The sequence below is a fragment of the Primulina tabacum genome, chromosome 3 (assembly GCF_025594145.1).
Source record: "Primulina tabacum isolate GXHZ01 chromosome 3, ASM2559414v2, whole genome shotgun sequence".
Classification (NCBI taxonomy): domain Eukaryota; kingdom Viridiplantae; phylum Streptophyta; class Magnoliopsida; order Lamiales; family Gesneriaceae; genus Primulina; species Primulina tabacum.
Genome location: NC_134552.1, coordinates 43847335 through 43919423, shown reverse-complemented (window position 1 = coordinate 43919423; position 72089 = coordinate 43847335). Strand labels below are relative to the sequence as shown.

The window sequence follows — 72089 nt, the reverse complement described above, 5'->3', positions numbered from 1 at the left end:
AGGGTCTAGAGGTGGGCTAGAAAAAGTTGGTCAGGTTTGGTCCTCATTGGTTTGGGCTAGGGTCGAGATTTAGGAATATAATTGCACTAGGGTTCGTTTCGCTTTGGTGCAGTAAAATTTAACGACTTTTTGGGGCTGCTCGAGGGGCTTAAGTGGTCTGTTCTAGGTGATTTAAGGGCTGGTAGGTTATGGTTAAGGCATTGTTTAAGTTTGAAAAGTTTCGGTTGAGTTTCGGATTAATTCGGATTACAACCGGGACCCAAGTTCAAGTTTTAAAACGAATTATAGAAGTTCTTGCATGGGCTCGAGTTTACGTCTAAGGAACAATTATAATTATGTTTGAGGTGTTTTAAGGAATTTGGTTGGCTTTGGGTCGAAATTTTGAGGTCCAGGGTAAAATGGTCAGTTAGGGTTTCCAGGGGCAAAATGGTCATTTTGCACCAAGGCCGAGTTAGCAGTCCTTGCAGCGCCCTGATCACAATTTTACATGTTTTAAATGTATATGTTATATTGATCATGACTTTTTATATATATATGAAAAATACGTTGCATGCTTGATTTTAAGGAGATTTACAAATATGCATGATTTTTATAAGTGATGAATATATTGACATGTTTTGAAGGATGAGAGTTGGTTGTGACTAATACGAACACGAATACGAATACGAATACGAACATGTAAGGCCAAGGCTCAATGGATAGGTAAAACTATCGCTGATGTCCCCGCCACTGGGTACCACGGTTATACGCAGATTGATCCATCGAATAGAGCTGATACGAAAGTCACAACTAATGATCTGAATTCAAATAAATAAAATGAACAAGTATATGATGACATGATGAGACATGTTTTGACACGTTATGTTTTGATACGATATGTTTACGTTCATGCTTTTAAGATCATGAAATGTATGTTAATTACAGTACTTTTCACTGTTGCATGTTATGTATATGCACTTGTTATAACTGATTCAGGTGTGTTGAGTCTTTAGACTCACTAGGTTTGAATGATGTTGGTGAGCATATTGATGAGGAGATTGGAGGTGCCAAAGACTGAGTAGACGGAGTTTGATGTGCGCATGCTAATCTGAGGACCATACGTTTTCCGCGCATTATGTTCATGCATTAGGAGTGTTCATGGATATTTTTTGTACACTCATTTTACATGTTGATGACTATCAGGATTTTTGCAGGTTTCATTTGTGAAATATTTTAAACGACAGTTAGGGTTTAACGATTTGTCTCATTTTTAACTACAGTGTTTTTACTGTTAGTTGAGTTCGTTTATTTTAAAATGTGTAAGTTTCAGCCATTATTGCATGCATGTATAAAAATTGATATTTTCGAAATTTGGCTTACAAAAAAAATCTAGTATTATTTTAAGTAGTAGAAGTTTCAGTTGGTATCAGAGCAAGAGTCCTGTATAGGGTTGTGCTACCACAGGCTTCTGCAGCTCAGTCTTCAAGCCTCAAGTCTGTAAGTTTATATGTTTTCAGATGTTTTGAATGGTTTAATGCTAGCACCTGTATGTTTACATGATACATGATTTTCAGCGATTTATAGTACATGTTTAGCTTCTTACATGATTTAAGGATTAAATGTTTTGAAAAGTAGATTAAATTGCATAATGTGTTACATTTAGAATTTGGAATATATTCAGATACTATGCCTCCCAGACGCGCCCCCAGCACTGACAGGCAGTAGGATACTCCTGGAGGCGGTAGAGGCCCTCCGCCGCCGCCGCCGCCAAGAGATGCAGCTACCCGTGTCCTTGAGGGTATTGCTAGACTGATGGAGCAGGCACAGCAGGCTCCTAGACCCTAGACAGAAATCTATGAGTAGTTTAAATGGCTCAACCCAAAGGAGTTCGGAGGTACTACTGACTCTTTTGTAGCGGAGGGTTGGATACGGTCATTGGAGCTACACTTTCAGTATTTGGAGATGAGGGATGGCAACCGGGTCTGGTGCGCCACGTACATGCTGAGATACGATGCATCCCTATGGTGGGAGGGAGCAGCGCATGCAATGAATTTGGCTACCCTCACTTGAGACCAATTTAAAGACATGTTTTACAACAAATACTTTTGAGCGGAGGTCAAAGAACACTTGACGAAAGAGTTTATGAGTCTCCGACAGGGGGACTTGTCTGTGGCAGATTTTATCAGGAAGTTTGACAGGAGCTGCAACTTTTTGCCCCTTATTGAGAGAGATGTCGCTCAAAAGCTGATGCACTTCATGGATTGACTCAGACCCACTTTGCGCCGGGATGTGATGTTGATGAGACCGGCGAGTTCTGATGAGGCCACCGCTTGTGCTTTTCAGGCGGAACAGGCCCTCTGGGATATTGACGCCGAGATGCAGCAGAAGAGGCATCAGGCCTAGTCTAGCTCGCAGCCATAGAAGAGGCAGTTAACCGGGCCACCATGGCATCATGGGCAGCAGAAGCCTCAGGGTCAGTTTCAGAAGCCCGGACAGCAGTCAGGAACCAGGGGCTCCTAAGCTAGAGGAGAGGCAGCCGTGCAAGCCGTTCCACTTCGGCAAGTGTATGTGGGGAACCTTCAGATGCTTCATATGCAAGGAAAAGAGTCACAAGGAAGCCGATTGCCCTAAGAAAAAGGGCCCCACTACTGGCAAAGCCTATGTGATGCATTCAGAGGATGCAGAGGCAGAGACAGACTCTACACTGATCATAGGTAACCTTTATGTTTAAGGGTTTTTATTTACCGCCTCGATTGCATGGATTATATGTTGTTGTGGGAACTATTTTAGGATCGAAAACCTAGAATAAATTAGGTTGCATGCTCCAATAGATGGACTTAAGGGTTAAATTTATGTAATTAAGAGCTTTAAGGATCATAAATGCAATAGCCAAAATCTCAGGGACCTGATTGTAAAAATAAAAATTTAGGGGATGTTTTCTCTTTTTCGAAAATTTTGGGACCAAAATAGTAATTTTCGAGAATTTTAAGATTTAAATTGGCTAAATTCAAAATTTTATGGGGACTAAGATGCAATTTTCGAAATTGAAGGGCCAAATGGTAAAAAATTCGAAACTTTAGCGGTCAACTTGCAATTTCTGAAATTCTTGGAGGTAAATTTCGAATTTTTGATGGGCTCTAGAAGTAAATCAATGATTTTTCGAGGATTTTGGAATAATTACTGATAAAAAATTTCTTAAGTTTCAACACGATCATATTTGATGATATGTTTTGTCGTAGGGAGGATATACATTTCAGGTGTAGCCACGTATGCATTGCTAGATTCCGGAGCGACACATTCATTTATATCTTTTGTCAAGCGACTAGAAATTATACCAGAGGCTATGGATTTGGGATTCAGAGTTTTGATTCCATCCGGAATCAGATGTTTACCTCGCAGATAGTGAAGAGATTGGAACTTCCGTTACAGAAAAATGTGGTGCAAGCAGACCTGATTGTGCTACCATTACCGGAGTTTGATATTATTTTTGATATGGATTGGCTTTCTTCGAATGGAGCTGCTACAGATTTTCGACAGAGGTCAGTATCTGTCCGATCCGCCCAACGGGAAGCCATTTATTTTTGAGACAGCTAGACACCAGTAGATGTCCGCACATCATTTCTTGCATCTGTGCGAGGAAGCTCATGAGGAGAGGCTGCCAGGCATTTTTTACCAGTATCGTGACAGTGACCGAGCCTGTCAGTCAGAGGCTAGAGAACGTCGAGGTGGTCAGGGATTTCCCCAGCGTTTTCCCGGAAGATGTTTCTGGCATTCCACTAGACAGGGAGGTTGTTTTTTCCATCGAGCTGATGCCAAGTACAGTGCCGATATCTATAGCACCCTATCGTCTAGCACCTGTATAGATGAAAGAGCTGAAGGATCAGATATAGAACTTGCTGGACAAGGGTTTCATTTCGCCCGAGCTTTTCCCCTTGGGGCGCACCTGTACTGTTTGTTAGGCAGAAAGACGGAAGCATGTGGCTCTGCATTGGTTACAGAGAACTGAATAGGGTCACGGTCAAGAACAAGTATCCACTCCCCAGGATCGATGATCTATTTGATCAGCTTCAGGGAGCATCAGTATTTTCAAAGATAGATCTCTGATCAAGATACCACCAGCTGAAGGTGAGAGAGTCTGACGTGCATAAGACAGCTTTCAGGACGCGTTATGGGCAGTATGATTTTATGGTGATGCCCTCCGGATTGACAACGCGTCAGCAATCTTCATGGATCTCATGAATCGTGTGTTTCTACGGTACTTGGATCCGTTCATCATAGTTTCGTAGACGACATCCTGATCTATTTGAAAAGCATAGAGGAGAATAGACAGCATCTGATGACCGTACTGCATACTTTACAGGTGCCAAGTTCAGTAAATGCGAGTTCTGGCTAGACAGAGTGGCATTCATAGGCCACATCATATCCCGTGATGGAGTGGAGGTTCATCCCAGCAAGGTTGAGGCAGTTCGTGATTGGCCAGTGCCTAAGAGTGTGATAGAGATCCGCAGCTTCTTGGGATTGGCTGGGTAATACTGGAAGTTTATTCAGGGCTTTCTTCTATTGCGGTGCTCATGACCCCCTTGACGAAGAAGAATGCCAAATTCATTTGGGGACTACAGTGACATGAGAGTTTTGACAGGTTGAAGCAGGCATTGACGTCAGTGCCAGTTCTAGCTATGCTATCGAGGCAAGGAGAGTTTGTGCTTTATACAGATGCTTCGAAACTCGATTTGGGCGCAGTTTTAATGCAGCATAATAGAGTTATAGGCTACGCGTCTAGATAGTTGAAGGTCAATGAGAAGAATTATCCGACTCATGACCTTGAATGAGCAGCAATGGTATTCACCTAGAAGATAAGGAGGCACTATCTATATGAGGAGAAGTGCATGATTTTCACTAATCACAAGAGCCTGAAGTACTTCTTCACACATAAAGAGCTGAATACAAGACAATGGAGATGGTTGGAACCAGTGAAGGATTATGACTGTGACATTATCTACCATCCGAGTAAGGCTAATATGGTTGCGGATGGCATGAGCAAGAAGAATGTAGTGATCACTCAGTTGTCGGTACAGAGACCGATGCAGGCAGATATTCAGGGTTTTTAACTTGCAGTTTATGCCAGGGGCGATGACCCTAATATTTCTACCCTGACAGTACAGTTGAAACTGAGAGATAGGTTTCGAGAAGGGCAGATTTCTGACGAGCAGTTACAAAAGTAGAGGCAGAGGGATGGAGTCTAAGGGCCTCAGTTTGTATTCAGTTGAGGACGGCATAGTCGGATATCGTAACCGACTGTGGGCTCCTAGCATTGATTCCCTGAGAGCAGATATCATGCGTGAGGCCCACAACACCCCGTAATCCATTCATCCGGGGATTACGAAGATGTATAAGTACTTTCAGTCTCTTTATTGGTGGTCGGGCATGAAGCGAGATATCTTGCATTTCGTGTCCGAATGTTTGACTTGCCAGCAGGTTAAGGCCGAGCATCAGAGACCTACAGGGAAGTTGAGACCACTCCCTATTCCCAAGTGGAAATTGGAGAACATCACCATGGATTTCGTGACAGGGCTTCTGAGGACGACTGGAGGACATAATTTCATTTGGATGATAGTTGATCAGCTCACTAAGTCAGCACACTTTCTACCGATCAGGAAGACTTTCACCATGACTCAGTACGCAGAGCTGTATATCAGAGAGATAGTCAGACTACATGGGATTCCAGTGTCCATCATGTAAGACAGGGATCCGAGGTTCACGTTTGCATTCTGGAAGAGTCTGCATCAGGCACTGGGTACTAAGCTGCCATTCAGTACTGCATTCCATCCTCAGACCGACGGTCAGTCAGAGAGGGTGATTCAGATATTGGAAGACCTACTCAGAGCTTGCATGATCGACTTCCAGGGCAGCTGGGAGCTGAAGTTACCTCTCGTGGAGTTCACGTACAACAATAGCTATCAAGCATCCATTGGCATGGCTCCTTACGAGGCACTTTACGGGATGAAGTGTAGGTCATCAGTTTATTGGGATTAGCTAGGGGAAAGAGCATTGTTGGGGCCAGATATTGTCAGTTAGACTACAGAGTTAGTGGTCAAGATCCGGGATAGGATGAAAGCCGCTCAGAGCTGACAGAAGAGTTATGCAGATCAGAGGTGCATATATCTTGAGTTTGCAGTAGGGGATCATGTATTTGTTAAAGTCACCCCGATGAAGGGTGTGATGTGATTTGGAAAGAAGGGAAAGCTCGGTCCTAGATTCGTAGGACCATTCGAGATCCTAAAGAGAGTGGAGACACTAGCTTACAGAGTTGTATTACCACCGAATCTGATGGGAGTTTATAATGTGTTCCACATCTCGATGCTGCGGAAATACATGTCGAACCATTCGCATGTATTGAATTATGAGCCATTGCAGCTGACGCCGAACCTGTCTTTTGAGGAAATACCTACTCAGATATTGGATAGGCAGGGGAGGAGACGCTGGAACAAGGTGATCCACATGGTCAAGGTCAAGTGGTTGAATCATTCCGAGGAGGAGGCTACTTGGGAGACTGAGATCGAGATGAGGAATCGCTACCCGGAGTTATTCGGTACGTTTTATTTCGAAGACTAAATTCTTTATAATTGGGGAGGAATTGTAAGATCTAGGAAATTCGAGCTACGTTACCTGACTGCATGCGATCTAGTGTTTTACTAAATTACATGTTTGATTATTTTAATGCATTAAACGCATGATTATTGCATGAATATGTGTGTTAGTTCATAGTTTATTTAATGTTTCATGCATAAGGGCTTTTTGTAGTTTCTTGCGCTCGAACGAGGAACGAAGACAGAGGATAATTAAGGAAAAATATTTTTTTAATAATAATTTTTAATTATTTAAGTTATGGCATAATTAGAGGAGAATTTCGAAAATGGGCCTTGGTGGAGTATTTTTACTCGCTAGATCATATTTTAACCGAGTCGGAGGACTTTTTGAGGGTTCGGACAATATTTTCAAAAACGTACCTAAATTTGTTTTCAAGAGTGTTATTGGGCTTGATTGGTTTATCTTATTGCTTAATGAGCCCAAAATCATTTTTGTCCCTTTAATTTTAATTAAAGGCCCACTAACACTTAATATTATAACATAAACTCCTTTATTAAACCATAAACCTAATTCCCTATATGTTGTCTACCCCTCTACCATTCAGCAGCAACACTTTTTCGGAAAATATAGCAGCCATTTCTGTTTTCTCTCAAGGTTTTCAAGAAAGCTCCTTCCTCGCCTCTCCGGTGCAAGTTCTACGCATATATCTCTAGGTTTTCGAGCGTAAAAATGCAAAGGCACGCCCAAAATCTTGTTTTCTCATTATTCACATCGTAATATGCTGGTTTGTGTGTTTATGCATGAGAAATCTTTTTATTTATTATGTGGTATTTTTTTATAGTTTTGACATGAAATATACCTACTCTTTGATGCAACTCACGTTTTTCATGAATTTTGTGTAAGGGGCTGCTACAACTAAGGGTTTAAGAGCTGTATACGTTGGGAGTCACGGTGTCAAGGGGCTGGAATCACGAGGTAGTCACGATTTGGTGAGGCTGATCGTATTCTATTGGTGGTTGGTCTCGGCTGGGCTAGATCGAAGATAAGATGAAGCCGGCGGTGAAAAGGCTATTCCAAGCCTTGGACCAGACTCTGGTGGGTCTGATTCATGGCCTAGGATGGCTCGAACACTCCTGGTCTTGGTCATAGGGCCGAACGTGGGAGATAAGTGAACAAGTGTCTCGTTTGGGGCTTGTTTCGAGGGCTCTCTGATGGTCATGCTTAACGGCATACATAAGGCTGAGGGCTAGGGCTAGGCCGGTCCAGTAGGGTCCAGAGGTGGGCTAGAAAGAGTTGGTTCAGGTCTGGTCCTCGTTGGTTTGGGCTAGGGTCCAGATTTAGGAAGATAGTTGCACTAGGGTTCGGTTCGCTTTGGTGCAGTAAAATCCAGAGACATTCAGGGGCTGTTCGAGGGTCTTATGTGATCTGGTCTAGGTGTTTTAAGGGCTGGTAGGGTACAGTTAAGGCATGATTTAAGTTTGGAAAGTTTCGGTTGAGTTTTAGATTAAAACCGGGACCCTGATCCAAGTTTTAAAACGAATTATAGAAGTTCTTGCATTTGCTCAAGTTTACGTCTAAGGAACAATTATAATTATGTTTGAGGTGTTTTAAGGAGTTTGGTTGACTTCGGGTCGAAATTTTGAGGTTTAGGGGTAAAATGGTCAATTAGTGTTTCCAGGGGCAAAATGGTCATTTTGCATCCGGGCCGAGTTAGCAGTTATGACAGCGCCCTGATCACAATTTGACATGTTTTAAATGTATATGTTATGTCGATCGTGACTTTTTATGTATATATAAAAAATATGTTGCATGCTTGATTTTAAATAAATTTACGAATATGCATGATTTTTATAAGTGATGAATATATTGACATGTTTTGAAAGATGAGAGCTGGTTGTGACTAATACGAACACAAATACAAATACGAACATGTAAGGCCAAGGCTCAGTGGATGGATAAAACTGTCGTTGATGTCCCCCCGCCGGGTACCACGGTTACACATAGATGGATCCATCGAATAAAGCTGATACGAAAGTCACAACTAATGATCTGAATTCAAATAAAGAAAACGAACACGTATATGATGATATGATGAGACATGTTTTGACACGTTATGTTTTGATACGATATGTTTACGTTCATTCTTTTAAGATCATGAGTTAGGAGCAGTTCATGGATATTTTCCTATACACTCATTTTTACATGTTGATAGCTGTCAGGATTTTTGCAGGTTTCATTTGTGAATTATTTTAAACGACAGTTAGGGTTTGACAATTTGTCTCATTTTTAACTGCAGTTTTTTTACTGTTAGTTGAGTTCATTTATTTTAAAATGTGTAAGTTTCAGCCATTATTGCATGCATGTATAAAAATTGATATTTTCAAAAATTAGCTTACAAAAAAAAATTCTAGTAGTATTTTAAGTAGTAGACGTTTCACTTTTGTTGCCAAAATTTCTTCGAATTTCCTTATGTTGGCCATGAGTTGTCTTTGCAATTGGAGAATGAATTTTGTGAATTTTTATAGAAAAAAATCTCTCTTGAATTATGCCCTCTTATGAATATTTATAGAGTGAGACTCTTAATCTAATCAGGAGTCTCTCTCCATTTAATTCCCATAATACTAATATACTATATTAATCAACTTTTGATAATACATGATATAATAATACCATATATAAACATATTTTATATCACCATATAATATATATATATATATGTATGTATAAATTAAATTAAATAACCATTTTTTAATTTATATAATTAACTCATAGATTAATTAAATTTTAGACTCCTCTGTAACATTTAAGGGAATTTGTACATGTTAGTAGTCACTACTACTAGTACAATCATTTAATCAGTAAATTCTCAATTCACTAAATAAATGATTTCGAACTCATTATAACCCCGATTGACGATCCGAGAGCGCCAAGTGTCAATGATACAAATCTTGTTCATCTCGTGAAAGTTGAAAATTTCGAAGATCAAAATTTCATTTACCATATTGGGCAGCTGCCAGTTTTAGTGAACTCTTCACAAAACAGACAGTTCCACTCTCATTCCTTAATTAGCAATCATGCTAACTTCCATTCCTTCCATTGTATGGAATCAACTCATAAACTCCTTTATAAGCTTCATGTTTGATCTCCATCAAACTATAGTCGCCAAATTCCAACTCCTTGAAATTTGACTATCTCAACGGAAACACAGAATCCGATACTGTGTGACTCTCAATGGTTCAGGGATACAACTAGCCGTGAGTTTACATCTCCATGTGATTCAGAATAGCATTTATTCTTATTCAAGTTTACCCTAGTTAACCCCATTCTTTTCATCAACTCCTTGATCAAGAATGTCAGAATTCATTTCTGATTGCACCACGTGGATCATGGTAAGAGCGTCTAGTAGCATCGCCCCATGATCCCTTAGGTATCACTGATAGTGCCTGCAAGAACCTTTAGTCATGGTTAGTGTACAGTACGGTTCCTTCAACACATATATCCCGATGAAATCTTCAACCATTGGTATATCAAGAGTTGTATATGAATTCGATAATGATGTGATTTATTTTTGAGTGCTAATAATGACATGTTATGTGCAACTAGAAAAACACTTTTCCCTAAAGCACATTTCTTGCTCTAGCCAGACACTTCTTGCACTATTAGCTTATCAGATCAGATAGAATATCTTCACCTGACTACAATTCATTTGCTCCTACGTATTTTGAAACTACACCCAACCTCGCCACCTGATGACCCTCGAAGGAGTCGGTAAACAGATCAAAGTGCATGCTAGTATGTATAGCCCCTACATTGTCCTGGGTCAAATGACTAATGGTGTCCAACTGTAGCTGCGGACTATTCTACTTGATAAGTGAGAACTACTTGGACAGTCCGAGGGAGGGTTGTTCAGTGCATTATCACATGATCACCCATCTGTGTGAATGGACATCTCCATGCCCTTGCCAATAAAACATGGCGTTTATACCACATAAGCTAGTCTCAAGCTCGAGCGACCTTTATCTTTTTTTTAGGCGGCTGATTCAACTAGGAACCTGTTTAGAATATACGGTACACTTCCTAATGCGTTTTATGATCTTACGTCGTGACGCATACCTCATGATACCAATTGTATATTCATGGACATTATCTATGCAGGTATAATGCCATAATCGAATAAAATTATAAAATATTATTAAAATAAAGATTGTTTTACATTAGAGTCAATAAAGTTCAAACCACAAGTTGGCTTGCCAGGAATCTATTCTAACAAAGACATGTCAAAAACTAATTGCAACTGATGTTGAGAATCTCAAAGATAAAGTGTTCAAGGATCTCTCATGTCGATCTAAAGATGTCAACACATTGTTTATCCAACTAGATTACATCAGAAAGAATTGTGCTTCAACTTCACAACTATCTATTATCATGATGCTCTTACACATAACATGGATCTAGCTAGTGCATGACATTTTAAATTCGAAGATAGATTCAATTCACATCTAGCTCTCTGCAAAGTTCGAAACTATGTCATTCCAAATGACTTCAGTTGTACACATTTCTGAAAAGATATGTGGCTGTCCCTGGTATTGACAAAAAAATAAAGACAAAAGGGAAGACAATGATATTGAATCTAAGGTTGAATCTTTTTCAAAGAAGTTAGAGAAAAAGGTGAAGACACGGAACAGTAGATGATAGTTGTATCTTTTTATTCTATCAGTTTTCAGTTTATCTCTATATATCAGTTTCAGAAGTTATCAGTTTATCAGATATTTGATTATCAAAATTAATCGTGCAGTTTTTTGTTTGAAGACAAATGGACTTATTGATTAATTTTGTCAAACACCAAAAAAGAGAAAATTATTACAACATTTATTTTTTGGTGTTAAGAAATGATTTAAAGCAAAATTGATCTAAGCTAAACTGAACAAGTCTAAATCTGAGTCATCTAAACCAAACATAACTTACTATGTCTATAAGCTAAATTGATATGCCTAAATAGGATTATTCAAGCAAAATTGACTAGGACCTAAAATGAATTATATCAAAACACTTTTTATCAAAATATCGATTTAGAGATCATTATTCATTCTCAAGGACATTGGTTTATATCAGAGAGATAAACTGATTATTGGATAAGTTATTCCGTACATTGTTGATACAGTCAAATTCAACCGCATTACATTTTCTATGGATGTTAGAGAATGATGACTTGGACAAAAGACGCAGCAACAACTGTCCTTACTTTGAACGATCTGTTTTGAATTTTTGGACCGTTGCTATTTGAAGTCTAAATAGAGATGAAGATCAGGTTGAGCAGAAGTTACGAACCTACAGAACAAAAGATTATACAACAGACATCTGATTCAAGTTTTCATGCTTACAAAACTGATCATACACTCTATCACAATTTAAAAAATTGTATCTGATTATTAAAGATCATTAAGTGCTAAGAGCATTCATTGTATTCGATAACAGCCTTCTAATGTGAGCCTTCCCAAAAAGAAGAAGGGTCAGCGTATAAAGGCCCGAAAATTCGTGTTTGAAAAATTACGGAAAAATTTAAAATTTTCTTTTTAAAATAATTAAGTTGCCTCATTCACAAAATAAACTGATAAATCAAGTTTAATGTTTAAAAATAGCAGCGGAAGAAATTATTACTCGCCAAAATAACAAGTTAAAGTATCCAACAACTGATAAAAATGTTTGAGCATAAAACTGGCAAGTACTGTAAATGAGGTCATCGGGTTCCACTACTGTCGACCCAAGCTAGCTCACTGGTCCCCGCCCTCGGCCCCGACATCATCAGTACCTACAACAATGAAGTCTAGTGAGCCTAAAGACTCGGCATGCATATATCGTAAATAACGAGTAAATAATATAGTAAAATTTGCATGGGAGTAAAAATATCATGTCATGAGGCATAATGTGAAAATAACTTATCATGAGCAATTATAATACGTGCATAACTGAACTGAAAATCATGGTGAAAATGTTTGCTCCTTGAAGTCCTGTACTGAAAAAGCATGTAATAATTTTCTGTTGAGATTATGGTCTACGCAAGTGGCCCCTGCACTGAACTGAACTGACCGATAACTGGCGACCGGATAATACAATGCTCCCATGACCGGTAACTGGCGACCGGGTGAAGTAATGAACGTCTGATCAGACTAATGCCATAGTATACTGGGTGGTACATAACTGAACTGACCGGTAACTGGCGACCGAGTGAAATAATGCTCCCATGATAGTGAGATGGCCACAAGCAATATCGCATAAATCTCAAAAATGAATATTTTCTATGCACGTAATATAATTAATCAACATAATTAAATATGAACAATTTCGATCTTCTTGCATTAAAATCATGTACTTGCGATATTTAAAAATACCTATATGGCTTGATTGAAGAGTGAAAGAAGATATAAACATGCCTTGGTTTGTTTTGACAGAAAACAAATGAAATAACTACGCGGCGCGGCGGAGACGGAGTGCTCTTCACTTTCTCACTTTTTTTCTCTTAATTCCTTTAAACCAAGCATGCACCATAATTATTATAATAGCGTAAAAATCGTAAACGTGATACATGAACATTTAAAAATATCATGATTTGTGCTCAGGGCGCTGCCACGACCAAAATCTCACCCCGGGTGCAAAATGACCATTTTGCCCCTTGGAACCCAAAAATTATCGTTTTAACCCTGGACCTCTAAAATCGACCCGAAGCTTACCAAACTCTTTAAAATGTCTCAAAACATATTAAAAAGCATTCCTAGACATAAACTCTAGCCAAAAATCGCAGCTTATTTAATTTGTTTTAAAACATTGATCGGGGTCCCGGTTTTAACCCGAATCAAACCGAAACTAAACCGAAATCTTCCCAACTTTTTATCATATTTTAAAAACACTATAATGGTCCTAAAATCTTATCCTCAAGCCCCTTTAACTTACGGCTAATAGTCCAGCAAGGCATACAATTCTCGGCCAACCCATAATTGATTTTCTATCACAACTCATGGCCCCCAATCCTTAACCATTCGGTCCCCTCCTAAACCCCCACCTGTCCAGCCTTTAAGGCACACCTTAGGACGTTAATGACCCCTCTAAACCAAGGCTAAACGATACGTACAGCTGCTGCACACTCACGTGCAGACACCAACCGAAACTTGCATCTTTCACGCTAAACTCCAAGGGTCAAGCCTCTCCCTCGTCTAAGTGCCTATGGCTCACACCTAGTATCACACCAGACATTACAGAGACTAAGACACGGCTGGGTTCGAGCCCATGCATAGCCGCAGCCTCTGCCCGACGGGAACTAGAACTAACCCAAGCCCCAAACTCTCGATCTTACCACTCCCAGCAACCCTGATCGGTATGGCTCCCAAAAACACAACGTGACACCATTATCAGACCCTTAGTAACCCATCACAGCAGCCCCTTGCACAGATTATCAAAACAATGAGTAGCAAAGCATGAAAACGCAAGAATACATGTAAAAACCGAAACCATTCATGCTCAAATTTGGATCGAAAGATTTCATGCAAGAACAAGTTCATCAGAATATATGACATGTGTGATGCGTAAAAAGATTGATACAATGCGTGCCTTATTGATGCTTGAAGAACAAACAAGAAGTGGGAGACACCGGTGAAATTTTCTTGCAACAACAAGCCAAACACCGAATGCTTCCGGCTGCTGGTTGTTGAAAACGAGGGGTGGGAGTCTGAAAAAGGTGGGTGTCGGCTGATACGGGATTAGGTTTAGGTTAACGGTGCTTAAGGGCTTAATTATATAGATAACAAAATAGTTTATTGGCCTAAATTGTTTAATTAAAAGATTAAAAGATAATTAAGCCCTATAAACTCAAAAGTAGGTCCATTAAGCTCAAACTCACCCCCAGAAAAATATTTCGAGTTGAAAAGATTTTGAAAATATTAGCCGAACACTTAAAAAGTCCTCCGATTCGATAAAATTATTGTATCGCTAAAAATTAAAATGATGCGGGTAAAAATACCCAAAACTCCCATTTTCGAAAAATATATATTTTAAAAAAAAATATTGCTTTAAATTAATAACAAAAAAATAAATCGTGTAACAAAATAATTTTTCTGAAAATTCTCCGGTCTTCGTTACTCGATCGAATGCAACTTAAAAATCTTAATGCATGAACTTTTAAAATTTCATGAAACAAATCTATCATGCATGAATTATGCCTAAAATGCATAAAAATAATTAAACATAAATTAATGAAATAAACATGCATTTAATGCTTTAAAAACAATTAAATAAAATACAAAGAAGTTTAATAACTTGCATGCATGTCAACTTTTAAAATATATTTATTAATGTAAGGCCCGAGATTTTAATTACTGTAATCCGAGATTAATCTGAAATGATTTATTGATTAATTGATATGATTATAGACAGAAAATATCAGACCGGGAAAGTCGAAAGAAGATTTGACATTTTGTGCAAGAAGAGTCCCCTCGCATATGCGCGACATGTATGGGCGCACATGCGCGAGGAAGACAGAACCATGCGCGCACATGCGCGACTTAGATTCGCGCATATGCGCGAGAGGTCCAGAGAGTTGGGCGCACATGCGCGACCTCAATACGCGCACATGTGCGGAACGTCCAGAGAGTTCGGCGCACATGCGCGGCGGAAGGCGCGCATATGCGCGAGCCATGCGAGAAGCCAAGGGAGAATTCCAGAGAGTTCGGCGCATATGCGCGACGTAGATGGCGCACATGCGCGTGATGGGCAGAATGTTCGGCGCATATGCGCGGAAGTGATTGGCGCATATGCGCGAGAAGACGAAATGCTGGTCCGAACAACCGGCGCATATGCGCGACTTTGTGCGCGCATATGCACGCGACGTGCAGAACATGCAACAAGCCACTTGCCTTGCATGCGTGAACGTGTATATATATATATATATATATATATATATAGGTACAAGCCATTTTTGTCTGAGAATCATAGAAAGAAACCGAGGGAAGCTTCGGGTGAAATTTAAATTACGAGCAATCCGTCCGTCTGTTTTCGAATCCGAATACAGTACCGTGTTCCTAGCGACGACAGCTTCAACTGGACGTAAGTTTTGTTACGTTTGAACATGATTTAAAAATATGATATTGTCAGAATTGAATAGGAATCATATATGGTGTTTCTGATACAGTGGACATCGTATAATCGAAGTCAGGATGAAAAACAGACTGTTTATGTAATTGTTATGAATTTTGGAGTCAGATTTGATTGAGAATCGATATCAGATTTATATCATCGTTGAGATTCTGATTTCTACCGATATTAATTATGAGTTCTGGTATTATATCTGTGATGTTGAAATTGACGGGGTTATCGAGATTGTGTTATTATGTCGTCGAAACATCAGTTGATTGATATTGATCAGATTCGGTATTGATTGAGATGGTATTGTGGTATCATATGTCGATTGGCATTGATCAGATTATGTTTTGATTTGAGTATTAATCAGAACAGGTTTTGAACTGAGTTATATACTGATATTGTATCTATTCGATTGTCATTATCAGATTGGGTATGGACAGAGTTGACTTCAATACTTCGTCTTCGTCGGACCGAGAAGATAAATGTATAAATTAATGTTGAGTTGGGATTGCACAACTCGAGTGAAGTTTGGCTCGAGTTTCCCTAAATCACGTACTTTACCTTATTGTATTGATTTGATTGATATACTTGTTCTCTTGATTGATAGATAACAGGTATTAGACGAGTAATCTTGTGACAGAAACGCCTGATAGTGGCGGGATCGCCACGGGCACATTGCACGATGTCACAAGATAGTGTATTGGCGATAGTGCCAAAGTCTGTCACCGGATGATTGGCTATCGATGTGGATAGAATCGTAACTCTTCTACTATTGATGATCGATATCATATCGATGTGGATAGAATCGGAGTTTCTTCTATTACTGGTGATCGATACTATATCGATGTGGATAGAATCAGAGCTTCTTCCATTACTGGTGATCGATACCCTATTGACGTGGATAGAACTGTAGTCTTTTCTATTACTGTTGGTCGATATGGGAATGCCAACTTCTGGAAACCGGGATCCCTAGACTAGGATTGAGTCTAGTCTAAAATGTGGAGTCATGAGTCTAATTGACAGTTTACATTGAGTTATGTTGATTATGTTCCTGAATATGGTACATGATGAATTATGTTCCTGATGATGGTACATGTGTAGAATAGGATTTATTCTTGATATGGATTTATATTCTGATTTGAATACATGTTAGACATATCTGTTATATGCTGTTATATTGTTTTTATGATTGCATGTATACATGATTTATACTGAGAATGTAATTCTCACCGGAGTTATCTGGCTGTTGTCTTGTTTGTATGTGTGCATGGCAACAGGTGGAATATGATCAGGGTCAAGAAGAGAACGAGACTGGACTAGATAGCGTGGAGATCCGGGCTTCGAAGCAACTTAAGATTCAGCACTGATATATAGTTGAACCTAGTTGAATTCTTGTAGATAATACAAGATTTGTATGTTTATGTTTAGTATGTAATCTGAATTGAATTACATTACGTTTCCGCTTTGTATTTAAAAAAAAAAATTTAGACCCTGTTTATTATAATTGGTCGAATTATTCCTAAAGACGATTAAGGAATGAATTAGCGTCCGGGTCCCCACAACTAACATGCTAAATTACCACTTCTTAAATAAGTCTTTATTAACTTATCTCAATACTCCATCTCCAGTGCGGCCTCACTTATTTAACTGAAAAGGTAACAATTAAACTACTGCGTAAAATAAATAAATTTAAAGAAAATAATTTAAATACTCATGCAATAAAAATCATTTTAATTTTAAATACTAGAATTATACATGGCTTATACGCAGTCCAATTTACGGGTTCTACACAGTAGTAGGAGCATGAATCATCCGAACATCTAGAAACAAACTTGTGTACATTTTACTTTCAGTTTACCATTAAGTTTACATAGTCAAGCCTATTATTTGAGCTGTTCTAATATGGATGTTTAGCTTATTTCCGCACATATTTTGTTAGCCAACTCACATTAAAAATTGATAACACCAAGTTCAATTTCTAACCAGACTGAATTATTTTTAAAGAAAAAAATTTGAAGAAATATTTTATTCATTCTTCCTTCTAAACAATTCAACAGATCCTATAAAAATAAAACATAAATCTATATTATATATTTATACATACATTATATAAATGTTGATAACCTTAATAGTCCGAATTTGTGACACAAATTAGTTTTTACGAAAATATTATATATATTTAGATAAGGAATATTATCTCTATAATTTATATATTTAACATAAATTCATGATCATTGTCCAATTATTAATTAAAAATTATAACAAAATATTATAAATCAACTCGATCTGTTGATTCATATTCATAATAGTAACTACATATTGAATTCAATCATCAAAAAACAAAAACAACTTTTCTTTTCATTTTATAAATCAAACATGTATATATTTTCAAGTTTTTTCAAATTAATTTATGTGTTTATAAATGTTCAATTATGTTAAGATATTGCGAGATAGTACACACACAATGTATATGCCATGAGATGCTAGCAAAAAAATCATAACACATCGCATACATCAAATATCCAAATTTTTATTTAGTAACGTAGGGTTCTTATATTTTATTTTTGGACAATTAGGATTTTGCAGCAACGAATTTACTCTCTTTATGGTTACACGAACGACACGAACCATGAGTACTAGCATGCAACATTTGTGCCACGACTTACGAGTATTAGTGTGGAAAATAGCGAGTATTTTGCCATCTACGACATTTTATATGAAATTGGTAAAATTTTAATAAAAATATATACAAATCTCATAAAATAGAGAAATGCAAATAAAAATAAAATTAAAAATAAAATAAAATTGATGGGCAGTTGGGTTGGTCAACCGGATCCAGCTTTTCTGAAACTGGATCGGGTTTTCGGATCAAAGTAGATCTCTGTCCGAATTCACCAAAAAGAAGAAAACAGATTAGCTCTGGATTTGGGGGGGTGGGTTTTGCACACATACATGCATGGCTCCTCTGTGCCTCTACTCCACTGGCCCGGCGTGGCCGCAAAGAAATCACACTGGAATTCGAAATCACTTCTCTATTTGCAATTGCACTCCTCGAGCCCGATCCTTGATTTCGTCTTCTGATACGAGGAACATGGGAGTATTTGTGCTGTCTGATCTGCACACGGATTACTCGGACAACATGAGTTGGGTGAGATCTTTGAAGTCCCGTAGTAGCGAGGATGTGCTTTTGGTTGCCGGTGATGTGGCCGAGACTTGCTCTAATTTCGTTCTCACTATGTCGCTCTTGAAGGACGAGTTCAATCGTGTTTTCTTTGTCCCGGGGAACCACGATCTTTGGCTACGCGGGGAGAAAGCTGACAACGTAATCTTTCACTTTTCTCATTTATATTCTCGTTTTATAAAAAAAAAAGGGTAAGGAATTGGTAATTATCAAATGATATAAATCCAGATATGAGTGAGTACAATTGCGAACTGCACAAAATGATTTTGTTTATACATCCTTACAAGTTTTTCTATGTGATTTTTATTGTTGTTCAGTTGGGTTCTCTCGATAAATTGGATAAGTTGCTGGATGCATGTGAGAGACTTGGAGTTGAAACTACACCTGGCATAGTTGATGGATTGGGAGTTATCCCATTGTACTCTTGGTATCATGAGGTAATTTGTGACCTTGAATCTTCGCAATGCTGTATCAAATAACCTTTTTATTCTTGGTCTGAGTCCTTGGTTCATTTTCTTGACCTGGCTTCTTCCAGAGCTTTGATGGGGAAAGGGACATAACTGGAGTTCGCATCCCTTCTTTGGAGATGGTGATTAACTTTCTTTTTCCTAGTAAGGATTTCGTTTTTTTAATCCTCACCGGACACCTGTGCTCTCAGAAATTTAGATTTGAACAGCCATTTGATGTGTTCTGTTTCTCTGGTGCATTTGAACACTTAACTCTAGTCTTTACAACGGCCACCTTGTTTAAACTTTATATATTTTCTGTTGGAGAAAATCCATATAAATTATAAAATCCATCATGTTAAATCATTAAAAATTTGATTGAAAACTTAAGCGGAAGCATACCTGAAACCATAATTCTGAATTTTTTAGAACGTATCTTGATCTACGTGCTTTTTTCTTAAGAGAATCCTTTAGTTTTCTTTTTGAACTATTTTCTTAATGGGAGAGAAAAATAGGGAACGTGAATGTGCGCGATCCTGACACCATGACCGATATTTAGATAATATCTATCATTATCTTCTGATATTTCTGTTTTAACCTATCGTAAAAACTTAAATTACACTTATATCTTTGCGCATTAAAAGCTCACAACCTATTATAACATTAAAGCCCAATAACCCGAAATATTAATTGAACACTTTATTTTGGGCTTAACTTAACCGACAACCCACAATACATAAGTCACATATAAGCCCATATAAATAAATTGATCCAACAATCTCTCACTTGGGCTATATGTTTAACTTTATAAAATAAATTATCTTTGTGAGAATAAACTTATGAGCTCAAAAATGTTATCATTCCGAAAAGTATCTATAACCAATCTGGTCCATCAATCGCATCAACATAGGATCAAAGCAGTATTCGCTACACTCAAGGTAACTAGACCCATCGGTGGTCGTATATGCCAACGCAAATGAATGGCTTGGATTATGAAGTGGATGTGTAGCATGAGAATTTCATACAATGTGATCATAACATGCCTATTTCCAATTGGTCAACCTTATTGAGATCAAATTTTAAACAATAATCAGAGAACGACTTAACTTGAAATTTAATTCTGCAAAAAATAAACTTTCATAACTATAACTGAAAATGTCTACAACTGAAAAACATTTAAAATAACAAAATCCTACTAAAACTGAATTTCCTCAATTGATATAACACTCATACGGGCAGTGTGCTCATGAAACCGTTTGGGTGGTAGTCCCTTAGTAGGATCCACAACCATGGAGTTTGTACCGATATGCTCAACAGACAACTTTTCTGAATTATTTCTTTAACAATCAGGAACTTGATGTCAATATGTTTTGACTTCGTCAAGCTCCTGTTTGTTATTGCAATACATAACTGCTGATTTGTTGTCACAATGTATTCTTAGTGGCTTTTCGTGCCATCAACTATACACAGTCCCGTGACAAAATTTTGCAGTCATATTCCATGATTTGATGTCTTATAATACGCTACAAACTCAGCAACCATGGTGGAAAAGGCTATGAAAGACCGTTTAGCACTCTTCCAGGAAATGACACCTCCAACAAAGAGATAATGTAGCCCGACGTAGATTTCATACTATCTTGGCATCCAAAAAAATCGAATTCAGTATACCCAATGATCTTAAGCTGGTCCAACATTCGATATATGAGCACGTAATATTTTGTTCTCTGTAGGGTACCGTAAAACTCTTTTGATTGCTTTCTAATGTTCCACTCCTAGATTACTTAGACATCTTCCCAACATTCTTGTCATGTACGCAATATCTGGACTTGTTCAAACTTGAGCATACATTAGACTCCCCACTGCAAATGCACAAGGAATCTTCTGCGTTTCTTTATCCTCAAAATCATTATTGTGACATTGTTTGAGACTTAATTTGTCTCCCTTAGCCACAGAGGTATCCATTAGTTTACAGTTTTGCATCTCATATCGCTTGAGAACTTTCTCGATATAGCATTTATGAGATAATCCAAGAATACCTCGAGAGCCATCCCGATGTATCTAAATACCCAGTACAAAACTACATCACCAAGATCTTTCGTCTCAAAATTCTTAGCTAGAAATCTCTTGGTGTCTTGCAACAACTCTATATTTGTTGTTAGCAAGTAAGATGTCATCAACATATAAAACTAAAAATATGCTTACTCCCACTGAACTTGTACATAATCATCGACTGAATTTATCTCAAAACCAAACGAGATAATCACTTGATGAAATTTGAAATATCATTGTTGATATGACTGTTTGAGCCCATGAATGGATTTCTTTAATTTGCAAACCATATTATTTTTGTCTTTGGACACAATTTTCTGGCTGCACCATATAAATCTTTTCATCAATGTCACCATTTAGAGACGCAGTCTTTACATCCATCTATTAAAGTTCAAGATTGAAATGCGCCACCAAAGCCATTTTAATCCTTAAAGAGTCTTTCGAAGAAACCGAGACAAAGTTTCTTTATAATCAATGCATTTTCTCTGTGTAAAACCTTTAGCGACAAGTTGAGCATTATATCTTTCCACATTGCCTTTCAAATGCCTCTTGGTTTTAAATATCCATTTGCAACCAATGGGCTTCATACTTTTAGGCAATGAGACAAGATCCCATATGTTATTGTCCTTCATGAACTTTATCTCCTTATTCATGGAATCATTCCGCTTTTGATAGCTAGAACTTTCCATGGCTTGACGGAAATTGATAGGATCTCCTTCATCATTCCAATGTTTGCCTCATGTTCTTGAAGAAATACAATGTAATCATCTGGCATTGCATTTCTCGGCTCTCTAATGGATCTCCTTAAAGACAGGTTCTGGAGGTGCTTGAGTTTGTTCATCTAGAATGGGAGGATCTCTAATATTGTCTTCCAGTATTATGTCTTTGTCAAAGTAAGGAATGTGATCCAAATCAATGTCCAATACACTTGTGAGAATATTTACATATTTCTCTTTAAAGGCAATATCTTTTACTTTATCTTCTCCCGCAAACTCAACATCCTCAAGAATCAGGCATTTTCCGACTCAAAAATCGACTTGCTTGTAGGATCATAAAACTTGTACCCCATGATGAAAATATTCAATAAAATGACCGTCCTTGAGCCCAGTTTCTTTTCATTAGGCTTGTAAGACTTTGCCTTAGCTGGACATCCCCATATGTGCAAATGCTTAAGACTAGGCTTTTTGCTTGTCCAAAGTGTCTTTGATCGTTGCCTTAGTTGGTACCCTGTTAATGATATACGATGTTGTAACGTACCGTACTTTTAAACACACTTAAAATTTGCGGAAAAATAAAAATTTTCTTAAATAAGTAATCATCTTTCAAAACGCAATACAAATAAAATGTTTGACAAAATATTTGGAATGTAACGAGCTTGCAATAGTACTTGCTTTAAGCAACATGAAATAATTTCCTTAAAAATCAGAGTAAATGAAATAACATGCATAAAAATCCTTGAAAACTAAGTGGTCCTCGGGTTAGTACACCGCACAGTCCAAGCCAGCTCACTGATCCCCGCCTCTCGTCTTCTCAAACTCGTCCTCACCTGCATCGATCAAGTCTAGTGAGTCTAAAGACTCAACATGTATAAACTGGGAATAGCAAGGAACGTATAATAAAATCACATGCATTTTAAAGTAGCACATACGTATCATAACTTTGAACATACTTACATAAACATAGACGTGCCATCGATTCATAAATATTTTCATAAACGGACTTGCATCATACATACTTAAACATGCATATCATCATCATTTTGCGTAGAGATATGTTTCAAAGCAAGTGATCCATACGTAATGCGCCTAATCAGACTAAACCACAGTACTGGGTTGACAGGGATGTCCACTACCACATTCATAAGATCCCCGGTCATACTTTACCGGGTGGATTGGTCTTTGGTCATACTTTACCGGGTGGATTGGTCTTTGATCATACTTTACCGCTTTCCAATCCTGATCAAAACCCGGTTATACTTTACCGAGGTGGAGAGGTCCCCGGACACGTTCTCCGTCTTCCAAACCCGTTCATAGTTGGTCACAAGACATTTAGCATACCTCAAAAATAGAACATTTTCTTTTTGCACGTCGAACACACTTTAAAACGTCGAGGGCTTCGTTGGAATGCTCTGGACATGCTGCCCTAACGACAACAACAAAGATTTAGGAGATCCCAACGAAGCCTGCAATCAAAACTTGAGAAAACGTAAAGAACATGCATAAATTTTCACAGCTTATGCGGTTTTACGATAAAAATCATATATCTTTCATTTCTTTTCAGAAAATTACGAATTTGCTATAGAATCGAAGATCACACAGAGTACTACAAATCATATATTGAAAACATTTCCAAAAAACCAACCTATATGTTGCAGAATTCAAAATAACAGAGGGTGACGGGTTTTGTGACACAGAAATTTCACAGGTATGCGATTTTACGATAAAAGTCATATATCCCTCGTTTCGTATCAGAAAATTACGAATTTGCTATCAAATCGAAGATAACACAGAGTACTACAAATCATATGTTGAAAACATTTCCAGTAAACCAACCTATAAGTCGCAGAATTCAAAATAACAGAGGGTGACGGGTTTTGTGACACAGAAATTTCCCAGCATTGAGCAGTCCACGAAAATGATCATAACTCACTCGTTTCTTGTCCAAAAATTACGAATTTACTGTCAAATCGAAGGTATCGAAGAGTACTATGTTTTATATGTTGAAAGATTTTCCAGAAAGTCGACCGAAAATTCACAGTACTCGAAATGACAGCAGACTCGGTTTTGAGATCTAAAATTTTGATCCAAAATCGTTTTAAATATTTTTTTGCTCAAACTTTTGCATAACATACACAGTTTTTTAATACAATATACATCAAAATACTTACTACGACATGATCGATGCAAAAATAAAAGAATATACATGTCATTGATGAATATACTCACGAAACGACGATACCGAAGCGGAGAGATGCGAGGGTTGATCCGGGACGAATTGTGGCACGATTTTTCTGCCAAAAACGTGTTATTGCTGAAATTTTTTTGAAGGTGAAGGTGACTGCTGGAGAGAGTAACAAGAACCCTAGCTATCTCTAAAAAATGAAATGAAACACAATGAAATGTGTGTGTGTCTATCGTGAATGTGTGTGTGTGTGAAAGTGTGTGTGCGTGTGTTTTAAAATAAATTAAGGGTAATTAGGGCTAATTAGCTTAATTAAATAAATAATAAGCAATTACATGATAGCATCCCTAAATTTGAAATAAAATGCACATCTGTTAAACTTTAAAAGTTTAAAAATCTTAAAATCACCTAATAAATTAAATTAGGCTTTAAAAATGCTAAAAACTTAATAAATCATTTAAAATGATACTTTCTTGACTTGAAATAAAATACCACATTTTACATGTTGACCAAATCATCGTCAGTCTCTTTTCCTCGATCCCGCATCGAATAATCGCCTGAAACATGAAGCTCGAGAAAACATTTTAACGTGCATCAACTAATCATATACTAAAACTTCAACACAATAACATCAAATTTAAAATACGTTTAAAATATTCCCAACTCAATAAAACAAGAAAGAATTCAGATTTCTTCCAAAATCACAATAAAATAGTCTAATGTGTCATCACAAATTTACTCCACTTCTTTTTCTCCGAAATTTTCAACAACTTGTTCTTCATCGGACACAAAATCAATATCATCATTTTGATCATCATCTTCTTCTTCAGATTCAAAATCATCCTCGTGAAGTTCTCTAACTCTAGAGCTTCTTTGGGGTTGTAGATTTTCATCTGCCCCAGTTGCTTCATCAACTAATTGCCAAGTGAGCCCCGAACCTGGCTCAACTTCATTTTCTTCCCCACCATCCACAATCCAACCTTGTGCATTTGAAATATCTTTTTCAAGAAGGACGCCCATGTTCCTTTCTTTCTCTGTTTTTTGCTTGTTAAACAATCTAGCATTAAATTGGACAAATTCTAGATTGTTCAACCTATGGACATCCAACCTATTTCTTTTCTTTGTATGAATCTAAAAAAACCGAGAAAGTAATCAGTATAGTTAGGAATATGAACATACACTTTAAAAATTAATAATTTATTTTAATTAAAGTTTAAACTTACTCTTCAAATGCACTCCAATTTCTTTCACACCCAGATGAACTTATAGTTAATGAAAGAATCCTCAATGCCACTCTTAGCAAGTTGGATGTGTGAGCACCGTAGGTACTCCACCATGTACATGGATCAAATGTATCGTCATTTTTTTCACATGCTTTTGCAGCCAATACTTTCCCAAATTACCCAGTCTTATCTCTATATTTTGCAAATTCCTTGTTAATAAATTATATCTTGCAGTTCAAACTCATCGGCATGCAAAACTTCAATGCATTCAAAAATCCCTGCCGCGACCTCTTCATAAAGAGCAATAGAACTATCTTTGTAGTAGAAGTAGGGATTCAACAAAAAGGCTGTGGTATGCAATGATGTATCAAGTCTATCTTCATTTTTGACTCAAGAATCACTATGATAGGTTGATAATTTGATTCGGCATCGTTAAGGGCCACCTTGATATCTTCTTTAGCTTGAAGAAGCTCCCCATAACCAATCGGAGAACTCGTACCAAAAGAGCAAATATTTTCAAACAAAGTGTCACACCATTTCAAAAACTCATGCTCATCACAGTAGAGTAAGCCAATTTCTCTTTGTTTGTCTTTGACTATTTACTGTTCTCCCACATATCACTTGTAAACATGGCCCTTAAACTAGATTTTTTCTCAATCAAACTTTGCAATGTGATGAAGTTTGATGCAAACCTGGTAACTCCTAGCCGGACTATGTCTCTTTTCTTCGTAAAACTTCTCATCAATGACAAAGTCTTATGGTGAGCGTAAATAAAAATTGTAAAAGACTTTGCTTGGTCGATAATCTTTTAAATCATGGAAGCTTGCCAATACTTTCAAGCATGAGATTAACAGTATGAGTTGCATATGAACTCCAAAATATCTCTGGCCGCTTTTTTTTCATCAATTTAGCCGCAACCATATTGTTGGTTGCATTTTCTGTTACAATCTGAACAACATTATGAGCTCCTACTTGTTCAACACACTTGTCAACATTACTCAAAAATAAGTCCAGCTGTATGTGCCTCGTCTGAACACTCCTTAGACTCTAAAAATACAGTACTCTCCTTGCAATTAACACACAAATTTAATACGCTTCTTCTTTTTCTATCACTCCATGCATCTGTCATAATCGAACACCCATTCTTTGCCCATTCTTCTTCGTGATTCTTCAACAGTTGATTTGTTCTTTCAACTTTAGCTTTCAAAAGTGGCTCTCTAAGTTGATATTGAGTTGGAGGCTTGAACCCTGGTCCAAATTGACCCACTGCCTCCATTAGTTGCTTGAAGCTATCATTATCCAGAGCATTGAATGAGATTTCATTTTCATAAGCTCATCTCCCAACATATTGTTGAACTTGTTGAGTTATCTCTTTGAAAAGAGCCTCATTTATATTTTTTTGGCGAAGCACTTTACTCCCACTTGAACTTACATTTTGTGGAGCAATCATCGATGCATATATATCCATGGGGCCAAGTAGATGAGGCTTTTTAATTTCATCTATCCCTTCAATTTCAGCATCTTCTTCGTCTAGAGAAATATTCACCTCCGCTCTACGACTTTCTTCTTCCAGTATTTTGTTTTTCTTTTTGTTCCTCCCTTCTAAAATAGCCTGTTTGCACTTATTACGATCTTCTTGAGATGCGATTCGACACCCAGATACATTTCCAGGTATATTTCCTATGTGCTTCTTGATTCTATACACTCCATCCGACATCATTTTCCCACACAACTTACATTTAACTTTGTCGAGGTTCTTAGGATCAATCAACATACCAAACTCCTATCTGATGTCATTCGACTTTCTCTTAAAAATCCCAGATTCAGGCTGAGTGACGGATGTAGTCGACGATGGATTGCTTGCCATTGTCACCTTCCAAATCTTGTTGAATACGAAACACTTAAACCTTTTCATCAATAGACCTGAAAATTTGATGTGATAACACCACACAAACAAACGATAGGTACTAAAAAGCTCAAAGTCACTCCATATATTTTGAAGCATGAAGAAAAATGACACTGAGCAAGCAATGGTATAGTCACAGTAGATTTTTAAGTACATTGATACAAACATGAAACAACCATCATAAGATTACACTGGAAAATTAGTTTGTTAGAGTTGTCTTCATTTGCATACACCAACTCTAATTGCCACACCAGACCACCACACAATACGAGTCAACACCGATAGCTCCCAACAGAGGTTCACAACCTACTACACCATAAACCTCTTGCAAGTTGCACCAATAGCCATCCCAAACACCCATGTTCACAAAAGTTCCACTTTCATGAACCATATAGGATACTGCACATAAATCACAAGGGTCAATACAAAAATACACAAACTGAAAATCAAGCCTCACTAATAGAAATTGCACAACTTTCGGAACATTCCGTAAAAGCTCAATTTTTTACTTATTGAGCCATCCAATTATCAAAAGCTAAATCAAGTTTCTTTGACACTGGCCACCCATTAAAGTAAATAAAAATACAAACATCATGCATATCTTGTACTAAACATCTAGAAGGTAACTTGCTCAATAAGTTGTGACTATACCAAATTATTCCAATACTTATTCCAAATGCACGGCCAATACTTATTCCAAATAATTAAATGCACAGGCCAATACCTTGAACGAGGAGTGCTTCTGGAATGAGGAGTGCTTCTAGAACAAACACCTTGAACGAGGAGTGATTCTGCCTTCTGGAATGAGGAGTGCTTCTGGAAAATAACGAGGAGAAATAAAAGTAGCAGCCCAGAAAGAAAAGTAGCATACCTAGTGGGCCAAAATTTTATTTTTTTAAATGGGCTTTTTAGCGGATCGTTGAATTTTGAAGCCCAAATTTTTTTTTAAAAAAAAATCAGCCCCGCCTAGCACCTTATCGGTGCGGCCGGCACCTTGGCCGCAATTTAGAACATTGTTTAAAATAATGCAAATCATTAATCGTTCATTGCTAAAATCATCTTAAAATTAGGTAAATAATTTAGCAATTAAAATAAATGCATGAGTTTTACGTGTACTGATTTTTGGGCTCTACAATTCCTCCCCCACTTAAATCTTCGAAATTAAATCTTACCAAACAGTTTCGGGTAGTGATTCCTAATGTCTGTTTCGGCCTCTCCAGTGGCTTCTTCCACTGATTGATTCAGCCATCGGACTTTGACCAACTTGGTCACTTTGTTCCGAAGTTTTCGTTCCTGTCTGTCTAGGATTTGGACGGGTCTGTCCTCATACGACAGATCGGGAGCCAATTGCAACGGCTCAAAACTCAAGACATGTGAAGGGTTTGCTATATACTTCCTCAGCATCGAGACGTGGAATACGTTGTGTACTCCGGCCAGATTCGACGGTAGGGCTACACGATAAGCTAGTGTCCTAACTCTGTCAAGAATTTCAAATGGTCCAAAGAATCTCGGACTCAGCTTGCCTCTCTTCCCAAACCTCATAACACTATTCATAGGTGCTATCTTTATAAATACGTGATCTCCTACAGCAAATTCGAGATCTCTCCTCCTCTTGTTAGCATAACTCTTTTGGCGACTCTGAGCGGTCTTCATCCTGTCTCGGATCTTGACCACCACGTCTGCAGTCTGCTAAACAATCTCTGGGACAAGTTCTTATCTCTCACCGACTTCATCCCAATGAATCAGCGATCTGCACTTCCTTCCATACAGTGCCTCATAGGGAGCCATACCTTTAGATGATTAGAAACTGTTGTTGTAGGTAAACTCCACTAGAGGTAGCCTTGATTCCCAATTCCAATGGAAATCAATCACACAATCTTGCAGCAAATATTCCAAAATCTGAATCACTCGCTCAGACTGGCCATCTGTCTGAGGGTGAAATGCTGTACTGAATAGCAATTTCGTCCCCTGGCTGCATGTGAAACTCTTCCAAAAGGACGATGTGAACCTCGGGTCCCTGTCGGACACAATAAAAACTGGGATCCCGTGCAATCGGACTATCTCCCTGATATAGAGTTCTGCATACTGAGTCATGGAGAAGGTCGTCTTCACGGGTAAGAAGTGTGCGTATTTAGTAAGTCGATCCACTATAACCCAAATGGCATTGGATCCTCTGATTGACCTCGGCAAACCAACAACGAAATCTATGGTGATAATCTCTCATTTCCACTCGGGAATAGGGAGTGGCTTAAGCATTCCTGCTGGCCTCTGATGCTCTGCTTTCACTTGCTGACAACTGAGACACTTAGATACAAATCGACGAATGTCTCGCTTCATCCCTGGCCACCAATACAATATCTGTAAGTCCTTGTACATTTTGGTACTTCTTGGGTGGATAGAATACGGAGATGTATGTGCCTCTGTCAAAATATCATCTCTAAACGAATCAACACTAGGCACCCACATCCTTCCTCTGTATCTCACAACACCATCAGACACTATGTAGAGTACATTGCCCTTGGCTTCATCATTCGGTCTCCATTTCTGTAACTGTTCATCTGAAGAATGACCTCTACGGATTCGGTCTAGCAAAGAAGACTGGACTGTCAGATTAGACAGCTTAGGAGTTCTGTCCTTAGGATAAACTTATAGGCCAAACCTCTGAATTTCTGACTGAAGAGATCTCTGCACTGATAGCTGTGCTACGACTGTTACTTTCCTGCTCAAAGCATCTGCCACAACATTAGCTTTCCCTGGATGGTAGCTAATTTCACAATCGTAGTCTTTTACCAACTCCAACCACCGTCTGTCTCATATTCAGCTCGTTCTGCGTGAAGAAGTACTTGAGACTCTTGTGATAAGTGAATATCTGGCATTTCTCGCTGTACAAATAATGTGTCCATATCTTCAACGCAAAGACAACAACAGTTAACTCGAGATCATGAGTCGGGTAATTCTTCTAATGCACTTTCAACTGTTTGGAGGCATATGCTATAACCCGACCATGCTGCATCAAAACTGCGCCTAAACCGAGCTTAGAAGCATCGGTGTATAACACAAAATTACGTTACCTTGATGGAATTGCTAGAACTGGCGCTAAGATAAGAGCTTGCTTCAAAGTATCGAAGATCTTCTGACAATCTTCACCCCAAACAAATTTAGCATTCTTCTTGGTCAATGAAGTGAGTGGCACTGCAATTGAAGAAAACCTCTGAATAAATTTCTGGTAGTAGCCTGCCAAGCCTAGGAAACTACGGATCTCTGACACGTTCTTCAGCCCAACCAATCCTCTCACTGCTGCCACTTTAGCTGAATCTACATCAATGCCACTGTTAGATATGATATGACCAAAAAATGCTACTTTCTCCAACCAGAATTCACACTTACTGAATTTTGCGAACAATTTGCGACTCTGCAAGACTTGCAAAACTTTACCCAAATGCTGACTGTGCTCCTCATGGCTCTTCGAGTAAATAAGGAATGTTGTCAATGAATACTATGACGAACTGATCTAGGTAGGGCTGAAATTCTCGATTCATAAGGTCCATAAAAATCGCTGGAGCATTCGTCACTCCAAATGCATCACTAAGAACTCGTAATGCCCATATCTAGTTCTGAAGTCTGTCTTATGAACATATGCACCCTTTACCTTCAATTGATGATACCCAGAACGTAGATCTATCTTAGAGAACAATGTAGCTCCCTGCCCTGCAACTGATCGAATAGGTCCTCGATCCTTGGTAATGGGTATTTTTTCTTGATTGTTACCTTGTTCAATTCTCGGTAATCGATACACAACTTCATGCTCCCATCTTTCTACTTTACTAAGAGCACTGGTGCGCCCCATGGTGAGAAATTAGGACGGATGAATTCTTTGTCTAGGAGCTCCTGAATTTGCTGCTTGAGCTCTAACATCTCTGCTGGAGCCAAATGGTACGGTGCCTTAGAGATTGGCACAGTGCTTGGAATAAGGTCAATAGTGAGCTCTATCTCTGTCTCTGATGGAAGTCCTGTGACATCGTCTGGAAAAACGTCAGGGAAATCCCTGACAACTGGCAAATCCGCTAACGATGGGGTAGGTGCGTCAGGTGTTGAAATAATACTGGCCAAGAATGCCTGACACTCTTTATTCACTAAGTCTCCGTACCTGCATGCAAGAGATCATGCGAGGGAAACTTCTCCACCTGTCTGGCTCAAAAAGAAATTGCTCCATGCCCAACGGTCTTACCAACACTGATCTTTTCTGAAAATCAATTAGAACTCTGTTCTGCATCAGACAGTCCAACCCTAAAATAACATCAAACTCTGGCATTGGCAACACAATCCGGTCGGCGTAAACCAAGTGGTCATGTAGTTCAAGATCAATATCTCTGACCATGCTAGTAGCTGATAACTCCTCCCCTGATGGGACTGTCACGGAGTAGCTCACGTCGAGTCCAATGGACTTGACACCTAAATGATTGGCGAATGTCTCTGAGATAAAAGAGTGAGTGGCCTCGTAATCTAACAAGACCTTCGTGGCTACTCTCTTTATGAAGATATTTCCAGTCAACAAAGTCGTGTCTGGGTTCGCCTCCTCGGTATGCGTGGCGAACACTATCCCCTGGGTTGGCTGCCTCCGCTGCGGGAAGTCCCTCAGCATATGATCACCGGCTCCGCACTTGAAGCATTTGCCAAAACCCCATAAACACTGGCCCATGTGCTGATGGTTGCACTTCGGGCACACTGGGTACTCAGGCTTTCGAGGAGCCTTCTTTTGCTGAATAGGATCCTTGCGTTTTGGCGGTCCTTGAAATGGCCTCTTTCCCTGTTGTCCCTGAAAATGCCTCTTAAACTGCTGCTGCTGCTGAGGTGCCTGATAGGGCCTCTTCCCTGTCGGATCATTATGAATATCCCTCTGGTCCTGCTCTGCCGCCAAGGCTCTCGACACAGCCACAACATAGGTAGTAGGACCAGCAACTCTAACATCACGGCGCAAGATCGGCCGTAAACCATCAATGAAATGCCTCTGCTTCTCCCGGGCATCATTAGTAATTAGGGGCACAAAGTGACACCCCCTCTCAAATTTCCTCACAAACTCGGCTACAGTGGTGTCTCTCTGTCGCAAAGTCATAAACTTCCTGGTCAGTCTGGAGCGTACTTCCTCATTGAATTACTTGGAGTAGAAGACTTCTTCAAAACCATCCCAAGATAGAGACTGCAAGTTCACTGACACAGACGCGCTCTCCCACCACAATATAGCGCCCCCTGTCAGCAAAAAGGTGGCACATCTAACTCTGTCTGCATCCTACAGCTCCATGAAAGCGAAATTCACCTCGATGTACTTAATCCATCTCTCAGCTATCATCGTGTCAGTAGTCCCCGAGAACTCTTTTGGGTCCATCATCCTAAACCCCTCATATACTGCCTCTGGCCTGGGCCTCTCCCCTGTATCTACTCCTGCATTGTTCCCTGCAAGCATCTGTGCGAAGAACTGAGTCATGCCTGCAAGCATCTATGCCTGCATATCTGGCGTGGGCGAGGAGGAGTGGTCCTCTCCTCATCCCGAGCCTCTCTGCTCTCTTCACGTGCTCCTCGTGCAATCATACGTCTAGGATGCATTCTATTCCAAAATTTACTCAACAAGTAAACCAACATGCATGAACATAATATCTATATCATAAGAAGCACGTAAATCGAATTTAAACAAGCACATGCTGAAATCATGACTTTGATGCTTACTACATGATAGAATTTTAAAACTTTAAAACTTACAGACTTGAGACGTGATTTCGTGAGCTTCTCGCAACCGGCAGCAGGCATAACCCTTTAAAAGAACATCATTCTGATACCAACTGTAACGTACCGTACTTTTAAACATACTTAAAATTTGCGGAAAGATAAAATTTTCTTAAATAAGTAATCATCTTTCAAAATGCAATACAAATAAAATGTTTGACAAAATATTTAGAATGTAACGAGCTTGTAAAAGTACTTGCTTTAAGCAACATGAAATAATTTCCTTAAAAATCAGAGTAAATGAAATAACATGCATAAAAATCCTTGAAACTAAGCGATTCTCGGGTTAGTCCACCGCACAGTCCGAGCCAGCTCACTGATCCCCGCCTCTCGTCTCCTCAAACTCTTTCTCATCTGCATCGATCAAGTCTAGTGAGTCTAAAGACTCAACATGTATAAAATGAGAATAGCAAGTAACGTATAATAAAACCACATGCATTTTAAAGTAGCACATACGTATCTTAACTTTGAACATACTTACATAAACATAGACGTGCCATCGATTCATAAATATTTTCATAAACGTATTTGCATAATACATACTTAAACATGCATATCATCATCATTTTGCGTAGAGATATGTTTCAAAGCAAGTGACCCATACGTAATGCGTCTGATCAGACTAAACCACAGTACTGGGTTGGCAGGGATGTCCACTACCACATACATAAGATCTCCGGTCATACTTTACCGGGTGGATTGGTCCCTGGTCATACTTTACCGCTTTCCAATCTTGATCAAAACCCAGTTATACTTTACCGGGGTGGAGAGGTCCTCGAACACGTTCTCCGGTTCCAAACCTCTTAAACTGCTGCTGCTGCTGAGGTGCCTGATAGGGCTCTTGCCCTGTCTGTCATTATTATATCCCATCTGGTCCTGCTCTGCCGCCAAGGCTCGACACAGCCACACATAGGTAGTAGGACTAGCAACTCTAACATCACGGCGCAAGATCGGCCGTAAACCATCAATGAAATGCCTCTGCTTCTCCCGGGCATCATTAGTAATTAGGGGCACAAAGTGACACCCCCTCTCAAATTTCCTCACAAACTCGGCTACAGTGCCGTCTCTCTGTCGCAAAGTCATAAACTTCCTGGTCAGTCTGGAGCGTACTTCCTCAGTGAATTACTTGGAGTAGAAGACTTCTTCAAAACCATCCCAAGATAGAGTCTGCAAGTTCACTGACACAGACGCGCTATCCCACCACAATATAGCGCCCCCTGTCAGCAGAAAGGTGGCACATCTAACTCTGTCTGCATCCTGCAGCTCCATGAAAGCGAAATTCACCACGATGGACTTAATCCATCTCTCAGCTATCATCGTGTCAGTAGTCCCCTAGAACTCTTTTGGGTCCATCATCCTAAACCTCTCATATACTGCCTTTGGCCTGGGCCTCTCCCCTGTATCTACTCCAGCATTGTTCCCTGCAAGCATCTGTGCGAAGAACTGAGTCATGCCTGCAAGCATCTGTGCCTGCATATCTGGCGTGGGCGAGGAGGAGTGGTCCTCTCCTCATCCCGAGCCTCTCTGCTCTCTTCACGTGCTCCTCGTGCAATCATACGTCTAGGATGCATTCTATTCCAAAATTTACTCAACAAGTAAACCAACATGCATGAACATAATATCTATATCATAAGATGCACGTAAATCGAATTTAAACAAGCACATGCTGAAATCATGACTTTGATGCTTACTACATGATAGAATTTTAAAACTTTAAAACTTACAGACTTGAGGCGTGATTTCGTGAGCTTCTCGCAACCGGCAGCAGGCATAACCCTTTAAAAGAACATCATTCTGATACCAACTGTAACGTACCGTACTTTTAAACATACTTAAAATTTGCGGAAAGATAAAATTTTCTTAAATAAGTAATCATCTTTCAAAATGCAATACAAATAAAATGTTTGACAAAATATTTGGAATGTAACGAGCTTGTAAAAGTACTTGCTTTAAGCAACATGAAATAATTTCCTTAAAAATCAGAGTAAATGAAATAACATGCATAAAAATCCTTGAAACTAAGCGATTCTCGGGTTAGTCTACTGCACAGTCCGAGCCAGCTCACGGATCCCCGCCTCTCGTCTCCTCAAACTCTTTCTCATCTGCATCGATCAAGTCTAGTGAGTCTAAAGACTCAACATTTATAAAATGAGAATAGCAAGTAACGTATAATAAAACCACATGCATTTTAAAGTAGCACATACGTATCTTAACTTTGAACATACTTACATAAACATAGACGTGCCATCGATTCATAAACATTTTCATAAACGTATTTGCATAATACATACTTAAACATGCATATCATCATCATTTTGCGTAGAGATATGTTTCAAAGCAAGTGACCCATACGTAATGCGCCTGATCAGACTAAACCACAGTACTGGGTTGGCAGGGATGTCCACTACCACATACATAAGATCCCCGGTCATACTTTACCGGGTGGATTGGTCCTTGGTCATACTTTACCGCTTTCCAATCTTGATCAAAACCCAGTTATACTTTACCGGGGTGGAGAGGTCCTCGGACACGTTCTCCGGTTCCAAACCTCTTAAACTGCTGCTGCTGCTGAGGTGCCTGATAGGGCCTCTTGCCCTGTCTGTCATTATTAATATCCCTCTGGTCCTGCTCTGCCGCCAAGGCTCTCGACACAGCCACAACATAGGTAGTAGGACCAGCAACTCTAACATCACGGCGCAAGATCGACCGTAAACCATCAATGAAATGCCTCTGCTTCTCCCGGGCATCATTAGTAATTAGGTGCACAAAGTGACACCCCCTCTCAAATTTCCTCACAAACTCGGCTACAGTGGTGTCTCTCTGTCGCAAAGTCATAAACTTCCTGGTCAGTCTGGAGCGTACTTCCTCAGTGAATTACTTGGAGTAGAAGACTTCTTCAAAACCATCCCAAGATAGAGTCTGCAAGTTCACTGACACAGACGCGCTATCCCACCACAATTTAGCGCCCCTGTCAGCAGAAAGGTGGCACATCTAACTCTGTCTGCATCCTGCAGCTCCATGAAAGCGAAATTCACCACGATGGACTTAATCCATCTCTCAGCTATCATCGTGTCAGTAGTCCCCGAGAACTCTTTTGGGTCCATCATCCTAAACCTCTCATATACTGCCTTTGGCCTGGGCCTCTACCCTGTATCTACTCCAGCATTGTTCCCTGAAAGCATCCGTGCGAAGAACTGAGTCATGCCTGCAAGCATCTGTGCCTGCATATCTGGCGTGGGCGAGGAGGAGTGGTCCTCTCCTCATCCCGAGCCTTTTTCTTCTCTTCACGTGCTCCTCGTGCAATCATACGTCTAGGATGCATTCTATTCCAAAATTTACCCAACAAGTAAACCAACATGCATGAACATAATATCTATATCATAAGATGCACGTAAATCGAATTTAAACAAGCACATGCTGAAATCATGACTTTGATGCCTACTACATGATAGAATTTTAAAACTTTAAAACTTACAGACTTGAGGCGTGACTTCGTGAGCTTCTCGCAACCGGCAGTAGGCATAACCCTTTAAAAGAACATCATTCTGATACCAACTGTAACGTACCGTACTTTTAAACATACTTAAAATTTGCGGAAAGATAAAATTTTCTTAAATAAGTAATCATCTTTCAAAATGCAATACAAATAAAATGTTTGACAAAATATTTGGAATGTAACGAGCTTGTAAAAGTACTTGCTTTAAGCAACATGAAATAATTTCCTTAAAAATCAGAGTAAATGAAATAACATGCATAAAAATCCTTGAAACTAAGCGATTCTCGGGTTAGTCCACCGCACAGTCCGAGCCAGCTCACTGATCCCCGCCTCTCGTCTCCTCAAACTCTTTCTCATCTGCATCGATCAAGTCTAGTGAGTCTAAAGACTCAACATGTATAAAATGGGAATAGCAAGTAACGTATAATAAAACAACATGCATTTTAAAGTAGCACATACGTATCTTAACTTTGAACATACTTACATAAACATAGACGTGCCATCGATTCATAAACATTTTCATAAACGTATTTGCATAATACATACTTAAACATGCATATCATCATCATTTTGCGTAGAGATATGTTTCAAAGCAAGTGACCCATACGTAATGCGCCTGATCAGACTAAACCACAGTACTGGGTTGGCAGGGATGTCCACTACCACATACATAAGATCCCCAGTCATATTTTACCGGGTGGATTGGTCTCTGGTCATACTTACCGCTTTCCAATCTTGATCAAAACCCAGTTATACTTTACCGGGGTGGAGAGGTCCTTGGACACGTTCTCCGGCTTCCAAACCCGTTCATAGTTGGTCACTAGGACATTTAGTATACCTCAAAAATAAAATTTATTTTTTTGAACGTCGAACACACTTAAAAACGTCGAGGACTTCGTTGGAATGCTTTGGACATGCTGCCCTAACCACAGTAACAAAGATTCATGAGATCCCAATGAAGCCTGCAACCAAAACTTGAGAAAACGTGAAGAATGTGCACAAATTTTCACAGCTTGAGCGGTTTTACGATAAAAATCATATCTCTTTCATATCTTCTCAGAAAATTACGAATTTGTTATCGAATCGAAGATAACACAGAGTACTACAAATCATATGTTGAAAATTTTTTCAGAAATCCAACCTACAAGTTGCAGAATTCAAAATAACAGAGTGTGACGGGTTTGTGACACAGAAACTTCACAGTTTGTGCGATTTTACGATAAAAGTCATATAACCTTCCTTTCGTATCAGAAAATTACGAATTTGCTATCAAATCGAAGATAACACAGAGTACTACAAATCATATGTTGAAAACTACCTATAAGTCGCAGAATTTGAATTTATTACCATTCAATGATCTTGAATCTTGAGCTAGTCCCACGAAAATAATCATAACTCACTCGTTTCTTGTCCAAAATTACGAATTTAATGTCAAATCGAAGGTGTCGAAGAGTACTACGTTTTATATGTTGAAAGTTTTTCCAGAAAGGTGATCGAAAAATCACAGTACTCAAAATGACAGCAGACATGGTTTTGAGATCTAAAATTTTGATCCAAAATCGTTTTAAACATTTTTTTGCTCAAACTTTTGCATAACATGCACAGATTTTTCATACAATATACATCAAAATACTTACTACGACAAGATCGATGCAAAAATAAAAGAATATACACGCCTTTGATGAATATGCTCACGAAATGACGATACCGAAGCGGAGAGATGCGAGGGTTGATCCGCGACTAATTGTGGCACGATTTTTCTGCTAAAAATGTGTGATTGCTGAAATTTTTTTGAAGGTGAGGGTGGCAGCTAGAGAGAGTAACTAGAATCCTAGCTATCTCTCAAAAATGAAATGAAACACAATGCAATGTGTGTGTGTGTGTCTATTATGAATGTGTGTGTGTGAGAGTGTGTGTGCGTGTGTTTTAAAATAAATTAAGGTTAATTTGGGCTAATTAGCTTAATTAAATAAATAATAAGCAATTACATGATAAGTAAAATACCAATTCTCCACTAAATTACTAACATCCTTAAATTTGAAATAAAATGCACATATGTTAAATTTTAAAAGTTCAAAAATCTTAAAATCACCTAATAAATTAAATTAGGTTTTAAAAATGCTAAAAACTTAATAAATCATTTAAAATGACACTTTCTTGACTTGAAATAAAATACCATATTTTACAAATCGCCCAAATCGTCGCCGGTCTCTTTTCCTCGATCCCGCATCGAATAATCGCCTGAAACATGAAACTCAAGAAAATATTTTAACGGGCATCAACTAAACATATAATAATTTAAAATAATGCAAATCTTTAATCGTGCATTGCTAAAATCATTTTAAAATTAGGTAAATAATTTAGCAATTTAAATAAATGCATGAGTTTTACGTGTACTTATTTTTGGGCTCTACAGATGTGGTCCTTAGTGTTTCTCCCCAAAGTGATTCCAGTAAGGTGGAATGATTAATCATACTCCTAACCATGTCCTTAAGCGTTCTGTTTCATCCTTCAACAATACCATTCATATTGGGCGAACCTGGCATAGTATACTGTGGGACGATACCGCATTCCTCTAGGAATCTAGCAAAAGGTCCTGGACGTTGTTCACCTAAACCGTCATATCTACTATAGAATTCACCACCCAGGTTAGATATGACGTTTTTAATCTTTAAGCCAAGTTGATTTTCAAATTCAACTTTATAATTTTTGAACACGTCTAATGACTCTGCCTTTTCATGAATGAGATAAATAAAGCCATATCTTGAAAAATTGTCTGTTAACGTTATGAAATTTTGTTTACCATTCCAAGAAGCCGAAGAAAATGAACCACAAATATAAGTATGTATAAATTCTAAGACACCTGAACTTCTGTTGATTTCAAATCTCCTTTTGTTGGTTTGTTTTCCATTTATACAATTAACACAATTATTATAATATATGTAGTCAAAAGATTCGAGAATTTCATCTAACAGGAGTCTCTTTATTCTCTTTTTAGAGATATGACCTAATCTCTAGTGCCATAATGCAGCTGAATTCACATTGTTTAATTTTCTTTTAGTGTCTCTACTTGTTTGCAGGAATTCATTAAATGAAGCAATAACATCCAAAGAATAAAGATTATAGTATACAGTTAATAAAGAATCAGAATCAACCAATTTTGTATAATGAAACAAGTTGAACATTTCACTTCTAAATGAACAAGAATTACCGAATTTATCCAATGCAGAAATAGAAATGAAATTCCGTCTAAAAGATGGTACAACGAATGTTTCAAAGACATCCAAATGTATTTAAGTCTTTAACAATAATTTAAATTTCCCTATTGCCTGAACTTCAACTTTGTTGTCGTCACCATAGATGAATCTTTCAGTATCACTTGATTTTCAGCAATCTTTTTCTTTCCTTTATCCTTCGAGGTAGAGGCAAAATGAGCACTTTCTGTCTTGTCTTGCTTCAACCTTTCCTCTTCCTGAACATATTACAAGATGGTCAAGTCTCTTTCTGACAGTTATAGCTCACATTAAACTGATTGAACTGTGGATGAAGAAATATCAAAACCAAATGCACCATCAAGTCCTCAAAGAAGTCAAACTTCAGTGCTTTCAACCTTGAAGCAAGATGAGACATTTCTATAATGTACTCCCTTATATTGCCCTTACCCATGTACTTCATTGAAATGGGGCTGGCCAAAAGTGTATAAATTTCAGACTTTTCATTTTAGCAAGCCTCTTTTCGAGGTGTTGAAGGAAAGCTTTAGCCGTAGCAATGCACTAGACATTATGCCCTTGAATGTTTTTGGAATGACACATCATCATACACATGCGATTCGAGTTTTCCCACTTTTTAAACTCTTCTTTTCATCAGAGGTACTCTTATCTGTAATGATGGGAGGAGAGTCAACCGTTATCGCAAGGTCCAAATCCTTGACTCCGAGAACAATCAATAAATTTTCTTGCCACGATTTAAAATTGGAGCCATTTAGCAATATATACATGTTCAACTAAATATCCAAATAAAATAATCAATAAATTCAAATAATGTAAACCCCATAAATAGGATACTGATCACTCCCAAAAATGTTTTATGTTTGGACAAAAAATTAATTTGCAAGTGATATTCTGACGCAGCAGTCAAACACTGATAATAACTATTATGTCAAATAACAACCTTCCTTTGGGTCGATTTAGTATTCACTGAAAATCGAACAACTATCACATGTTTATTACCACAAATGCATATATAATTATATTAAATATTAACCTTCATTTGGGCCGATCAATATCCATATATATCAAAATTATTTTGTATTTCAAAATAAAATTAATTTCCATAAAAGATGTCACTTTGGCGACAGTTTTTTTCAATCAGTCTATTTTAAAATATATATAACCTTATCATTATTTTAATAATTGAATATTTATTTTAAATCAAATAAACCTGAACCATTAAAAATGTTTTTTTCCCGAAAATTCTGTATGACGCGCATGTGGGTGCCCCAAAATAGCACCCTGCATGCCTGGGCCTGTCTAGGACAGTCCTCAGCGCGCGGGTGCGCCCTGAGGGGGAGCCCCGCGCGCCGGTCTTTCTGCCTGGGCCTGGGTACCACAGCGCGTTTGCACCTGCTTGGATAGACCGTGGTGCGGGGCGCGCCCAACTCGGCGCTGTCATGGTATCCTAAAAAACTGTATCTGTACGAATCGTCGTTTTTCCAGTGTTGAAAAGTTGTAGAAATTGTGCAACGACCCTGTAGTTTTGAATTTATGAATATTTTTTTATAATAAAATATTGAACCGTAATTCGAAACTATCCACCTGAATCCATGAAAAATTTGTTTCAACCAAAATATTTTCTAAATCTGAAGCTATATAAAAAATTTTCAAATAAAATTTTCTTTTCCAGATCTGGATCCAAAAATATCTCAAACTTTAAACAAATCTCAATAATTTTCAGAGAATTAGGTACGTAATTGCGAACGATCTGGGAACTATGACCCATATATAAATAACGTCTATCATTATCTTCTGATATTTCTGATTTAATCCATCATAAAAATAGAAATTACACTTATGTCTCTACATATTAAAAGATCACAACCTATTAAATGCACTAAAGCCCATACATAATTATTCACATATAAGTTCATATAAATAAAATTGATCCATCATTTTCATCATCCATATATTTGGGTGATTACATTGTTTATACTGCAAATTCTGTCCTAAGATATTGAATGTTGCGCTGTTAGGCATGCAAAGACTTTCATATATGCAAATGGCCTGATGAATTGAAAAATGAAGAGTCTTCGCTTGCTAAGCATTTTGATTATTTGAATGACAAGAACTGGGACGTAGTCGAAGATATCCAGAAGAGATGCAGCCATATAATTTCATTCTCTCACTTTGTTCCGAGGTCAGTCAATCTTTTTTATGCAATTAGAAGCTATTTGATTTTGTTGGGTACTCATGGACACACCATGACGTCTCAGAATTGTTACCTCCTTTACAAGTGTTTTGTAGAATGAATTCGTAGATGCTGTAGCATCTTATAATTTATGTCGTCCATCCTATGTGCAATGTATAGCTCGTTGTGTTTCCATTTATAAAAATATACTCCTTACTCAATTGGTTGTTTTTATTTAAAATAAAGTGATTTTTATTTTACTAAACTCAGCTTATTTGGAGGGACTTTTTGGATAATGAGGCTTCGACCAGTTAATCTCAATATCTGAACAGGCTTGGATGTTGAATAAGCTTTGTCGGCATAGTTTATTTCTTCTGTTATCCTCTAAACTTGTAAAATGGGGACAGTGTAATTGTGAAGTGCTGGGAAAGTTTTTTGTTTTTGGCTCTAATATTTTCTGATATCTGAATTTATATCAATTATCACATATCAATGGATTCCAACCGATAAACCTCTTTATCCGTTGGCACAAGCATTTCAATTGGAGGAACTACATATTTGCAAACTCTTTTGTGCAGGCAAGAGCTGTGCCCTGAAAAAAGAATGCTTTTCTATCCAAATCTCCCAAAAATCATTGGTTCCATCTATCTTGAGAACAGAATAAGATGTATACATGGAGCTCAAGGGAGTCCATCAGCGTGTCATGTGTTCGGTCACACCCATTTTTGTTGGGATGCTATTCTTGATGGTATCAGGTAGTTATAATCAATTCCCCAATCACATATCCAACAAACAATTGTTTTCAATGTGTTAGAAAATCACTTAAATATTGTGTTGTGTGACTGAGTTTTCACTGTCTAGGTTATGGGTTTGTAACAGTTTATGTTTCAATATGTTTTTTGATAGAAACACAACCTGTACCCAGAGGGCGGCTTGGCTCTGAGCCTCTATACTCTACCAGTAAATAAAATGCACAGGTCGAAGTGTATACGGGGGAGAATTAGGCTGAAACTTCTTAGTGGAATACAAACAATACCAGACTACATAGCAATCTGGAGCAAGAGAGAGCATAATCCTATCTAACCTTAACCTAGTTCAATTATCTCTCAAGAAGATAGCTAGGTTCTTCACAAAACACCTATTTGAACTAAAAACATTAATTACTGCATTGTTCTGTAGGTGTTGTATCACCCATCCTATAGAGGTGAGAAAATGAGACTATCGATTAAATCCTTGTTTTGATGACTAAATGCAGGTATGTGCAGGCGCCATTAGCTTACCCAAGGGAACGACAAAGGAAAATGAATGGAGGTGAAGAATGGCTGCCATTCTGTATATACGAGGGTGGACATTTTGCAGAGAAACACTCCCCTTGCTATTGGTCTGATTATTACTCAATCAACCCCAGAACTCCTGATATCATTGAGCTTGCCCCTTGGGTAGCCAGGTTCTACAATACTAAAAATTAGGATGATAGAGGAATTATTATATCGTTAGTGTCCTTTTTTAGGCAAATGAGAAGATAGGGTCTCTGGTGCTGCATAGGATTATATTCATTTCTTTGTCTTCTTTGTATTGGTATGCTGCAGCATCATATTATATATGGACTTGTATCTTTTTATTTAAATAAATCACAGCTCAATTTTATTTAAATAAACACAAAAGATTTCCCAAATGATTCGCAAATAATAGAATAGTTGGTTTTGTACGACTAAGATAGTAGCTTTTCTTGTATCACATGGGGAGGAGGTTCTTTAATCGAACCTGTCATCATCTTTATAATCGAACCAGTTCTCTTTATTAGGAGAAATGACCCTTCCCCTAGAATCCAAACCAGTCATTTATTGGTGTACCGTTTTCTCCTATCCAATACGCAACAGAAGTTTTAAAATTTTTGTTTTGAGGGGGATCGTATGATTTAACCCTTCATATGATATTCATATTTGATTTACCTTTACGTTTAAGAACACTGGACTCAAAATCAGTTCAAGATTAGTGAAGTTGATCTTTCTTGTAAATTCTTACGAACGATTACTGGAATCAACCACCTTCTTCAATATTCTGAATCAGGTCAATGATTACAAACTAGGTTCATCATATAGATCGTTTGGATCATCGGAATTTCAAAATCCGACGATGGTGTGGCGAAGTCGGGGCGGTGGCGCTGTGGAAGATAGTGCCCGAAAATTGTGAAGGAGAGACACAAAATTTGTTGGTAAAAAGTTATGGGTGTTATTCAACTACTGAATACAAATATATTAAAAGTCTCTTCATGACCAAATCAGGAGTCTAAAATTTTCAGTTTCTACTTTTGAAAATACATGCATAATTAAATTATTATTAACTTTTGATAATACTGTTGAAAACAAGAGTTCAAATTATTGAATGTTGAAAATAAGAGTTGTAAATATTGAAAATTAGTGTCTGGTGATGTATGTAATGATTTATTTATTTTTTGATTATTTCCAAAGAAATTCTATAAATAGGTCTCTCAATTTGTGAAGAAAAACACAATTGAGTGAAAAAAAATTTATAAAGTGTGTTGTTTAATATATTTTGTGAGTTTGAGATTTTTAATTTTTACGGTAAATTTTTACTTTTAACATATTTTCAGCACGATACTCGAAGATTCTCTATATTTTTCCAAGCTCCAAAACACAAGAAAAATGTTACATTATTCAAAAGTAAAAATATTTATTTGACTATTTATTTATTTTTATTGTGTATTTATTTGATATATATATCATGTTATTATATAAAAATATTTTATGACACTTCATTATAATAATGTGATGTACTGCTTATATATTTTTATTGTGTTATTGTTTATTTATTGTCTATATATATTTGAATAGTATTAGGTTATTGTATAAAAGGAGTCTATGACACCTCATTATAGTAAAGTGATGTTACTATTTCACTATTTATATATTTTTATTGTGTTATATAATTATATATATATATATATATTTGTATAATGTCATAATATTATATAAAAGAGTATTTGACATCTCATTATAATAATGTGATGTGATATACAAAATTATTTAAACATGATTAACATTATATACGTCACATTATTTCCATTAAATTTACATATAGATACATTTATTTTTTTAAGATTTTGTAACGGTCATAAACGGCTAATTTTTACTCTATAAAAATGATTTACAAACACATTCAATTACTCTAAACTTACTTTTCATCCCTAAAAGTTTTCTTTATCAAAATTTTCGAAGAAGAAGATGATTCTTTCAAGGTTATTTTGTTTAATTATTTTGGTTATTATACTCACTAGTTTTGTATTTATCGGAGAATATCCGCATTCCGTTTTTTTTTTATTTTTAAGAATGCTTGTACTTATAATTTATCAATTATTTTTTATTGTCATATTAATAGATTTAGAACTTATCTAAGAAAATTCATTATTATTTTTTTAGTACCACCATGTCAAATTTGGCAAAGTTCGAATGTTGCGTTCGACATTATAGGAAAAAATTATATATCATGGACTCTCGATATAGATATACATCTTGAGTCATTGGGTCTAAAGGAGACCATTAAAGAAAATGATATCTCATCATTACAAGAAAAATAAAAAAATATGATATTTTTGCATCGACATCTTAATGGAGGATTAAAATGTGAATATCTTATTGAAAAATATCCTGTGGATTTATGGAAATGATTAAAAGAAAGATTTGAACATATAAAGGAAGTTATACTTCCGACCGCCCGTGATGAATGAAATACGTTAAGATTCCAAAATTTTAAGAATGTCAGTGATTACAATTCGGCTATGCATCGAATAATCTCGCAATAAAAATTTTGTGGACATGAGGTTACATAATCTGAAATGCTTGAAAAAACATTTTTCACTTTTCACGCATCAAATATAAATCTACAACAACAATATAGAGTGTGTGGATTTGCGAGATATTCTGAAATTATCGCATGTCTTCTTATGGCGGAAAAGAACAATGAGCTGCTAATGAGAAATCATCAGTCCCGACCCACTGAATCGACAACATTTCCAGAAGTAAATGCGGTAAGTAAAAATGAATTTAAAACTGGAAACCAAAATCAAATTCAAAGACAAGGTTTTCGTCGATGTCGAAATCGAGGTCGTGGTCGTATACGTGGACGTGGAAATAGTCGTGGTAGTGGTCGCGGTCATGGTTTTGAAAACAATCAAGATAGTTACTTTTATAACTCATCTTAAAAGGGTGTCACGAACTACCCACTAAAAACACATCATGAGAACATAAGTGTTACTGAAAATCACTCAAAACGATTTGAAAGCTCTTGTTTTAGATGTGGCACTCCAGGACATTGGCCTCGTATTTGTCGAGCTTCGAGCATCTTTTTAAGCTCTATAAAGAATCAATAAAAAGAAAAAAAAAGAAGAGACCAATTTCACTGAACACAGTGACTGTTTGATTGATTCAACTTTGATGTTGCAGATCTCTTGAATGATTTCTTTGAAAATGATCAATATATTGATGGAATAGAAATGTAAAATATTTTATTTTTCATGTGCTCATATGCTAATGTTTTATTGTATATCTGTGATATGCATTATATTTTTCAATAAATTACATATGTATGGTGAGTAATTGTTTTTATTGCATATTTTTTTAAAAGTTCAATTATGGAAAATGCTATGAACTAAGCTAAACAAGGAATTAATCTCATGTAAGTTTGCATACCTGATAGTGGTACAACGCACACGATTCTATGAGATAAAAGATATTTTTTGGAACTAAAAACAACAAAAACAATGGTGAATACAATATCAAGTCCTGTAAACTTGATTAAAGATGTGGTATAGCACATTTTTTGTTACCTAATGATACAAAATTTCTGATAAATGATGCTTTGTATTCACCACAATCGAAAAGAAATTTGTTGAGTTTTAATGAGTTATATTCCCATGGGTATGATACTCATATAATAAATGAAGAAAATGAGAAATATATATATCTCATCACATATAAATCAGGAAATAAATATGTAGTTGAAAAACAATCAATGCTCCATACTGGATTGCATTATAAACATATGTCCAATTGAATGGAACATGGTAGTTGATAATTCTTTAATATTGATTAATTATCACGATCGATTAAGACATCCTGGTTCAACAATGATGCGAAGAATTATAGAAAATACACATGGTCATCCGCTGAAAGACCAGAAGATATTTCAAAATAATAAGTTTTAATGCAAAGCATGTTCTTTTGGAAAACTTATTACAAGACCATCACCAGCTAAAATCCAAACTGAATCACCTATGTTTCTTGAACGTGTTCAGGGTGATATTTGTGGGTCAATTCATCCACCATGTGGACTATTTAGATATTTTATGGTATTGATCGATGTCTCCAGCAGATGGTCACATGTATGTTTATTATCAACTCGGAACGTGGCATTTGTAAGATTACTTGGAATAAATTTCCTGATCTACAATCAAGAAAATTAGACTTGATTTGGTGAATTTACTTCCCATACTTTCAATGATTATTGTATGTCAATGAGAATCACCGTTGAGTATCATGTTGCTCATATACATACACAAAATAGATTAGCTGAATCATTGATTAAATATCTACAACAGATTTCTAGAACAATGATTATGAAAACCAAACTCCATGTTTCTATATGAGGACATGCAATTTTATGCGCTGCTGCATTAATTCGCATCTGACCCAGTGCATATCATAAATACTTCCCATTGTAGTTTGTCTTTGGTAAAGAACTAGATTTTTTTCATCTGAGAATTTTCGGATGTATGGTATATATGCATATTGCACCGCCTCAACAAACAAAAATGGGACCTCAAAGAAAGATCGTAATTTATATCGGTTATGATAGCACATCAATCATTCGATATCTTGAGCCTCAAACAGGCGATATGTTTACATCACGTTTTGCTAATTATCATTTTAATGAGGAAATCTTTTCAATGTTAGGGGGAGAAAAAAAACATATCGAAAAAAAAATTACATGGTATACATGATGATTGTTACATCTGGATCGAAGAACTAAACAATGTGAAGAAGATGTACAACAAATTGTGCACTTGCAAAAATTAACAAATCAAATGCCAGATGAATTTGTAGACACGAAAGGGGTCACTAAATCATATATACATGCTGTAAATACCCCTGATCGAATTGAAATTCCAAAGAAACAAATTGAAGACACTCATGATGTCATTAAACGATTGAAGCGTGGAAGGACCAATTGGTTCAAAGGATAAAAATCCTCGAAAAAGAAAAAGTATAAAGAAACATGATGATCACAAAATAGAGAATGATATTCCGGCAACATTACATGATGATGAAAATTTTCTGTCAGAACCACAAAATGACGAGAATCGTGAAATCTATATCAATTATATTAATACTGGAAAAATATGGAACCAAAAAGATATAAAAAATTTGATGAGATATTTTCTTACAATGTGACATTTGACATCATAAATGACAATGAAGATCATGAACCAAAATCTTTTGATGAATGTAAAAATAACAAGACTGGACTGGATTCACTAAATAAACGTAATGTTTTTGTACCTATAGTTCTTACACCCTTACACCTGAAGGTGTAAAATCTGTTGGGTACAAATGGGTTTTTTTTTTCGAAAGCAAAATGAGAAAAATGAAATAGTAATATATAAAGCTCGACTTGTTGCACAAGGTTTTTCTCAAAGGCCTGTAATTGATTATGAAGAAATGTATTCTTCTGTTATGGATGCAATTACGTTTCTGTATTTGATTGTGGTATCTGAAAATTTAGAAATGTGTCTTATGGATGTTGTCATAGCTTACTTATACGGATCACTCGATATTGCAAAGATCATTATATCGGTTGAAATGTGTCTTAGAAAATTTAGAAATGTGTCTTATGAAGAAATGTATCCTTGAAAGATTTAAGATGTCTGAAGCACAAAATTCAAAACCCAGATAATTTTATTCTGTGAAATTGCAAAGATCATTATATCGGTTAAAGCAATCGACCGAATGTAGTATAATCGGCTAAGTGAACACTTAATGAAAAAGGGATATGTTAACAATTCAATATGCCTTTGCGTTTTCATTAAGAAAATAACATCCGAATGCATAATTATTGCTGTATATGTTGATGATTTAAACATCATTGGAATGAGTAAGGAAATTCAAGAAGTTGTGTCGTACTTGAAGGAAGAATTTGAAATGAAGGACCTTAAAAAAACAAAGTATTGTCTATGTTTGTAAATTGAACAAAAGAATGTGGAATATTTTGTCACCAGTCAAATTATACAGAAAAGGTTATTAATTATTTTAATATAGATAAATCAAATCCTTTAAGTACTCCAATAGTTGTTAAATCATTAAAAAATAGAAAAGGATTCGTTCCGTCCATGTGAAATAATGAAGTTATTCTTGGTCCAGAAATACCATATCTAACTGCTATTGGTACCCTTATGTATCTTGCATATTGTACAAGACCTGATATATCTTTTGCTGTAAATATATTGACAATATTTAGCTCATATCCAACAAAGAGACACTGCAACAAAATTAAACATATATTCCGCTATCTACGAGGAACGACATACTTGGGACTTTTGTATTCAAAAAATACCAATCAAAGTATAATTAGTTATGCTGATGATGGGTACTTATCCGATCCACACAAGGCATGTTCCCAAATCGGATATGTATTTACTCGTGGAGGCACTGCAATTTCTTGGCGTTCACATAAACAAACACTCGTAACAACTTCATAAAATCACACCGAGATTATTGCACTACATGAAGCAAGTCGTGAATGTGTGTGGCTAAATCAGTGACCCAACATATCCAGATCTCACGTAGATTATCATTCGACAAGAAGCCTGTGACACTATATGAAGATAATGCTGCATGTGTTGCTCAAATGAATAAGGATACATAAAAAGCGACAGAACTAAACTTATTCTCACTAAGTTCTTCGCATTCACCCAAGAGCTTGAGAAAAAAAAAGATATTGATATTCGTTGCATTCAATTAAGTGAAAACTCATTAGATCTCTTTACAAAGGCACTTCCTACGACAATATCCAGAAAATATATATAATATTGGGATACACAATCTACGAAATTTGTGAAGAATCGTTCATGTTAACTTGAGAGGAGTTTACGTGACTGCACTCTTTTTCCCTTACTATGGATTTTATCCCAATGAGTTTTTCTTAATAAGGTTTTTAACGAACCAATATAAAACATGTAATGAAGAAAATCATTGTATCATGATCATCATCATAAGGGAGATTGTTGTAAATAAGAGTTGAAATTATTGAATGTTGAAAATAAGAGTTGTAAATATTGAAAATTAGTGTGTGATGATATATGTAATGATATATTTATTTTTGCATTATTTCCAAAGAAATTCTATAAATAAGTCTCTCAATTTGTAAAGAAAAAGGCAATTGAGTGGAGAAAATTTTATAAAATGTGTAGTTTAATATATTTTGTGAATTTGAGATTTTTACTTTTTACATATATATATATTTATGATTTAAATTAAATTACTCAATTAATTAATTAATTAATATATTCTATACTCTTCTAGAATGTGTTATGAGAATTTTGCACTTAGTAGTCACTACTACTAATTTATTATTGAATTCATATATTCTAAATTTACTAAATAAATAATTGTAAACTTATTATAACCCCGATTGACAATCAGATAAAGCCGATGTGTCGATGGTATAAATCTCGTTCCTATAATGAAAAATGAAAATTTTGAGTTTCTACTGATCCATTTTTTGCTGGTGCCAATTATGTGAATTTCTTGACTAAAACGAGTACTGCCACTCTTTTCACTAAATTAGTATTCAAGCTAAATTCCACGACTTTCATGACATGAAATCAACTAATAAACTCTTTTATAAGTAATTTGTTTTATCTCCATCGAACTATCATCGCCAAATTAAACTCCTTGAATATTTGACTATCTCAACGGGAACATAGAATCCAATACTTGTGTGACCCTTAATGGTTCAGGGATATAACAAACCATGAGTTCACAACTTCATATAATTCAGAACAACATTTGTTCTTGTTCGTACTTACCCTAATTAGCCTCATTTTTGTTGTCAACTCATTGATCAAGGATGTCAGAACTCAAGTCTGATTGCACCTCAATTTAACGCTGGAAGCCGTCGGGAAGGTGAGAGAAGTCAAGAAATGAGGAGTAGCGGAGTGCAGCGATGTTTTCTTCGGGAAAATCGGGGGGCACCGATGGAGATTTGGGGGAAGTGAGAAACAAAAGGATAAAGAAGGATTTAAGGAAGGTGAGAGGAATAAGGGGTTGTTTCAGAGAGGAGATGAAATTTGGAAAGAAGATGATAAGAGACAAGATTTTTTCAATACAGAGAAGTTGCACTGATAAACCCCAGACTGAGAAACACTAGAGGAATTAGGGGGTTCAGGGAATGCACACTTGGATTTAACCTGATGAAAGAAAAACATGTGGCTTGATCAATTCATCTTCAAGTCCATAGAGCCACTCCTTTCTTAACCATATGATTCTACGCGGTTTGTGAATAGCTAGTTTGGCCCTATTGGGCCGAATTAGTAGAATTATCAAATGCCCAAATTGGGCCAAAATTGACCAAATGGACCATTGGCCCAAATTGGCTAGGGGGCAGTTGTTTAACTCAAATCTTGGAAGCCCATTAAAAATAACAAGCCTACAGAAAGTGGAGAGGCCCAATGGACGAGCCCGAAAGGTGTCAGTTGAAGACCACGATGGAGGAGGTGACCCACGATGCATCAAGGATAAACGTGAAATGTAGAACCCAAATTCAGTACACGTATAACCCATGCATTTATTTAATTGTTAAATTATTTATTTAAGTTTAAAAGGATTTATAGCGATGCATGATTTATTCAAATGCATTATTTTAAATTAGTTATGTTTATGTGATGCACGTTACATGTTTTCTTGAGTTTCATGTTTCAGGCGATTATTCGGGGCGGGATCGAGGAAAAAGACCGGCAACGACTTTTGGCGAAAATTTTAATGCGGTATTTTATTTTAAGTTAAGGATGGGGCATTTTAATTAATTTATGAAGTGTTAGTCTTTTAAAGCCTAATTTACTTATTAGATGATTTTAAGTTTTTTAAAACCTTTAAAGATTTAGTGCTTGTGCTCTTTATATTAATTAGGGGATTATATTTAAAGATTAGTAGGGATAGTATTTTAATTAATTTGTTAATTGAGTTAATATTTTAATTAGTATCTTGATTAGCATGGTTAATGGTATAATTAAGCAAAATCATTCCCTAATTATTTCTAAACACACGCACACACACGCTTTTACACACACTCACTCACGTTTTTCACACAACACACACATACACATCCCTTCATTTCATATTTTTGAAAAGAAACCTAGGGTTCTAAGAGTCCTTGCATCCGCCCCCTCCCCTCTCCATCTCCCAACAAATTTTCGTGTGTTTTCTTCAAGGATTTTAGCGCCACAATCGTCCTGGATCAATCCTCGCACCATCCCCGCTTCGGTATCGTCGGTTCGGTAAACTTTAACATCATAAGGCATGTATATTCTATTTTTCCTGCGTCGATCATGTCATAGTATGTGTTGCAATTTTCTTATGCGTAAAAATACAGGTGTGATGTGTAAAGTTTGAGCGGAAATTGTTTAGATCGCATTTCGAACGTTTTTGGATATGAAAATCTCGTTTTTAATGTTCTTTTAAAAACTGCGATATTTTGTTCGCGATTTTGAGAAAACTTTCAACATGAAAATCGTAGAAATTTTTGATACCTTCGATTTGATATAAAATTCGACTGTATTTTGATAAAAATTGAGTGAGTTATGGTGATTTTCGTGAGACTGCTCAAACTACGTTTTCTGAAAAATATATTATTGATGTGTTCTTGAAGTTTATTTGTTGCAGGCTTCGTTGGGAACCGTCGGGTGATCACTGCTGTGTTTAGGTATATGGAGTACGAGTTTGGGATGAGTTTTGAATGCTTCGTTTCGTGTCGATAGTCGTTGGTTGCATTAGAAATCGTAGGAATCAATTGGTGTCAAAATTTGAGTTTACGGATTTGTTGCTTGTTCGATGTGCTTCGTCGTTTGAGACGTTTCTATGGAGTCGAGTCAGTGTTATAGCGTCCTAGGATAAGTCTCGATGGATTGGTTCACGATTCGTATGATTTAGTTAGGAGTATTAATCTTCAAGTCGCGGAGTCCAGAAGACTCGGCGCCCGAGCGGTAATATTTTATCGCAAGAGCGCTTCTCTTTCCGTCCGAGGGTAGACGTCCAGAAGATCTGGCGCTCGAGCGGTAATTTGTTACCGCCCAAGCGCGGCCCCATCTGTAAAAATGTTTGGTTCTTTCTTCTTTTCAAGTTCAATAGTGAGTTCATGTATTTTATTTTTGGGGAATGTTCGCACATCATTTAGAGATTGTTCGGGGTTCGATGTCATGGGTTAGTACGATGATTTAACGAGGTCAAGTCCCGAGTGATCTAGAATGTCATAAGCTATTTAATTACTTCGGTGGTGAGCACGAGTACCTACGTCTAAGCTATGAAATTTAAGTGCATGTAATCACGATAGTATGTGCAGCAGTGACCCCAAGCGAGATCCAACGAATCCCGCAACGCTCAGTAAGTAAGTATGTTCGACGTGCAAAGAAAATATTTTTAAGTTTTTGAGGCATGCTAAATGTCTTGTGACCAATTATGTATGGGATTGGAAAGCGGTAAAGCATGACCAGGGACCAATCCACCCCGTTAAAGCATGAACGAGTTTAGATCAGGATTGGAAAGCGTTAAGCATGAACGGGGACCAATCCACCCGTTAAAGCATGAACGGGGATCTCATGTATGTGGTAGTGGATATTCCTTGTCAGCCCAGTACTATAGTTTATTCTGATCAGGCGTATTTATATATGGGTCACCTTCTTTGAAACATGTCACTACGCAAAATGATGAAGTTTATGTATGTTCATGTATGTACAAGTATGCAAGCACGTTTAAGAAAAGTTTCATGTTACGGCACGTCTATGTATGTATGTAAGTTCAAGCTTTTATATGCACGTTCAAGTTCAAGTATGTACGTTCTATTTTGAAGTTGCATGTGATTTTATTACGTAGTACTCGTTACTTCCAGTTTATACGTGTTGAGTCTTTAGACTCACTAGACTTGATCGATGCAGGTGATGATGCATTTGAGGAGACTAGAGGTGGGGACCAAGGAGCTGGCTTGGACTGAGCGGGAGGCTAAACCCGAGGATCGCCAAGTTTTAAGTTTTATAAAATGTTTAAAAGTACTCTGATTTATGTTATTGGTTAGGAAATTTTAAGCAAATATCTTTGACAAATTTTACTTTGGGATCTTTGTTGCAACAATATTTAGGGATGAACAGTTTATTTTTTCGAATTTTGAAGATTCGCCTTTTATTAAAGAAAATTTTTAATTTTTTCGCAAATTTTAAGTAGTAAAAAGTACGGTAAATTACAGTTGGTATGAGAGCGGTGTTCTTGTAAAGGGTTATGCCTACTGCCAGTCGCAAGAAGCTCACAAAGTCGCACCTCAAGTCTGTAAGTTTTAAAGTTTTGAATTATGTTATGTACTAAGCATTAGGTCATGATTTCAGCATGTCCATGTTTTAATTTTCGAATTACGTGCATCTTATGCTATTGATATTATATTCATGCATGTTGGGTTTACGTGTTGGGTAAATTTTGGAACAATATGCCTCCTAGACGTATGGTTAACCGCGAAGCTAGGGATGAGGACAGAGAGTCTCGAGAGAAGGGGAGAGACGCTCCTCCTCCTCCACAGCCAGATATGTAGGCGCTAATGCTTGCGGCATGACTCAGTTCTTCGCACAGTTTGCGGGGAACCAGGCAGCAATGGATACAGGGGCGAGGCCCAGACCAGAGGCAGTATACGAGAGGTTCAGGCGGATGAGCCCAAAGGAGTTTTCAAGGACCACCGACCCGATGATATCCGGGGGATGGATTAAATCCATCGAGGTGATTTTTGCCTTTATGGAGTTGCAAGATGCCGATAGGTGTGCCACATTTCTATTGACCGGGGACGCCAGACTGTGGTGGGAGAGCGCGTCCGTATCAGTGAATTTGCAGACCCTTTCTTGGGATGGCTTTAAGGAGATATTCTACTCCAAGTACTTCACTGAAGAAGTACGGTCTAAACTGACCAAGGAATTTATGACCCTACGACATGGACATGGTAGTGTTGCAGAGTTTGTCAGAAAGTTTGAGAGGGGGTGTCACTTTGTGCCCCTGATAGCTAATGAGGCCCAGGGGAAGCTGAGGCATTTTATGGACGGGTTGCGGCCGATCTTGCGCCGCGACGTGAGAGTTGCTGGTCCTACTATCTATGTCGTTGCCGTATCTAGAGCCTTGGCGGCGGAGCAGGATCAGAGGGATATTGAGGCTGACAGGGAGGGCAAGAGGCCCTATCAAGCTTCACAGCAGCAGCGACCTCAGTTTAAGAGGCCGTTCCAGGGGCAGCCAGGAAAGAAGCTTTATCAGGGACCGCCAAAGTGCAAGGGTCCTATGCCACAGCAGAAGGCGCCACAGAGGGCCGGGAGAGCACCCGGTGTGCCCGAAGTGCAATCGCCAGCACCCGAGACAGTGTTTGTACGGGTCTGGCAAGTTTTTCAAATGCGGGGCAAGTGACCACATGTTGAAGGAGTGCCCACAGTGGATGCAGCCGACCCAGGGCAGAGTGTTCGCCATGCATGCGTAGGAGGCGAACCCAGACACGACAGTTACTGACCAGTAAACCTTTCTGCCTAAGCTCAGTATTACTTTGCTTGCATGTTGAAATTTTATTTGGGATTATTAGTGTGCTAGTAATATTTTTGAGTCACTTGGGATATTAATTTCTGCGATGCTTGAGGTTAATGTAGAATTTTGTGGATATAAGTTTTGTGTTGTGCTAACGTATCTCAGGAAATATTTTCATAAAGAGATTAGTATCCACGAAGGCCCTGATAGACTCAGGAGCCACTCACTCCTTTATCTCAGAATCGTTCGCTAGTCATCTAGACGTCAAGTCTATTGGACTCGACGTGAACTATTCAGTAACAGTCCCATCAGGGGAAGAGTTGTCAGCTACTAGTGTGGTCAGAGACATTGATCTTGAACTGCAGGGCCACCTAGTATATGCCGATCTGATAGTGTTGCCGATGCCAGAATTTGATATCATTTTGGGAATGGACTTGGCTGACAAAGAACAGAGTTCTGATTGATTTTCAGAAGAGATCAGTATTGGTTAGACCATTGGGCATGAAGCAGTTTCTATTTGAACCTGCCAGATGGAGAAGTTTCCCTCGCATGATCTCTTACATGCAGGACGGAGACTTATTTCCAAGGGATGTCAGGCTTTCTTGGCCAGTATTGTTTCCGTACCTACATACCCACTCCGTCATTATCAGATGTTCCAAGTAGTCAGAGACTTTCCAGACGTCTTTCTTGACGATGTCACAGGTCTTCCACCAGAGAGAGAGGTGGAGTTTGCAATCGATCTTATGACAGGCACTGTGCCAATCTCTAAGGCACCATACCGATTAGCTCCAGCTGAGATGTTGGAACTCAAGCAACAGATTCAAGAGCTTCTTGTACAAGGAATTTATCCGCCCTAGTTTCTCATCGTGGGGCGCACCAGTGCTCTTTGTGAAAAAGAAAGATGGGAGCATGAAGCTTTGTATCGATTACCGAGAACTGAACAAGGTAACGATCAAGAATAAATACCCACTTCCAAGGATCAAGGACTTGTTCGATCAGTTGCAGGGAGCCACAGTGTTCTCTAAGATAGATCTTCGATCGGGGTATCACCAGGTGAAGGTGAAAGATGCAGATGTTCATAAGACGGCCTTCAGAACCAGATATGGGCATTACGAGTTCTTAGTGATGCCGTTTGAACTGACGAATGCTCCAGCGATTTTCATGGACCTCATGAATCGAGTATTTCAGCCCTACCTAGATCAGTTCGTCATAGTAGTTCATTGACGACATCCTTATATACTCCAAGATCCATGAAGAGCACAGTCAGCACTTGAGTACAGTTTTGCAGATTTTGCAGAGTCGTAAGTTATTCGCGAAATTCAGTAAGTGCGAATTTTGGTTGGAGAAGGTAGCGTTTTTGGGCCATATAATATCTAGCAGTGGTATTGAGATGGATCCAGCTAAGGTAGCAGCAGTCCAGGAATGGTTTGAGCCGAAGAATGCATATGAGATTCGAAGTTTTCTAGGCCTAGCAGGATACTACAGGAAATTTATTCAGTAATTCTCGTCGATAGCAGTGCCACTCACCTCATTGACAAAGAAGAATGCTAAGTTCATGTGGAGTGGCGAGTGCCAGAAGAGATTCGATACTTTGAAGCAAGCTCTTATTTTAGCGCCGGTGTTAGCCATGCCATCAGGGCAATGAGATTTTGTGTCATACACCGATGCATCTAAGCTCGGGTTAGGCGCAGTGTTGATGCAGCATGGTCGGGTTATAGCTTATGCTTCCAGGCAGTTGAAGGTGCATGAGAAGAACTACCCGACTCATGATCTTGAGTTAGCCGCCGTTGTCTTTGCTTTGAAGATATGGAGACATTATTTGTACGGCGAGAAATGCCAGATATTTACCGATCACAAGAGCCTCAAGTATTTCTTCACGCAGAAAGAGCCGAATATGAGACAGAGATGGTGGTTGGAGTTGGTAAAAGACTACGATTGTGAAATTAGCTACCATCCAGAGAAAGCTAATGTTGTGGCAGATGCCTTGAGCTGTAAAGTTGCAGTCGTAGCACAGTTGTCAGTACAGAGATCTCTTCAATCAGAGATTTGAGTTAGAGGTTTATCCTAAGGGCAGGGCTCCTAAGCTGTCTAATCTGACAGTCCAGTCTTCCTTACTAGACCGTATCCATGCAGGTCAGTCTTCAGATGAACAGTTACAGAAATGGAGACTGAAAGACGAGGCCAAGGGCAGTGTACTCTATACAGTGTCCGATGGTATTGTGAGATACAGAGGTAGAATGTGGGTGCCTAGTATTGATTCGATCAGAGAGGATATTCTGACAGAGGCACATGCATCTCCGTATTCAATCCACCCAGGAGGTACCAAGATGTACAAGGACCTGCATGTTTTGTATTGGTGGCCAGGGATGAAGCGAGACATCCGCAGATTTGTGTCTGAATGCCTCACTTGCCAGAAAGTGAAGGCAGAGCATCAGAGACCAGCAGGAATGCTTAAGCCACTCCCTATCCCCAAGTGGAAATGAGAGAATATTACCATGGACTTCGTTGTTGGTTTGCCAAAGTCAGTCAGAGGTTTTAATGCCATTTGGGTCATAGTGGATCGACTTACTAAGTCGGCACACTTCTTGCCAGTGAAGACGACTTTTTTCATGACGCAGTATGCGGAGCTTTATATTAGGGAGATCGTTCGATTGCATGGAATTCCAGTTTCTATTGTGTCCGACAGGGACCCGAGGTTTACATCGTCTTTTGGAAAAGTTTGCATGCAACCACGGGGACAAGTTGCTATTCAGTACGGCTTTTCACCCTCAGACAGATGGCCAGTCTGAGCGAGTGATTCAGATTTTGGAGGATTTATTGCGAGCCTGTATAATAGATTTCCATGGGACTTGGGAATCTAAGCTACCTCTAGTGGAGTTTACCTACAACAACAGTTTCCAAGCATCTATAGGTATGGCTCCCTAAGAGGTATTATATGGAAGGAAGTGAAGATCGTCGATTAATTGAGATGAAGTCGGTGAAAGAGCAGAACTTGGTCCTGAGATAGTTCAAGCAGACTGCAGATGTGGTTGTCTAGATACGAGACAGAATGAAGACCGCCCAGAGTCGCCAAAAGAGTTATGCTGATAAGAGGAGGAGAGATCTCGAATTTGCCGTAGGTGATCACGTTTTTGTGAAGATAGCACCTATGAAGGGTGTTATGAGATTTGGGAAAAGAGGCAAGCTGAGTCCGAGGTTTATTGGACCATTTGAGATTCTTGAAAGAGTTGGGACAATAGCTTATCGTGTTACCCTTCCGTCGAATATGGCCAGGAGTACACAATGTGTTCCACGTCTCAATGCTGAGGAAGTACCTAGCTAATCCTTCGCATGTTCTGAGCTATGAGCCGTTGCAGCCTGCTCCAGATCTGTCATATGAGGAGAGACCTGTCCAAATCCTAGACAGACAGAAGCGCAGACTTCGGAACAAGGTGACTAAGCTGGTCAAGGTCCAATGGCTAAATCAATCAGTAAGGAGGCCACTTGGGAGACCGAAGCATATATGAGGAATCGCTACCCAGAACTGTTTGGTAAGATTTAATTTCGAGGACGAAATTTATATAAATAGGGGAGGAACTGTAGAGCCCAAATTCAGTACACGTATAACCCATACATTTATTTAATTGTTAAATTATTTATTTAAGTTTAAAATGATTTATAGCGATGCATGATTTATTCAAATGCATTATTTTTAATTAGTTATGCTTATGTGATGCACGTTACATGTTTTCTTGAGTTTCATGTTTCAGGCGATTATTCGGGGCGGGATCGAGGAAAAAGACCAGCGACGACTTTTGGCGAAAATTTTAATGCGGTATTTTATTTTAAGTTAAGGATGTGGCATTTTAATTAATTTATGAAGTATTAGTCTTTTAAAGCCTAATTTACTTATTAGATGATTTTAAGTTTTTTAAAACCTTTAAAGATTCAGTGCTTGTGCTCTTTATTTTAATTAGGGGATTATATTTAAAGATTAGTAGGGATAGTATTTTAATTAATTTGTTAATTGAGTTAACATTTTAATTAGTATCTTGATTAATATGGTTAATGGTATAATTAAGCAAAATCATCCCCTAATTATTTCTAAACACACTCACTCACTTTTTTCACACAACACACACATACACATCCATTCATTTCATATTTTTGAAAAGAAACCTATGGTTCTAAGAGTCCTTGCAGCCGCCCCCTCCCCTCTCCATCTCCCAGCAAATTTTCGTGTGTTTTCTTCAAGGATTTTAGCGCCACGTTCGTCCCGGGTCAATCCTCGCATTATCCCCGTTCGGTATCGTCGGTTCGGTAAACTTTAACATCATAAGGCACGTATATTCTATTTTTCCTGCGTCGATCATGTCATAGTATGTGTTGCTTTGTTTTTATGCGTAAAAATACAGGTGTGATGTGTAAAATTTGAGCGAAAATTGTTTAGATTGCATTTCGAACGTTTCTGGAACTGAAAATTTCGTTTTTGCTGTTCTTTTAAAAACTGCGATTTTTCAGTCGCAATTTTTAGAAAACTTTCAACATGCAAATCGTAGAACTATTTGATACCTTCAATTTTATATAAAATTCAAAGTATTTGGATCAAAATTGAGTGAGTTATGGTGATTTTCGTGGGACTGCTCAACCTGCGTTTTCTGAAAAATATATTATTGATGTGTTCTTGAAGTTTATTTGTTGCAGGCTTCGTTGGGAACCGTCGGGTGATCACTGCTGTGTTTAGGTATATGGAGTACGAGTTTGGGATGAGTTTTGAATGCTTCGTTTCGTGTCGATAGTCGTTGGTTGCATTAGAAATCGTAGGAATCAATTGGTGTCAAAATTTGAGTTTACGGATTTGTTGCTTGTTCGATGTGCTTCGTCGTTTGAGACGTTTTTATGGAGTCGAGTGAGTTCTATAGCGTCCTAGGATAAGTCTCGATGGATTGGTTCACGATTCGTATGATTTAGTTAGGAGTATTAATCTTCAAGTCGCGGAGTCCAGAAGACTCGGCGCCCGAGCGGTAATATTTTATCGCAAGAGAGCTGCTCTTTCCGTCCGAGGGTAGACGTCCAGAAGATCTGGCGCTCGAGCGGTAATTTGTTACCGCCCAAGCGCGGCCCCATCTGTAAAAATGTTTGGTTCTTTCTTCTTTTCAAGTTCAATAGTGAGTTCATGTATTTTATTTTTGGGGAATGTTCGCACATCATTTTAGAGATTGTTCGGGGTTCGATGTCATGGGTTAGTACGATGATTTAACGAGGTCAAGTCCCGAGTGATCTAGAATGTCATAAGCTATTTAATTACTTCGGTGGTGAGCACGAGTACCTACGTCTAAGCTATGAAATTTAAGTGCATGTAATCACGATAGTATGTGCAGCAGTGACCCCAAGCGAGATCCAACGAATCCCGCAACGCCCAGTAAGTAAGTATGTTCGACGTGCAAAGAAAATATTTTTAAGTTTTTGAGGCATGCTAAATGTCTTGTGACCAATTATGTATGGGATTGGAAAGCGGTAAAGCATGACCAGGGACCAATCCACCCCGTTAAAGCATGAACGGGTTTAGATCAGGATTGGAAAGCGTTAAGCATGAACGGGGACCAATCCACCCGTTAAAGCATGAACGGGGATCTCATGTATGTGGTAGTGGATATTCCTTGTCAGCCCAGTACTGTAGTTTATTCTGATCAGGCGTATTTATATATGGGTCACCTTCATTGAAACATGGCACTATGCAAAATGATGAAGTTTATGTATGTTCATGTATGTACAAGTATGCAAGCACGTTTAAGAAAAGTTTCATGTTATGGCACGTCTATGTATGTATGTAAGTTCAAGCTTTTATATGCACGTTCAAGTTCAAGTATGTACGTTCTATTTTGAAGTTGCATGTGATTTTATTACATAGTACTCGTTACTTCCAGTTTATACGTGTTGAGTCTTTAGACTCACTAGACTTGATCGATGCAGGTGATGATGCATTTGAGGAGACTAGAGGTGGAGACCAAGGAGCTGGCTTCGACTGAGCGGGAGGCTAAACCCGAGGATCGCCAAGTTTTAAGTTTTATAAAATGTTTAAAAGTACTCTGATTTATGTTATTGGTTACGAGATTTTAAGCAAATATCTTTGACAAATTTTACTTTGGGATCTTTGTTGCAACAATATTTGGGGATGAACAGTTTATTTTATCGAATTTTGAAGGTTCGCCTTTTATTAAAGAAAATTTTTTATTTTTCCGTAAATTTTAAGTAGTAAAAAGTACGGTACGTTACATGGAAGATGGCCGAACTGCTCAAGAGAGTTGAACAAAAACAGGAAGGACGAATGAAAAATAGGATCGGCAAATCAACACAAAAAAGCTACAGCAAGAACTCTGCAGAACTCCTTGTCAATTTTATGTCTGTTTATGTCAATTTCTAGTTCCAGTAGCAAAATCTTCTAAGTGTTCCCTAGGTTCATCAATCTTCTTTGTAAAAATATTGGTCAAGTTCATGGCAACATAATGATATTTGATGTTGTTAATGGATTCCTCTCATAATTTTGGCATATTCTTTATTGTTGTTTGTGCTTTTGAGTCATTTCGAAAAAGTTAGAACTTACGACCGAATCGAGACCTACAACATTTGGTAAACAAAGTCAGATTATTTCACAAATTTGGCACGATCACGTGCCTAGCACGCCCCGCAATTTTCGAGTCAAACAACCATATATTAAATACAAGTATTTGGAGTCCCTTGTAGCTTTCTCCTTCAAATGATTTAGCCCATTGACTTTGACCATTTGAATAACCTTATTCTGGAGCCTTCTTTCTTGCATATCCAGAATTTGTATAGGTCTTCCCTCGTAGGACATATTTGGAGTCAACTGCAGAGGTTCATAATTAAATACATGTAAAGGATTCGACATGTACTTTCGCAGCATCGAGATATGGAACACATTATGCACTCCAGTTAGCATCGGTGGCAACGCCACTCTATAAGCTAATGTCACAATCTTCTCTAAAATCTCAAACGGTCCTATGAACATCGGATTGAGTTTGTCTTTCTTTCCAAATCTCATAACACCCCTCATAGATACTACTTTCACAAATACGTAGTAACCGACTACAAGCTCTAGCTCCCTTCATCGCTTGTCTTCGTAGCTTTTCTGGCGACTTTGAGCAGTTTTCACCTATCTCGGATTTTGACTACTAGCTCTGCTGTCTGCTTGATCAAGTGCGGACCGAATTCCCCTCTTTCACCAACCTCGTCCCAATGTCAAGTGCGGACCGAATTCCCCTCTTTCACCAACCTCGTCCCAATGTATCTGTTATCTATATTTTCTCCCATAAAGTGGCTCATACGGAGCCATACCTATAGACGATTGCTAACTATGGTTATAGATGAACTCCACTAGAGATAATTTAGGTTCCCAACTTCCTTTAAAATCGATCACACAAGCTCGAAGTAAATCCTCCAAAATTTGAATCACCCTTTCGGACCAATCATCAGTCTGTGGATGAAATGTTATGCTGAACAACAACTTTGTTCCCATCACTGCATGCAGACTCTTCCAGAAGAACGATGTGAACCTCGGATCTCTGTCAGAAACAATAGACACTGGAATTTCGTGCAGTCAGACTATCTCTCAGAAGTACAGCTCTGCATACTGTGTCATGGTGAATGTCGTCTTAATAGGTAGAAAGTGTGCTGATTTCATAAGACGATCAGCTATCACCCAAATGACGTTGAACCCCTTGATATTCCTTGGCAATCCTACTACAAAATCCATAGTAATATTTTTCCATTTCAACTCGGGAATAGGAAGTGGCTTAAGCTTCCATGCTGGCCTCTGATGCTCTGTCTTAACTTGTTGGCATGTCAAACATTCGGACACAAAACACAAGATGTCTCGCTTCATGCTTTGTCACCAATACAATGTCTGCAAATCCTTATACATCTTCGTACTTCCAGGATGAATGGATTATGGAGTATTATGAGCTTCCTTCATAATAACATCTCTCAGTGAATCTCCACTAGGACCTATAATCGATCTCGATATCAAACTATGTCATCCTCCTTGTAGTATAGCTTTCGACCTTTAGACTCATATCTCAGTCTCCATTTTTACAACTGCTCATCAGAAGACTGACCTTCGCGGATTCTATCCCTCAAATTCGACTGAACTGTCATAGTAGAAAGATTAGGATCCTCACTCTTTGCATACACTGCAAGCTCGAATCGCTGAATCTCTGCTTTCAATGGTCTTTGAACTGTCAATTGAGCAATAACAATTGTCTTTCTACTCCAAGCGTCCGCAACTACATTAGCTTTACTCAGATGGTAGCTAATATCGCAGTAGTCTTTCACCAGAGCTAACCATCTTTGTTACCTCATATTCAACTCTTTTTGGGTGAATAAGTAATTCAAAATTTTATGATAAATGAAAATCTTGCACTTCTCGCCATACATGTAATGTCTCCAAATTTTCAATTCAAATATTACCACTACAAGCTCGAGGTCATGAGTCGGGTAATTCTTCTCATGAACCTTCAACTGTCTAGACGCATAAGCTATCACTCGGTTCTTCTACATCAGGACTGCGCCTAAACCAAGCTTCGAAGCGTCTGTATAGAGTACATACTCTCCTTTCCTTGATGACATTCATAGAACTGGCGTTGAAGTCAGAACTTGCTTCAAATTCTCGAAACTTTCTTGGTAGCTTGATCCCCAAATAAACTTTGCATTCTTCTTCGTCAGGACGGTCAAGGGTACTGCAATAGAAGAGAATCCTTGAATGAACTTCCGATAGTAGCTAGCTATATCCAAGAAACTATGGATCCCGGTTACACTCTTTGGTACTGGCCACTTTCTAACTGCCTCGACCTTGCTAGGATCGACCTAAACTCCATGTCTAGAGATAATGTGGCCTAAGAATGCTACTCTCTTGAGCCAAAACTCGCACTTGCTGAACTTAGCGATTAATTTTCTATCTTGCAGTATTTGTAGTGCCGTTCTCAAGTGATGACTATGCTCTTCTTTGCTCCTCGAGTAAATCAGAATATCATCTATAAATACTATGATAAACTGATATAGATACGGATGAAATACGCAATCCATGAGATCCATGAAGATCACTGGCGCATTGATCAACCGGAATGGCATCATCATAAACTCGCAGTGCCCATGTCGAGTCCTAAAAGTCGTCTTATGAACATTGGACTCCTTCACCTTCAGCAGATGGTATCAGAAATGAAGATCTATCTTCGAGAAAATCGATGCTCCTTGCAACTGATCAAATAGGTATTCGATTCTAGGCAAGGGATACTTATTCTTGAAGGTGACTATGTTCAGCTCTCTATGATCAATGCAGACTCGCATACTATCATCCTTCTTCACAAATAATAATGGTGCGCCCCACGGAGAACAACTCGGGAGAATAAAACCCTTGTCCAGAAACTTTTGAATTTGATCCTTCAGCTCTTTCATTTCAGCGAGTGCTAGACGATAGGGTTCCTTAGAAATTGGCATTGTTCCCGGAATAAGCTCAATAGAAAATTCCACCTCTCGGTCCGATGGAATGCCAGAAACGTTCTCATGAAAGATACTAGGAAGTCTCTGACAACCTCAACCTCCTATAGCTTTGACTGACAGGAACATGTGCTGAAGTAACACATGATAGAAAAGCTTGGCAGCCTCGTCTCATAAGTTTCCTCGCACAGATGCCTGGAGATAATGTGCGGCATTTGCTTGTTCCTTGCTGCCTCAAAGAAAAAATATTTCCTGCTGGGTGGTTGAATAGATAGCGACTTCTGCCGAAAATCTATCGAAGCTCCATTCGAAGATAGTCAAACCATGCCAAGAATGATGTCGAATTCAGGCATTGAGAGTACGATAAGATCTGCCCAAACCACATCTTTTTGTAAACGAAGCTCCAAATTCTTCACGATGCTCGATGTTACCATTTGATCACTAGAAGGAATAAAAACTCTAAAGCCCAATTCCAAATCCTCAAGTATAATCTTTAGTCACTTTACGAACGTCCCGGATATGATTGATTGTGTAGCTCCTGAATCCAGCAATGCATAGGTAGCTACACTTCAAATAAATAACTTTTCTGCGACAAATATACCATCAAATCCAATTGTGTCAAAACTTAAAGAATTTATATCACTATCTACCCAAAATTTTCGAAAATCACCACTTTTGACCCTAATAATTATCAAAAAATACACAATTTTTCCCAAGTTAAGTTCGAAAATTGCATTTCAATTCTTTTAATTTCGAATTTTCTTCATTGTGGTCCAAAATTTTTGAAAATTGCATTTTAGTCCAAATAGTTTTCGAATTCAATCCATTCCAGCCCTAAACTTTAGAAATTGCTATTTTTCTCCCTAAAATTCAAGAAATTGCAAAAACATCCCCTGATTATCTAGAATTCGCAAAACAGTCCCTGAACTTTCATAATTTTCAGGTTAGTCCTTGAATTTTTGAAAATTCCAGATTTCACCTTAGAATTTTCGTTCATCTCAATTTCAGTCTATGGACTTCTTAAAAATTACGATTTGACTCCTGGAATTCTTGGCCTAATGCAATTTACCTCTCAAACTCTCAATTTTCTAATTTAAACCATAGAATTTCGAAATAATGCAAAATGCGCACCCATAATTTCACCCCTTTCAATTTTATGTCGTAAAATTCTTAATTTTGTTCAATTTATTCCTCTGCATTATTAAGGCTTATATTATCTCTTAATTTCTTATTATCCCAGTAATCAGAGTCGTGTCTTTTACTGCCTATGCTTCCTCAGAATGCATAACATAAGATCTGCCAATAGTTGGTCCTTTCTTCTTTGGGTAGTTAGCGGCCTTATGTCCTTCCTCCTTGCATATGAAGCACTTGTATGTTCCCAACATGCACTTGCAAAAGTGTGAGCTGATTGCATTCTTTGCAGAATGACCTCTCTTCAGGTTTTGCTGCTCCAGACTGTGGTGGCTTCTGTTGCCCCGGCTTCTTCCACTATCCTTATGGCTTTTGCTGCCCTTGAACTTTAGGAGGTCCCGTAAATTGCTTCTTGACTGGCTGAGAGCTCTGCTTGTGCTATTGCCTCTTCCGTTGTATCTAAAAATAAATATCTTTCAAGGCTTGCTCAGCTTGGAAAGCACAAGCAGCGGCAGCTGCATAATCTGTCGGTCACATTAACATCACATCACGGCATATAGAATGGTCAATGCCTCAGTTTCTCAGCTTCATTTATAGCAATGAAGGGCACAAAGTGACAACCCCTATCAAATTTTCTAATGAACTCAGTCACCGACATGTCTCCCTGATAGAGAGTAATAAACTTCATCTTCAAGCGTCCTCGGATGTCAGCACTAAAATAATTCTCATAGAACATGTTCTTGAATTGCACCCAAGTGAGGGTGGCTAGATTGACACCATGTTTTGCTCCTTTCCACCAAAGAGAAGCATCATCTCGAAGCATATAAGTTGCACATCTAACTCGATCAGCATCCCCCATATTCAGTTAACGAAATTGCACCTCAGGAGATCTAATGCAACCCTCAGCAGCAAATGGGTCGGTAGTGCCAGAAAAATCCTTCAGACCCAGCCTCCAGAACTGATCATACATGTTCTGTTCTGGCCTTGAGCCTTCTGAGCCTCCTGCTCAAAGAAACGTGTCATGCCCTCTAGAACACGAGTAGCAGCATCCCCATTAGGAGGTGTGGGTGCATTCTCTTGACGATCCTCTTGAGTCTCAGTTTGCCTATCGGTACTAAGTGCGCATCTAGGAGGCATTATATCTTAACGTTTTCCAAATTATAAACGTAACCAACATGAATTTAGATTTAAGCTTCTAATCATGCTGGCATATAAAAATCCTTTATCGAGCAACTTAAGAATAAATATCAGTTAACCATAAAATGCATTTAAACATGTAATTTAAACATATGAACCATGTAAACATGCAGGTTCCGTCATTAAAATCATGTAAAGAATTTAAACTTACAGACTAGAGGCTTGACAACTGAGCTTTCCGGAACAGACGGTGACACAATCCTTTGCAAGAACATTGCTCTGATACCAACTGAAACGGCTACTGCTCGTTTGTGTTGAAATATAATTTTTTTAAAAAGCGTTCAGCCGAACCATAATTATTCATACATGTATATTTACTTTGCACCATTTAAAATAACTCAACCAACTATTTTACTCAAAATCCAAAACGCAGTGCAAAACATAAAATCGTCAAACCCAAACCTAAAGCTAGCAATTTTTCAAAATTAGCATAAACTCTTAAATCCTCTCAAAAACTACTCAAAATCATGAAAGTCATAAAAACTTCAAAGTAATCTTAAATCATAAAATTGCTGAAAAACTAGTGTCGATCATTGGATTATGTGTACTATCAGCCCAGCCACTTCAACCATCAAGTCCTCCATCATCATCAAAATTATTCTCACCTGCATCATTCACACTTAATGAGTCTAACTACTCAGCAAATCTTAACCATTATAAAATGTAATACATATTCATCCACAAGCAACAGTGAAAAATATTTTTAACGAAATAGCTTTTCATGAACATGCATAACTTAAAAAATTTTCTTTCATCATAACTTTTTTTCCTTTCATCATATACGTATACGTTTCCCTTTTATTGAATTCAAATCATTAATTGTGACTTTCGCTTCAGCTGCTGGTAGATTGATCAATCTTACGTATAATCATAATACCAGGCGATGAGGTCAATAACGATACTCTTACCCATCAACTGAGCATTGGCCTTACATATCATCATATTCATATTCGTATAAGTCACAATCAAGTCACTTCCTTCAAATCCTTTCATTATATCCTATCACTTATAAAAATTCATGTATAGATATCATTTTTCTTTTAAATCAAACATGCAACACATCTTTTATCATTATCGTTTTTCATCATGAAATCCCATAACATTTTAAAATAAATATTTTAGCATTCAATATAGCATTCGGGGTACTGCCAGGGACGTCTAACATTTTTCAGGTGTAAATCGTTTTGCTCTGAAACCCTAACTTTCCCAATTTACCCTTATATCTTAAAATGACGTTTCGAATCCATCCAATCTTAACATAACACCTTGAAATACATACATAAACATTTCTTATCCTAAACTTAAGTCCCTCGAATAATTTTTCCAATTCGTTTTAAAAAATGAACCTACATCCCGGTTTTAATCCGAATCAATTCGAAACTTAACCAAACTTGAACCATAACTTATTAGTTTCGAACCAAAACCCTAGCCCTAGCCAAGTTCAAGCCCTTCGAGCCTAGCCCTTAACTGATATGTATAGGCCCTAACCAACCATCCTAAGACCTTGACCGACCCCTAGGGATCCTACTGGCCTAAGCTTAGAGAGCCTTGCACCCACAGCCCCCAAACTCGAACCCTACATGGCTTGCGCCTAAGATTAGCCTCTACAGACCTTCTCCTCGCACCAGGTACAGTACCAGTGATCTAGGACCATGACTAGACCGTCTTAAGACCCTTGGATATGTCCCTAACCTATGCACGAGCCGCGCCCTTCAAGAAATCCAAGGTTCGAATCCCTACTTCCCCTACAAACCTAAATTTCGTTCAGCATGTTTCTCTTCTTGTCCAGCCCTTAGCCAAGCCTCTATGGACCTTTAAACATATTGAAAAACGTCTATTTTAATGGCCCTACCATGGAAGCCCCTTTGTGCATAAATAAAATGAATTTAGAAGCAATGAAATCAAAGTTTGATCATGTATTGTCACAAAAAAGAAAATAATAGGAAGTGTCATATTTTTCATGCAGTCATGTATAAATACACATAATATGGTATGGACAATGAGTGAAGGAATATTAAGGTGTGCCTTTGCGTGTTTAACTTACGAAAAACAATTTGAGATGCAAAGAACATTGGCGGAGAGATGGGGGATCCTTGCAGCATTTTTATTCTTCAAAATTTGCGTGAAAAGCTTCCAAGCATGAGGTATGTCTCGTGTGTGGCTGCTAGGGAGAGTCCTAATGTTTAAAGGAGGTGAGGCGTGTGATTTTGAAGAGTTTAGGGCTTGGATGTTTCAATGTTTGATATAAATAATTGGGTAGGAGTTAAGACCTAATAACCTTAGTATAATAGACCATTATAGTGTAGGTAAAATATTTCATTTAGGAATGTTTTTGAAAATATTAACCGAATTCTCAAAAAGTCCTCATTTTCGTCAAAAATCGATTATCAGTTTAAATTACGACTCGGCATGTAAAAACATCTCAAAAAGCATCATTTTCAAAAATAACATACTTAATATACCATATATTAAATAATTATAAATAATCATTTAATAAACATATTTTCTCTTTACGGTTCTCGGTCTCTGTTCCTCGATTGCGCCTCGAATAACCCTTAAAACACAGTTTTATGAATTCTAATAGAAAACCATATTTTAAACATGTAAACATTCCTACCACATTCAATTCATGCCATTAAAATAATTTAATTAAGTATTTTCTATTTATCGTAGATTTGCATGCAGTTGGATTACGTTATCGCATTTTGGACATTACAATTCTAAGGAGCTTGAGATTTGCTGGGTTAGGGTTTCGTTCACAAGGTGCAGAAAATTCAGTAGCTTGCTAGGCTTTTCCGGGGTTCTGAACGGCTTGATTTGGGTTGAAAAAGGGTTGGTTAGGTATTAATAAGCTATGGTGAAAGTTTGGTATGGTTTGGTTAAGATTCGGGTTAAAACCGGGACTTCGGTTCAAGTTTTAAAACGAATTACAAATTTAGTCAATGAGCTTAAGTTTACGTATAAAAAATATTGAGTGTGTTTTAAGGTATTATGGTATGTTTGGATAGATTCGGGTCGAAATTTAAAGGTCTAAGTATAAATTGGCAAAATTAAGGTTTCAAGAGCAAAACAGTCATTTTCACACCTGAAAAATGTTAGGAGCCTTGGTAGTGTCCTGAATGCTGTAATGAATGTTAAAATATTTATTTTGAAAGAATATAGAATTTTATGATGGAAAAAACGTGTTGCATGCCTGGTTTCAAAGAAAATGATATTTATGCATGTATTTTATAAAGTGGTGGAAATGTTTTGAATGAAGTGACTTAATTGTGACGGTAAGAAAATGGAGATTCGTGAGAAACTAAGCCCAGTGAAACGCGTTTGAGGGACTAAGCCCCGAGGGAACCCAATACTGAATTTCCATAGGCCAAGTGCCTGTAATGGAAAAGTGGTTGCTGGTGTCCCTGCCAACTATAGGCCAAGGCACAAAATGGAAAAGTGGTTACTGTTGCGCTGTCTGGTACCATGGTTACAGCTGAGATTGATCAATCGACCGAAAGATGAAAAGATGGTCACAATTAACGAACGGATTTCACCTCAAAGGAAATGTAAATGTATATGTTTATGATGAAAGAAAATGTTTAAGTTTATGCATGTCATGATAAAGCTATTTTATTTAAAGTAATTTCACTATTGCATGTGGATGTATACATATTACTTGTTGCTATGGTTAAGACTTTGCTAAGTCAATAGACTCACTAGGTATAAATGATTCAGGTGAGGATTTTACTGTGGAGATAGGAGGGTTGGATGACTGAACTAGCTGGACGGATAGTGCACTAACCCGAGAATCTTTGCTAGTTTTTCCGCACAGTTAGGTTTTTACATTACTTTAAAGATTTTCTTGATCTTTGGAAGTAAGAGGGGTTTTGAGAAGATTGATGACGTATATGTTATTTTTACAAAATGCTAGTTTTAGGGTTGGTTTGACCTTTTCGATTTTATGAAATTTACTGCAGTTATGAGTTTTGAGTAAAATAAATGTTGAGCTTATTTTAACGGTGGTAAAAGTATATAAAGAGTTAGGGTAAATTTATGTTTTGGTTTTGAGATTTATATCCAATTTACCCAACATTTTAATATGGTAATAAAATTATTGGAATCTGTTAATATATTTAACATAGACCAGTAAAAAATGTTAACTATAGAAATTAAAAAATTATAATATTATTGTTAATTGGAATTCAGTCTCTAAATCTAAGTTAAAACATATGTTATGATTTAGTTCTCATGTCAGAAAAACTTGGTTTTAACTCTATGATCTCTATGAAATTAAGAATCTGAATATTATATTATATATTAAGTTGATTGATACTCAATTTATCTCACTTGGTACCTGAAACACATACATTTGTCTCTTATTT

At 37.7% G+C, this 72089-nt stretch overlaps 1 protein-coding gene and 1 pseudogene across 1 annotated transcript; one reads left to right on the top strand and one right to left on the bottom strand.

Moving 5' to 3' along the window:
* Positions 1-18554: 18554 nt before the first annotated feature.
* LOC142541091 (uncharacterized) lies at positions 18555-43755 on the top strand. The gene is made up of 6 exons (XM_075647654.1): positions 18555-19018; positions 19195-19314; positions 19413-19466; positions 41925-42088; positions 42658-42834; positions 43335-43755. Exons 1-6 carry the CDS (start codon positions 18653-18655, stop codon positions 43546-43548), a joined length of 1095 nt encoding a protein of 364 aa, XP_075503769.1. The 5' UTR covers positions 18555-18652; the 3' UTR covers positions 43549-43755.
* LOC142538251 (uncharacterized) lies at positions 26092-27213 on the bottom strand (annotated as a pseudogene).
* Positions 43756-72089: the final 28334 nt, after the last annotated feature.

Coding starts and splice junctions, on each gene's coding strand:
- LOC142541091 (XM_075647654.1), top strand. CDS start 18,653: ATGGCTCCTCTGTGCCTCTACTCCACTGGCCCGGCGTGGCCGCAAAGA. Junction 19,315..19,412: donor TGTACTCTTGGTATCATGAG/GTAATTTGTGAC, acceptor GGCTTCTTCCAG/AGCTTTGATGGGGAAAGGGA. Junction 42,089..42,657: donor TTCTCTCACTTTGTTCCGAG/GTCAGTCAATCT, acceptor TCTTTTGTGCAG/GCAAGAGCTGTGCCCTGAAA.